Raw genomic sequence first — 71,778 nt, 5'->3', positions numbered from 1 at the left:
CCTTTAAAGATTAGAAAAAAGTAAATATAGCAAAAGTCAAACAAAGAGTGGGACTCTATGACGACACGTGTTGTGCTACTATAGGTGTATTTTGAAATGTCTATTTTGCCCCCCTTCCCTATCTAAATTATAAAAGAAATGTCAAAATCAACATTCAAAGAAAACTAACGAAAATTAATTTACAACACTCACTCACAAATCACTTAAAAGAAGAAACTAAATCACTCATACAATTGAGAAAATCACGTAATAAAAATCACGCAAATCACTCAAATAATCAGGAAACTTTATTAAAACTTAAAATTAACATACAAACTAAAACTAATAACCTAGAACATCAACACAATACAAAAATATTTTAAAAAAATTTACTTACAAATCACTATTCTCAAGAACCATTCACAATTAATGGTGAGTCATGATAAAAAATAGAGGTGTATTTGTAGTGAAATCAGAATTTAGAAGTTAGACAAGGAAAAAGATTATTTACTTTTTTATAGTGTTTCCTATATATAATGAAACTTTTACATATATTTGGACCTATCTTTTTCTATTATATAATAGCGATTAATTATCAAGGTAATTTATGTAAAATATCATTCAAGAACTAAAGTACAACATATCTCTATTATGTAAGGGAAGGGGGGAGTTATGGTATCCCCGGATGAATAGACTATGTTACCCCCTTTCCATTCTAAATTACAAATTCACTTACAAATCAAAGGGGGCTTCAAACAAAAATACCAAAAATATAATTATAACAATCACTCACAAGTCAACTAAAATCATAAAATTGCATAATTTACGTTATGCAAATCACTAAAATGAGAAAACTTTACAGAAATTTAAAAATTCACTTACAAACTACAACCTATGAAAATATTAACTTGAAATCAAATTGTCCACATTCTTTACAATTTATGAAGTACTGTACTTAATTCAAAAATCAACTAAAAAATTATAATATTAGAAATCATAAATAAATTCGATAAAATTTCTATTTTGTTCATAGAATTTAACTTTGAAAAGTAAAAAAAAAAACAAAAAGAATGGTGAGACTTAAGGGACAGAAACTAAACCAATCAAATTTTGCAACTAAAAACAATTATACTTCGTATGTCTAATGTTCAAATTTTGACTCTTATGCCGAAGAAAATCGAGTTTATGTTTCAAAAATAATTCAAGCACGCATCCCGTGCAAAAAAATCCTAATATGTGAATAAGCTAAAGCCTAAAGATTGAATTTAGTGGTTCAATTTCGGCCTTTAAAGATTAGAAAAAAGTACTCCCTCCGTCCCAAAATATAGTTCCCATTTTCATTTTGGGTGTCCCAAAATATATTTCCCATTTCCATATTAGGTACATATTTTTTCCGTGATTTGTCTAGAAAAATCGTGTCCCATCATTTATTTTCTTCTTGAATTTTGTTTTTTCCTTTGTTTATTCAACCAAAATATTACAATCAATCCTTTTTCACCAATTAACTCCATTCTCTCTCCTAAAATCATCTTTTCCCATACAACATTTATTTAAATAATCAAAAAATCTTTACTATCCCAACTTGCATAAATTACCGTGAAAAAAGGGAAATGGGAACTATATTTTGAGACGGAGGGAGTAAATATAGCAAAAGTCAAACAAAGAGTGGGACTCTATGACAACACGTGTTGTGCTACTATAGGTGTACTCATGATTATACAAGTTGTTTGATATTTACTTGCGTTACATAATACGCAAAACTTAAGAAACCGAGTAAATTACATAATGCGTATTATTTATGCAAAGTTTAGAATTTATTTTACAGTTATGTCAAGTCATAACTGATTGCGTACTTTAATGATTAGAGTTATTTCCTTATAATTATATGATTTTCTAACATCATAAAAAACCTTCTTGCGCTTTGCTTCATATCATGGATTGACCACATTAATTCCATGATGGTCGGTACTCCATGTCCATGCATGATGCATGGGTTACGTCTCCCTCCTTTCATCTCCATGGTAGCCTACAGGCTACAATCTTACCAAAGGGTCAAAATCTACTATTACTATTGTTTTCTTTTATATAATTATTATTTATTTATTTCTATCATAAGAGGGATGAAAGAAAGGTGGTAGCTCAGTCGAATACCACCCTGAATTTAAAGACATTGTCCAGGGTTCGAATCCTCATCCCAACAATATGTTGAGCATTGACGAATTATCTTTGCTAATAAAAAAAAATAAAGGGATGCATAGCTTGTATTTTTGTAACACACAATTATATACTACTAAGGTAGCTACTAGCAATATATAAGAACAAAAATAAACTTCCTAACTCGTTCTGTATCACTTTTAGTTTTCAATTTTTAATTTTATGATGGTATAAGTCATTGATATAAGTGCTATGGTGAACTAAGATGAAAAATGTTATATGTAGCCCTTAGGACTAATTATAATAAGTTTAAAATGGAAATATATAATTTAAGCAATAATAAGCATTAGTTATATATATCGATTGGCGTGTGATTGTACCATTAAATCTTCAAATAATACTATATGAAAAAATGTATCTAATGCTTATAGTTAGCCTTAAAGGCTACATATAACATTTTCCAACTAAGATTTAGTCAGATAAAAATGTTTGTTTCAAGACTCGAACCCATGACCTCTCATTTGATATGCTAATTGGGGTTGTTCAATGTCGGATATCGGATCGGGGGAACACCGGGTTTTCGGACCGGCCATTGACATTTTTGAAAAACCTGATCAGTATCCGATCCAGAAACCCTATTTTTTTCGAATTTCGGATCCGAAATCTTAACATCGAATCGGATCGGCGGATTTTTGGATCGGATAATTCGGATCATATATTTTTGAACAACCCTAATGCTAATACATAACCAATTACACTATAATACTCATATTGATCTTTGTGAGGGAAAAATCATTTAAAGACAAGATACTATTTATATTTTTGAAAACTTCAAATGCACGTTATTGGTAAATAATCCGGGACGTATCGCTCCGGACAAGAACTAGTTGCATATCGAAACATCATATATATCTCAGACATTTTATAATGGAATTCGCATCATTGTTAATCAGAATTATGATGTACTCCCTCCGTTTCATTTTAATCTACACACTTTGACATTTTACACTATTCACAAATTTCACTTTGACCATCATTTGTGATTTATACGCAGATGAAAATATAGTCATGTGTGATATTGTTAGATTCATTATAACATATATTTTATTAATATGTACTTTTTATAATTTTTACAAATACAAAACTAAAGATATATGTCCTCAAAGTTTTGCATTGGCATACGTAAAAAGTGTAAGTGTGTAGATTGAAATGAAACGGAGGGATTACTACTCCTTAAAGAAAAAGAATTACGAGGTAGCATACATACATTGGATCAAAAAAGATAAAAATACTTCTGTTGCATACTTATATTATACTAAGAACCACAACCTTTGACCCAATTATTTTACTATAGTAGTAAAGAGATTAATTAAGAAGTTAATCATGCGACTTAGTTCTTCCTAACTCTTAAAGAAACACTAGAAAATCTTTGAATAGTAGTCACCTTCTAATTAATTAGAAAAACAACAACTTAGGATTAGACCACACTTTATGCATCTTCCCTCCAAAATCACCCTTACAACCCTTTTAACCACAATTTTCGCGTCAACTCTTTCCTTATTCCCTCTATAAACCCCTTGCTCATCTCATATCCTCCCTACCTCACTTCTAACCCTTAAAAAATCATAAGCTATCAAAACAAACATAGCATAAGACTTACCACTCTCTAATTCTCCCCTATTGTTGACATTTTTTGAGAAAAAAATGTCGACGATGATTAAAACAATCATCAAGGCTTTAGCCTTGGTGGTAATTACAATGGCAATAACTATTGCATTAAGTTCCATCAATGTAAGCTTTCAGCAACGCGAGTTTAATACTCGCGTTGCTGAAAACATTGATGAAGAAGAAGGGAGCAACAACAACACGCCGTTGTTGCTCCCTTCTAAGAGGGTAAGCCGGTTTCTAGTTGAGGACGACGATAAGTATCATCATTATCAACATGGAAGAAGTTTGAAGCCTGCGGATCATTGTCACAAGGATAACGAGGTTTGTGACATAAATTATGGGAAGAATTTTACATGTTGTGGAAATAAGTGTTTTGATCTTACTATTGACAAAAAACATTGTGGATCTTGCCATAACAAGTGTAAGTTTACGTATGACTGTTGCAATGGAAAGTGTGTAGACAAATTCTATGACAAAAGACATTGTGGGAGATGCAACAGCAAGTGCTTAATCGGGCAATATTGTGTTTATGGGATGTGTGATTATGCTTAATTCATTAATCCCATTTTGATCATAATTATTTATGAGGTTTGTGATTTATTTATCAAGCAATAAAGAACCACATATTTGTGGTGGATCATTTTCATTTCAGTCATACAATTATACAAAGTTCTAATCATATATCATTTAGCTTGTTTGATTCAAAAGCAATAATGTAAGTGCTATGCATACCAAATTTAATATTTGTCTAAGTTGTAATATTGTTGTGTCAAAGAACATATGCATTGACAATATTTTGTGCTTATATATACTAATATTGTTTTCTGTTTTCAGGGAGATTAGTCACATTTCTTTTTTAACATTCTTGTGGAATTAATTTGATGGAGAAATGCTAAGTGAAATAAGTTCTCCCTTCAACTTTTTTTTGTTCTTCTCATTTAGAACTTTTTTGAGAGACAAAAAAAGTCTAAGTAGGAAAAAAATGTTAAAACAGAAGGAAGTATATAGTGATTAAGTAATTTGAATTTATGTTTTGCTTTTCAATAAAATGGTTTAAAGTTTTGTTGAAGTTAATAATTGATGTTTGTTCATGTTTTGTTGTTCATCAGTTTATGCAGTTTAGTACGATATACTTCTTCCTTTTCGTTTTAAATGCAACAAATAAATATTTTGTATCTCACAAAACATATTCTTTTGTTACATATAAAACAAAACGGATGAAGTATGTAAGATTGTTCATTAATTTATTGAAGTCCATAATCTAATTATTAAGATAGTTCAGGTTCACAATCTTCTAAAAGGCAGTGAATAATAGTCAAATCGTCAATTAGTTAAATAAAAAGCAAGAAAAGTTACAAATATAGGTCAATTAAAGCGCAGCTATCTAAAGAAAATTGATGGTTAAACGATTAGAAAAAAATATATACTCAAAATTTATAGAAAAAAAGGTAAAAAGTTAAGTGATATGAAAAAAGAACTTTCAGTTAGATCATTTGACTTATAAGTTATAACCTTGTGATTTTGTAATGGTTGCAACAACTTGCAATCTTGAGCTTCATGCATGTAATGTGATAATTGATATTAACTTATATAGTTATTCTTTTTTTCTTCTAATTTTTAAGTATCAACATAGTATTTATTGAGAAGAACTAAAAAAAAGCTCCCCCGGCGAAAATAATATTTGCGTTGCTAGTATAATTATACTCGATATCAATATATAGCTAATCTTGATAGAAATAGTATTTTTTGTGAAATTACAATTACGGAGGACAGAAATAATTACGAAGACATTACTATCGACACTAGTGGAAAAAGTTCAAAGGTAAATCCTCGTATTTTTGTCCCTACAAAACAATTCGAATCAGTATTTAGCAATGAAATTGAATCAAAACATTGATTTCCAAATTCTGAGCGAGTAAGCAATAGATAGATCTCCTTCTGTTGTGTGTTGATGCAAATTGCAAAAGGCATAATTACATTGTTATGCAAGAAAAGGCTTCTTAATTAGTGTGAACAAAGTTATACATTAAGAATTTTTTTCACATTGTTGCTTAATTCATCACTTATTTAATGTATAAATTATATGTTGTTAGTCAATGATGTGATACTTAAGTTTGTTAAGATACATGGGTTTACAGCCTAACACATTTACGCATGCAAATTCGAAGAGAAAATGCCAAAAATGAACACCAAAAATAAGAAAACAATACCTTGAATTCCACACAATTTGTTTGCTTAAAATTAAAAAAGAGAGAATCCATCCCCATTAAGTTCGCCTTAAAGCACATGAGCACTCGACCCAACAAATTTAGTTTGCACAAATAATGGGCTTTTTCACATGCTTTTTATATAGGTCGTCTATTAGTGAGTCAAAATAAGGAAACTGAAGAAATTATTTTTCAAAGTGGCATAGATGATCTTTGGCTCTTTGCTATTTGGATATTAGAAATAGGAGTTTGTCTTATAAGAAACCGTCTATTTTTAAATTAAAACTAGTTATTAGGCCCGGATTATGCCTCGGGTAAGAAAAAATTTCATTTATTAATATAATACTTTATGATAATACACTAAATACAACTTAGTCGAGTGGTTAAGACTTTAGTATATGTACTTGAATTCTCGAGATCAAACCCTATGTCACACAATTTCTAAATTTTTTATTGTACATGAATTACATGAACTAAAGCTCCCTAGGGAGAGCGCCACGTGGAATAGTTTCTTGTTTATGCACGCCTTTTAATATATTTGTATAGATTATGCAATGATAAGCTCAATATTAAAAAGAGGATTAGCCCAATAGTATTCTTTTGGTGACTAATTTGATCCATCTAGTGACTACGAATACTTTTATATTAGACCGTCTCTTTTAATAATTTTGCAGAAATAGATTAACATTATAAGTCCTTCTGTCCTACTCCCTAATTCTTCATCCTCTAGAATTTGACCTCTTCATTTTGAAGTGTCCCCAAATACTTTACCTTTTTTTTGTGTTCTTTGATCTACTGATTACTTCAATACTCCCTCCACTTTTTTTATCTACTCACCTCACTTTGCGAGAAAACTAAAGAAGATCGAAGTCCAAAAATATGAGAGAAAAACTGAAAAGGTAAAGAGAGAAATTGAAAAGTGGCTTAAAATATTAAAAAGGTGATGATATGGGTGAAAAAAGAGACGGACAATAGATGTAACATGTTACCAAAAAGAATTTGTCTTATCAGAGACCGACTACTTTTAAATTAAAATTAGACAATGATAAGCCCAATATAAAAAAGAGAGTTAGCCCAATAGTGGCTAGGTTAATTTTTTTCGGTGATTAGTTTAATTCATTTAGTGACTAGGTCTATTTTTAATTAAAATGAGACCGTCTCTTTTAATAATTTTTATACCAAAAATAGAAAAGGCAACGGTATGTAGATTATAAAAAAATCAACAAAAAAAAAATTATGTAAATTAAATAAAAACGGAGGAAGCATATATTCATATATCCGTATATATTCTATTTAGGTTCCTAGAGTATCACTTTCTCTCTAGTCAAGAGGTCTCGACCAAGACTTCATGATTATCAATTATTCACCCTATCGTAATGATGTTATTTTATATGTAGATGTCATCTGGCTTAATTGATAAAGTTTTATGAATGTGGTAACGAAGATTTGAAAGTGAGCCCCGTCTACGTCATTGCACTTGGTCGTACCCTAACAGCAAAAAGTTGGTTATTTTACTTACCCATCCAAGAAGCTAATTACTAAAGCATCGCATATTTTCTTGGTCCCGATGATCCGAAACATAAGTTTTAATAGGAACTTTCACACATCATAAGGATGTTGATGAGTTCAATTGAGATTGCATTGTCATTAAGCTCACAGTTTGAAATGCCTCCGAAATGCAGTTACTCTTACAAAGTTCATGATAGATGTAGCAGGACAAATAAGTTTTAATTAAAACAAATATTGTTAATTTGTTATGCAAAATAAGTTAAGCTCGGAAAAATTGGATTCAACAAATATATGTTTAACAAAATTAAAAGTTTAACATAAACAAATTGAGTTTCAACGGATATAAGTACAAGAAGTAAGCTCAACAACTATAAGTTTCAACAAAAATATGTTTAAATTGAGGTCAACAAAAATAAGTTGAGTTCTGAATAAAAGAACTTAATTAGTTATATTCAGCAAAAATAAGTATAACATTTAAGTTCAACAACATTAAGCCAAGTTTTTTAAAAAAGTTTAGTTTTGTAAAAAATAATGTAGGTTCATTAAAGATAAATTTTATTCAACAAAGATAAGTTGAGATGAATTATGCTTTGGTCTTTGTGTCTTAATTCCTCAACAAGGCTTTTATTGACTTGACAAATTAAAGCATCAATTATGCCCTAAACTAAGTGATTAATTGTGAATATGCTTATTTATACCCTAATTTCACAAGCAACGTGACTAATGTATCATATTAATGTACTATACATACGACAATACTTGACTAGAGATGGCAATATCCAGTGGATCACCCGACCATCCGCTCCATCCGGTTTATTAAGTGGGTGAAAAACCCGGTTTAAGCGGATGATAGCCGGATGATGGATAATCAAGTGATGGATGCGGGTCAGGTTCGGGTGATATTTTTTCATCTATCACCCGACCCATCATCCGTTTACCACCCGATCCGTCACCCGTTTAAAGTAAAAAATATATAATTTTTTTAATTTTTGGCTTTTTCATTTTTACAGCTTTATTAATCTATAGCCCAAAAGTTACAAGATGATAATATAAGTATATAAATGTTAATAATGTGGATTAGGGTTAGTTTGGAGACGATTTTACATAGTAAGTAGAATCATATAAATGGATTAGTGGTTCTTGTTAGTAATTTTTCTTTCTTCTCCTAATACTATTTGATTTCACCCGTTAATCACCCGATACATCCATTTAACCCGGTTACAAATGGATGGATGGATTCGGGTGGAGATGGTTGCGGGTGATGGATGGATCGGGTGGAATGGGTGGATGCGGGTGACGCTCCACCCGCCCCGAACCCGATCCATTTACATCTCTATACTTGACCCTCATCTTTTCACCATTTAAATTTCCACTTTTTTTCAAACTAAACAGAGGAAAATGGAAATTCACTTTTTAATAAAATGTCATTTTCCTAAATACTTATCAAACGCTCACTTAAAGTTATTGTGAAAATGATCCATTCAAGTTTTTTTACTCCTAAAGATGAATCTTTTGAACAACAAAAAGTAAATTATTTGTTCTTTTTCTCATAAAGTGTTAATAATAAGTCGAGTTGGTTGACAACTCACCTCAAATCTCCAAGACCTATGAAATCTCAGGTTCAATTCTCATGAGGAGCGGGGAAAGGAGGGGTGGGGTTTAATAGATTCAACATTGGTTTAATAACCCTTGAAGAGGATAGGGCCCTAGGGATCCTTATACTTCCTCCGTTTCAAAATACTCGCTACACTTTCCATTATGGGAAGTTTCACATTACTTGCTACACTTCCTTTTTAGGCAATAAACTCCCTCTATCTCTCTCCTCCCACATGGGTCCCTTTTCTTTTTACTCTCTACCTCTCTCTTCTCCAAAAATTGCCTAGGAGTCCGTGAATTGAGAAGTGTAGCAAGTAAAATGAAACGGATGAAGTACTTGTTTATACTAAGAACCTATGAAGTTGGCAAGAGTTGATACGTCAACAGTCAACTCCATGATTCAAAGTTTAAGGCCTAAAACAAGCCTTTGCTGATACAGAGAATCCCATTACTACACTCACCAGACCAAATGTGGTTTTAATTGTGTGTCTGTGTCTCATGTTCTCAGCTCCACGAACCCTAAGGACAAAGGTGATCCTCTCTCGGACCTTAGATTTCGATTTACGTAGTGATAAAATCATTTTCGATAAACTGCTCCCAGTGCGGGAATTAGTAGTAGTGATATACAGATACTTTCTTGCCTACAGGTGGGATAATCCATCAGATGTACAGACATGAGAAGCAGGTACTTTTCTAATTTCCTCCACTTAAATGCAGGAGATGAATAGGCCTTACAAGGATTGTATCATCAACACGATGATGTAACGCCTCAGACGTCAGACATAACTAGACTCCACAAGCCTGTAAATCATCATGGATGCAGCAGAATTCTGAGCCTCTTTTACTCTTGACTTCACATCTCCCAACATTAACAGCTTCTCATCTGCTGTTTGAATCTCAACAGAGCATACAAATTTCTTTTCACAATCCAGCTCTACTTTGTTGTCTATCCTGCAGTTCATGTTAATGAACAGCCAAGCATATAAGCAAGTCTCTTACAAAGGCAAAACAACTGAATGTGCCAAGAAGATAGAAGCATGCAGTTCGAACAAGGTCAAATATTTCATTTAGTTATCTCATCATTCATAACAGAGAGATAGTGATACCTGTATGTCGGCTTAGACCATTTCTTTTTGACACATAGTGTACCTAACTTCTGCTTAGCACATTCAATTTCACACTTGTCGTTAACTTCAAAATCAACATCCATATCATTAACAGATTTGTTGAGCTTCTCCAGTGCTGCTTTAGCTGCTTTAAGCTTCGCAGTTTCGTTCTGATCAGAAGTTCCAGTTGCAATGAGTTTTCCATCCACATAGATGCTACAAATGTTTCTATCGAGTTTCCTGCAGTCCCTAATTTCAACTTGTTTTCCTTGCATCTTGCAAAACTCATATAGCATTGTCACTAGCTGCATTGGCAATGTCTCAAGGGTAACAATTGGCTCCAAAAAAACCCCTAATTACCTAAAATTCACCGGCACATCCAAACATGAAAGCATAGTTATCAACCATTAAATACGAAATTAACGGGAGAACAAAAGTTAGTGTACTAACCTGCCAAAGCAACTTCAAATCAAAATCACAATCAATATAAGCTGCTGCTATTACAGACTCTACTATGTCAGCAAGAACCTTTGGAGCTTTTACTGCACCTCCGCAAACAGAAGTTTGATCTTCTGATTCTACAACAAGGGTAAACTCTCGAACCTTTAAATTCATGAAGCAGAAACAATCAGACGGGACATTTAGTTGTGCTCTCATATAATATGTGACAGTTCATATGTTTGAGGTAATGTTTATAAACTTTAAGTGGGATATTTTTCATATGTAATACTTAGAAAGGTGCTCAAGAACTTGCCTACAGCACATCATGTTTTCAATTATGCCCATAATCAGTCTCATGTAAAACACTCCCATTATATATATTTATTTCCGAAATATATAATATGATCAGATAATAAAGATAATACCGGGTACAACTAAAGGAGCACAATGCCACATGAAACATACCCTTTTCCTCTATTACGTCAGAAATGAGAAAGATTCAGCGTCTTACAAATATATGCCGAATTCAGTATCGAAAAGATTTACTTGGTACCCTTTCTTCCATCTTGGTATCCCATTGATTGTTTTAAAAAAATTTATATGTATGCTTTCATTTTTATCTAACTCTTACAAAGAGTTCTTAGATTAGCGAAGCTAAGTGATTTTCACATGCACTTCTTTCTTAGAGATGGCAATCTAGTCAGAGTTCAATCCTAATCTAACCCAATATGAGGCAAGAAATCGATTTCAATCTAGAATAAAACCAAATTCCTTTTCTCAGCTTAAGGTCAGTCGAATCTGATTCTGGGGCAGCTTCCAATTCATTTGCTTACAAGCTGGCCTTCTAATATTTTTAGTGGACGTAAAATTTCTAAACCTGCCTCCCCACAGGCTACAGGACCTCTCTCTCTGAGAGTGTCATTTCTATATGTATTCATGGCAGCAACCTCTCTCTTACACACCCTACTTTCTCTTCGCGAGCAGCAGCAGCTGCAGCCACAACAATACCTGATGCCTATACCAGCCCAACATGTCTGTTGGACCTAGAACCCCAAGAGCACAAGGCGTCACCTCAAATTTGTCTGCACCTGAGATTACACATAAGCTAGATACTTCAAAAATACCCTAATGGTGACTAGTCTTCATATTTGAACAATTCATCGTACCTGTCTTCTGTGTTATAGTGTTTGTTTTCACTGTTCATGTGCTCTTACAGTCTTACTTCATTTATGAGCATTTGTGTACATATATAGAACAGCTACGCCATTACTTGTAAATGGCTTATCTCCAACTTTAGTCAGTGGCTAATTAAGACGTAATCAGAAATAGAGTGTCTTGGGATCAGATTTGGATTGGGCAGAGTGGGTTGGAGTTGGAGTTGGAGTTGTAGGCAGCTAGGTTGCACAAAGACGGATAAAGATTCGGGTACAGGAACGAAAAACGGCGAGATTCCAAAATTTTAGGAATGGGTATGTGTACCCATACAAATACGTATCGTATCGGGCACGGGTATGGGTACGAGTACGGCATTCGGCTGGTTACCAATCTTACTTGCTAGTTGCCACATATATGTAAGATTTAATAATTCTCTTTGGCTATATTACAAATTTCACTTGACCATCCATTAACTTCACCTAGCTCAAATCCATAAGCCTAACGTCACTCGGTCACGCACAAAGAGTGAAGATTTCTAGCTGATGAGCATTGAAGATGGAATGATACCTAAAAACTACTTCAGGGAGGCAATGCCTCTCCATCCAATTTCAATTCCTCAAACTTCAAGCTGCCAACAATGTAATAGTAGTTAAAATTACCATTTACCATTTCTTCTATACTATGTTGCTCGGACTCTTCATTTCATCTCAAGTACCCGTGTCGGATCCTCGACACTCGGACATGGATGGGACACTTGGACACTTTGTTTTAGGCTAAAAAATAGAAAAAAATCCAAAAAAGGTACCTGAGTCTGAGCAACATAGTTCTATACACTTCCAATTTCGTATGCTACATACTACATAGTAGTACCACCATTTTAATCTAATAAACCCCACTGGCCACTACTCTTTGCTCGTTGCAACATACTTAACAAAACCAAAAATCTAATTGATTTTCAATTTCGAAAAAAGAAATACCTAATTTAGCACTTCTAACTTCTACATACTTTCACTGCTTTTTTAGTTGCTACACTCCTTTTCACGCCATCCGATACATTACTTTAATTAATGATCTATTTAGAGCATGAGCAATGGGGTTGGTTTTGGTTGGTCTAGCAAAAAGTAAAACTAGCTTTACTTAGCTTTACCATTGGAGCAATTGGCCCTTGGAGTTGGTTGGTCTGGAATTCTAGACCAACCATGCCTTGGATGGTGTGCATAACAACAAATGGGGTGTTGCCATATATATCAATATTGCTTTATTGTTGCTGTTCTTTTTTTACAAGATTGTTTTTTTTGTTTTAAAGTAAATAAAATCAGCTTATAATTTTTTTAAAAAAATTACATTACAACTATAAAAAAAAATTATTTATAAATTGAGCCTAAATTTGATATATTTTATCATATTTTTTCACAACCTACTTTTCTTTCTAATAACTTTCTGCTACCTAAAATTTTTCAAAATGTATATAAATTAATTAATATATCACTAATTAAAACATGAATAAAAATTATCTACTCTATATAAGAATAAGAATATTTTCAATAGGAAAGAGAGTATATGATGGAGTATACCAAAAGTAGGAGAGAGAATTAGAAAAGCCAAGTAGAACTAGTCTAGCCATTGTGAGAAAAAAAAGATGAGTTGGTAGGAAGTTAGTGGGATGTGAGGTGTAAGAAGGAGGAAAGGAGAGAGAATGGGAAAACTACAAAGACCAACAAAAACCCACCCACCCATTGTAGATGCTCTTAAGCACGCATAGCCAAAAGAATTAAAAAAAATCGATATTAAGTAAAGATGAATCAAATAATATTTCATCCCATTTGATTATATTATTTCTTATATACTTCCTCCGTTTCAAAATAGTTGCACCTTGGCATTTGATCACCATTCATGAATCAACTTTAACAAACTTGTTCTCACCATTATATAAGGAAAAATATAATCAAGTGGTATCTTGTTAAATTCGTCTTAATACGAGAATATAGAGATATTAACGTTCAAAAAAGCGTCTTGACAAACGTAAAAAAAGCAAACAGTAGAACTATCTTAAAACAGAGGAAGTATAAGAAATAACAAATCGAACAATATTATATGACAAAATGCTTCTGATTTCTCATACCACCATTGCAACCCATGTCACTACAACCCTCTCATCCCCTTAAAAATAATACCAAATTTAGCAATGTCTACAAAGTTACCCAATAATTAAACTTTTTAACCAAACAAAATGCTTTTTTTTTTACAATTCAACTAAAAAAAAGTTTTTCTTGTTATATGATTTATACTACCTCTGTTCTTTAATTCTTTATTAATTTACCCAAATTCCTTTTTGAGATGTCTTTTATTAATTTACTCATTTCTTTTGTTTCTACTTTTAGAATAGGAACACAAACTTTCCATCACACGTACATTCAATTTTAATATATCTCACACCATTATTTCTCCTAAAACCTTTACAAAAAAGAAACGGGTAAACTAATAAAAACCTCACTCACATTCAATTTTAATATATCTCACAAACTTAGTTTCTCCAAAAACAAAAACTTTATAGAAAAGAAATGAGTAAACTAATAAACACCTCACATACATTCAATTATAATATATCTCACATTATTTCTCCTAAAACTTTATTGAGGAGAAACGGATAAACTAATAAAGCTCGGAAAGAGTAATACCTTAGCAGAAAGAGCAGAATGATTACGAGGAAAACGAAAGTAACTAAAAAGGCGGTGACGAACAGCGACTCGTGCGAGTTTGTTAGTACTTAGTACTTGTGTTAGCAGACCGAAGAAGATGAAGAATGCCTTCATCAACTGTTGGATACGACAAATACGCGAAGTTAGCGAAGGCTAAACCTAAAACGGCGTCGCCTACGAATTCTAGTCGTTGATACGACGTCGATTCGCCGCATGATGGGTGAGTTAGCGCTTCTTCTAGAAGCTTCTTGTTCCGAAAGTTGTAGTTTAGTGTTTGTTCCACTGCTAAAACGCAGCGTTCCATGTCTTCGGTTGGATTATGGTCGCCGGAGTTGATGGACGCCATTAGAGATAAGTTTGGAACGGAGTTTAACGGAGCATGATTGAATTACTGAATTACTCGTGAATGATTAGTCAGGGATGTGCTATAATATTAAAGGACTAACCTATCTTTGGGCTCATTTATGACAAATGAGTGAATGACCCTCTTTTTTGGGAAGGGGTCATCTATGACAATTAATGACCCCGCTTTGGGGGTTATCTGTGATAAATGATCATATTTTCATAATCGTAACTCGAAAAATATAAAATATGACCTACCAATTTTAAATAATATGATAAATTTAAAATTTAAACAAATAAGTATTCTCCGAACTGTTGTTATTATTATTTATTAAAGCGATCTCCATAGTTGAAGCCCAATTATAATAAAGAAAATGTGTGAGCGATGAGAGAGTAATTACGTGGTAAAGGGTGCTATGGGGTGAGTAATAGTTGTGAAATTATATTATTAAAAAAATTTAAAATTAATCATGGTTAAGTTATGCATAATTTTAGATGTTGTATTTAACCTTTTTTTGTTGTATATAGCACCTATGAATGACTAATGAGACACTGATTTATTTGATGGAAATTGTGTTTGTGAGAAGGGAAAACCATCTTTTAATTTAACAACTACTATTTGGGCTCGGGCATTGTTCCGAGTTGGTACCGAACTTAATATCCATTTTTTTCCATTCTCATTAAAATATATTAAGGAAAACTCAACATTTAAAATGTACAAATATAATAATGTGGACACTTAAATCATGATTAAAAATTGATTGAGATGGTAATTGTGTCCTTTATGATAGCAAGAGGTCACATATTTAAATCTTGTTGCAAGCCAATTTTACTTTTGTTAATTGACATGATTTATGTACACATTGCACAATTCTAGTGGAGTAACAGAGGTGTCACATGGCGTGTACATTGTCACGCATGTCTTTTGATATTTTTGTATAGATAGAGTTATGAAACGCAACCCTAATATTACGCCATGTTCTTTTGGACTTATTTTCAGTTCATTTCGTTTTGGTTCAGTCCGGTCTTGTTTAACATTTTTGTTTTCAATATTGTTATAAATATTGTTATTAATATTTGTTGTTGTTGTTGTTGTTGTTGTTGTTGTTGTTGTTGTTGTTGTTACAACCATTTTGTAACAAAATAAAGAGTGGAGTAACAAAGGTGTAACAGAAAAATTAAATATCGGTTCAATTTCCCTCAATTTAGTTCAGTTCATTTCGATTCAACCCAGTTTAATCCAAAAGAACGCAAGCAAAATGTAGTGTTGCGAACCTTCATTTCATATTCTCTATAAAAGAACCTTCTCTCCATAAAAAAAAATGCTCTCCTCCACCTTCCATATTTAAATAAACTTGAATTGCAAGAGAGTAATTGAATAAAATTGAATTTGATGTTTAATAGACGAAATTTTTTGACCCATAAAGATCCAAGGTAAGTTACTCGATTTATATTTCTGAAAATATGACAATTCATGCAATATTAATAAAATCGTTGGCACCATTTCGTGCAATACACAAGAAACTGTATATGCTATTTCATGTAAATTACACGAAATAGTCGAAAATCTATAACGCAATTCGCGGAATATAAGACACGAAATTGTGAGAATTTCCCCACTCAAAAATGGATCGAAATATAGAAAAAAAAAAACTAAGAATTTATTATTTAACAACAATTTTCATAAAGATTGAAAAGAATATGGGAGGGTATTGAGTAAAAAGATTCACTTCGAATATGAACATGCATCGAAAACGGAAGACGAAGAGGGAAAAAGGGGGTTGAAGAAATAAGAGTATTTTGGATATTTAGGGGGTTGTATTTAGTTAGCAACCATGTGAAAATACTCCATCGGTCGATTGTTGTTAGAATCGCGATCCGATCCTACGATTCGGTTTTAGCAAAACGATCCAGATCGTAAGCAGAATCGCAAGGCTGGTAGAATCGCAGCACGATCGGTAAAATTAGAGTAGGATCGGACGATCCTGGTTTTCACTTAGATTGTTGCAGGATCGATCAGGATCGGAGTAGGATCGGTCATAATGGGAAGATTTTACTTCTTTACTTATTAAAATGATCCCTGAAGCAACTAACTTTTCCGTTAAGGTCAATAAATGATAACCCAACTTCATACATGCAAATATTTATCTTCCCTAATCTTTTATGACTCTTGCGAAGCCATATTAACTTTGAAATATCAATATTATGTGAGAAAATCTAGGTATTTAACATCCATGTTTTTTTTGAAAGATGTGTATTTTTTCATTTGGAAGTATTTTTGTTACTCCTTTTTTGCAATTTGGTAGGATCTTACGATCCTATGATTCGATTCTACCGGTTCGATCCCGCCCCCCTTACCGATCCAAAGTGAGATCCCGATCCTAACAACATTGCTTCGGTCTATATTTACTTAATAGTAGTACATTATCTATTTTGTGAAAACAAACTATCAACTTTTATTTATGAGTAAAATATAGTCATATATGATATTGTTAGATTTATGTCGATATATAGATTCATAATATCGAAATTTTATATTTTATACTTGAATGGAATAAAAGCTATTCACGGTTTTACAATGTTGATTGGAAAAACAATGCTTAGAGTAAGGAGTAGTTTGATTGCAAAAGATATTGGAAATATGGAATACAAGGTTCAGCTTATTGACAACATTTCCTAATATAGAAATCAATAAATTCAATTTAAATAAGGGTTTGATGTGGGTGCATTCATCATACACTCATGGTACACCCAAGATTATTTATTGCTCATTTAGAACCTTCAAATGAGCCAAAAAAATGGCCTTGTTACCAAGGTTATTTATTGCTCATTTGGAACCCCTAAATGAGCATAGAAATAGCTTAATATGAGTAAAAAAAAATGACATGTTACACCCGGATATATAATAAAAAATCACGTTTGCTGCTGCAAGAGAGGCCTATTACTCTGTAACAGTTAGGAAAAGGAAAAGTGGCTGTACCTGTGTCTCATGCCTGTAACTCACGATTACAGAAGTTTTTCCACAACTGTAAACCAAGGTCGGCTCCTTGGCGGGATTTTCCATCAGAGTTACAGTCTGCACTCTGCAGACATGAAAAACAGGTACTTTCCTACAATTCCTCCACTTAAATGCAGCAGATGAATAGGCCATACAGGCATTACATCATCACACACGATGATGGAACGCCTCAAACATAACTCGACTCCACAAGGCTATGGATCATCATGGAAGCAGCAGAACTCTCAGCCTCCCTGACTCTCGACTTCTCATCTCCCAACATGAACAGCTTCACATCAGCTGTTTCGATCTCAACAGAGCTTATGAATTTCTTCTCATGAGCCAGCCCCACTTCTTTCTCAACCCTGCAAGTCGACACTTCTATTAAGGAACGGAAAAGGAAAAAGGCCATTATTGAAAATCACTTGGATAATTTGGCATATTATGTTTCCAAAATCTGGATTCTAAGTGCGGAAATGTAAACGTAGTCATTAAGAATGATAGATTCAAGATTAATATCGCTTTTGCTAGACCTCCTAGGATTGGAAGACTGCTCACTGCAAAGTGTGGTTTCCAAATACCTAGATTTAGTTTTGTTTATAAACATGTGAAATTGCAATAAAAAGCTTACTAACCATATGGTAGTAATCTCACAACTAATACACCACCAATTTAAGAGCATGTAGTTGCAACAAGATCAAATATTTCACTTGCTAATCATTTAAACTAATAGAAAATGATACCTGTATGTTGGCTTAGGCCATTTCTTTTTGCCACAAAGCTCGTGTAACTTCTGTTTAGCAGCTTCAATCTCATTTTTGTCATTGACTTCACAGATAATACCCATATGGTTAATAACAGATTTGTCTAGCTTCTCCAATGCCTCTTTAGCCGCATTAAGCTTGGCAATATCCTTTTGATCAGATGTCCCCGTTGCAACAAGCTTTCCATCTACATAGATGCTACAAATGTTTCTGTCAACCTTCCTCCAGTGCCTGACATCAACATGTTTTCCTTGCTTCTGACATAACTCAAAGAGCATCGTCACTGGCTGCAGTGGCAAGGTCTCAAGTGTAACAATTGGCTCCAGAAGACCCCTAATAACCTACAATTTACAGGGACAGTTCGGAAGTCAGACATGTAAGCATTGCCATCAACCGTAGAAACATATTGAGCATACTAACCTGCCAAAGAAACTTCAAATCAAAATCACAATCAACATAAACAGCTGCTATGACAGATTCCACTATATCAGCAAGAACTTTTGGGGCTTTTACTGCACCTCCATAAATAGCAGCAATTTCATCCTCTACTTCCACAGCAAGAGCAAACTCTCGAACCTTCAAGCACATCAGTAGAGAATTATAGATGGCACATGTTCTTATAATCTTAAATCAGATGAGACATTGCATTTGTACGATCATATACATTCTATTTGCAATATTCTAGAGTGCTGATACAAAAGGTGTTCGCATTGTGTTTAAATAGTAGCCACCTTCACCAGTTTATGTAATATGCAGTCAATTCTCATTCCCCGCCTATTTGATCTGCTTGAGCGAACCAAAAGGGACCAAAAGAAGAGAACAATACCAAATGTAACACAGCCTCTCCCTTATGGCCGGGGAAATCATACATACATATCTTTGAGCTCCGAGCAGTTGACAACATATGTAGTATCAATCATAGCAGAGGAAGGGTTCACAAAGACGACAGGGATGACAGGGCTTGGGATGACTCATTAGTAATACATTATAATGTACCATTGGCTTCGACACAGGAAAATTTGACAAATTTAGACAGAACTATAAGTGATCAAACAAAAATAAACCAAACTAAGGTCTATTTTCGGCATCTAAAGTACCGGAAAGAATGACATAGCAATCCTACGTGAAACTTCCCCTCCAGCATCATTAAACAAGCCTATTTTCCATTCATATTAGTAAATTTTCCAACTTTTACATCATGGAATGTATATCTTACTCGCAAGTTCATAATTCAGCCAATTTGTACATTTTCTTACTTGGGTCTACTTTCATTTAATCATCCATAGATTAGTCTATTTTTGTCAGACAACTCTTTAATTACGGATAATAATCAAAACATGTACCATCTTTCTTATCTCTTTGAATTTTTATCAAACTACTTTTGATGACAAATCCTTTTGAATTAGCAAAATTGTACTTTCTAAATAGTAACCTATGAAGTCATAACTAATAAATACAACTTGCTACACATCATCTCAGACATGTCTTCTGAACATAATGAATAAACACTTGATATTTCTATCAAACTCTACTTCAAATTACGCTCTTTAATCAAACTTCAAAAGACTTCTTACGCTTTGTTTTTCTCTTTTTAAAAAAATCAATTATATTTTATAAGTCATCCATTCTATTTAGTGTCACAGTCTGAACTTTTGCACTATTCACTAGCAGACAGGATCTTGCTAAATTAGTCTCGACTCGCAAAATTCAAATCTAATACTCCATCCGTTTATTTTTACCTTGTAAAGGTTTGAACTTTACACTATTCATCAACTCTATTTAGTTTATCTTTAAGATCTTGACTAGTTATAGTTAACAAAATATATATTTATGTAATCAGATAAGATCTTGTTAGATTCATCTCTATGTATATTTTGCAAAAAAAAAAAAATCTTTTTTTCATAATTTTTAATCATTGGCATAAAAATATGAATGGTTGAAGTTATGCATTGACAAACGTACAAGTCAAATCACAATTAAAAAGAAACATATAGATGGAGTACTATTCCCTGACAAACAAAATTACAATTTTTTTTTATTCGGTAATTAATTGGCCCAGATAGGTCAGCAAGAGTAAGAAGGGGATCTCGAGTTGAGACTAATGAGAGTCAAATACCCGACCAACAAGTTAAGAGGTCCCACATGATTCTCAATTACAATTCTCCTTTAAAGTGAACAATTTGACTTTTTACACTATCCTCTACAAACAAACATAATCTTGTTAAATTAGTCTAAGAGCACCCATAATGGCAAGCTACAAGTAGTTGTAGCTTTGTATGCCACATCATATTTCCAAACTACAACATTCCTAAGCTACAACTTCTCCCATTGGAAAACTACAACTACTTGTAGTTTTTATAGGTCCCACATGTCATAACTCCAATTATATATAGAGAAAGTGTATTGGAAAGTAATATATGAAAGAGAAAGGTGAAAGTGGGGTCCACAAAAAATTGACAAAGCTAGTAGCTTTGTGGAGCTACTTGGCTTCACAAAACAACAAGCTAAATTTGTCTCCAATGATAAAGCTAGTAGCTCTATCTTTTAGAAAATTGCAAGCAAGGACTTCCAAACAACCATTGGAAACATGCTAACAGTTTTATTATTTCATCCCCTATAAAAACACGATGTTGTTAGATTCGTCTCAATTATCGGCGATATAAAAACAGTACCTTAGCATCAAGAGCGAGAGCATTATGACGGACATAACGATAAAGGCCATGACGCACAGCAACACGAGCAAGTTTCTCAGTACTAATATTAGCAGCACGGAGGAGAGAGAGAATGCCTTGATCAACAGTAGGATAAGCCAAAAACACAAAGTTAGCAAAAGCAAGCCCTAAAACGGCGTCGCCTACAAATTCAAGTCTTTGATACGATGATGACTCAGTACACGATGAGTGAGTCAAGGCTTCTTCTAAAAGTTTCTTGTTTTTGAACCTGTATTGTAGAATTTCTTCCACTGCTAAAACGCTGCGTTTTGCGTTGGATTGAGGTTGATCATTGTCGGTGAGTTTGATCGGGGTTAACTCGGAGGAGATCGACATTAGAGGAGGTGAGTTTAACGAGTTGGAGGTGAGTTGAATCGGTTTGAGACCGAGTTGGGAGGAGAGAGAAAAAAGAGAGAGTGTGTGTGCGTGGTAAGGTTGGTGAGTTTGGGAGGAGAGAGAGAGAGAACGTGTGTTGAATTTTATTGAGTCAATGAAGTTGATTGTGGGTCCACCACTATAAGACTATAACAATTTACAATTGGTGGATTTTCTTTTGTTTTTTGACAAGTTACAAATTGTTCATTAATTTAGAAAATAGGTACAAAACTTTGATTATTAAGCGTTTTTTTATATTTTGGATAAAGATTAATTCATTAATTTGTCTGTATCTCATCTCCGAAGTCCGAATAAGATTAAGATCGATAGAATTAAGATTTTTTTTTTTTTTTTTTTGAATAGTCGATAGAATTAAGATTGAACAACTATTAAGTACTTTCATCTAAAAAATATATTTTTTTATTCCAAAATATTGTGCCTATTTTTTTTTTTTTTTGTCAATTTATTTGGATTAAATTATCCTTAATTTTTTATACAAACTTTCCAATACTTTTCTCTCAAAACATGTGACCCCATTTATTGCTTTACATCATTCCAATAAACATTTATTGCTTTTTGATTTTGTTTAAAGGAAAAAGAAAATAAATAACTAGTTTCAATACAAAAGTATCAAAAAAAACTTTTCATTAAATGTATTTTTTTGGAAATTCTACCATTGTTAGAAATAAGGTAGGAAACTAAAGATATGCTAATATCTGTGGGATATATTAGTAGTCAGGATATAATATTATCTTAGGCAAATATTATCTTATGATTAATTTCCAATAAGTGTTAGATAAGTATTAAGAATAATATATCATCGAGATTGTTTCCGGATAGGAGTCCTATGTTCGGTACCCCTATATATATTGTAGTTATTGTTCATTATTAAACCCACTATATTATGAGACGGAGGGAGTATAACATAGTAACCTTCTTTTATAAATAAATGCAATAGTTTAAGTTTTACGCTTGTCGATGCACAACTTTTTTTTTTATCATTAACATCTCTAATTATGTATTTGTAAAAGTATAAGTATATGTTATGAAAATATCCATTACAACAAATCCAACATTACCAACAACATTTTATATGATCATTTTTTTCTTATATATTAGTAAAAGAAAATAAGGTCAAAGTAAAGTATATGAATAATGTAAAATTCAAAGAGTTGTATTTAGAAAAAAGTCATTGTTTACAAAGAGGTCCATTACCCAAGTTATATCGTAGACAAGTATTTTCCGATTTAATAGATTGAAAATCTAATAATCAAAATATGTATTAACAATTCGTCAAAAGATAACAAAAACTTCAACACTCTTTGATTTTCAGGCTTACCAACAAGCAACTTTAAATTTTAACCAATCATAGCTTTCGTTATTTATTTATAAAAAATCATATAAATAGAAGATTTTGATATATACAATTAGATAAAACCAATTTAACCAACCATTCTTACATATTATTATATATTTTCTTAACTTTTTACTACCTCAATCATCTGAAAAGTTGATATTCGCAGAATTCTACTTTCATACTTTAGTTTTTTTTAATATCGTTCAAGAAACTCAATATAACCTTCAGAATTTTTAGTCTAATCTAGTGGGTTAAGCTCTTAAGAGTGGACAAAGATAATGGAATTTCACCCAACAAACTTGTAGCATTGTGTCATTGTGTGTGGTGGAATTCGAACTTTACAGTTTAAAGTCACTTGGTGGATATCCCATCATCTACACCAAGTAGTATCTGATAGTATCTAATTGATGTACTACAAAAGCTGTAAAGGAGTTAGCATGTTCTTGAGCTCTGCTCATGTACACTCAGCATACATTTTTTTTTTGACAACGAGAAAACGTACAAGAAAATAAATAAAACTATAATGAAACAAAAGGAAACGCAGATATCCTACGCATCTTCGCTCGGCATACATTTCAAGCTATGCGTAAACGAGCTTTGCGAAAAGATTGTAGTGAACACAAAATTATAGCATGAACACCACAACAGAAGAGTATCCAACTTTAAATGAAAACAATCACCAACCTAAACAATTTAATGAGCCAATATTGGACTGGTGTTGGCCTGATTGAAAGAGCAGTAGTTTCTACTGATAGTTAAATAAAAGAAAGGAGTACTTGTTTGATTTAACCCAATCAATACAGCAATCGACTGTAAGCTTAATTGCATTTCTATTTATACACAAAAAGCTAATAGGTAAACATAATCCACGTTACATGTTGCTCCCCTAGATAAATAAAATCAATCAAATGGAGGAGAAGCTAACAAGGCTTGCCTAGGATAACTACCAAGTACAGAAAACAGCTAACCTTGGAAGTCGGAAGTCGGAACCTGCCCCCAGCTCCTAGTTTTTGTTGGAGGGAGAACAATAAAAATTCCCTTCCCGACTTTTTATCGTCTTTTCCTTGTTTTCTTTTGTACTCTTATTAGATTCACAAGGCAGCTTCTAGTGAATAATTTAATTCCATGGAATATGGAAGGAGGTCAGAAGCTATCACTTGGTGTAGCAGAGTTTATAAATACTTGTATGATCTAGTTCACCAGCATATGTTCAAATCCAGTTCCAGGTTGAAATGTAACTCGCTGTCCTCCAACATTGTGAAGCAACTGTTGAAGCCACTTTCTTGTTGTTGGATCTTCCTGAAATCACAATCATGTATTGAATGCAAGTTATTCGGGAAAGAAATATACTTATATAACTGAAGTCGTCAGTACCAAATCACATGCTAAGACCAAAACCATAAAAAGTAAACTAGTAAATTTACAAAAAAAAAAAAAAAAAAAAAAAGACCCCCATTCACTTGCAGCAGAATGCAGATACAGCCCTGCTCAACCATGGAATAGGTTAGCAAAAATTCTGGCAAACGTTTGCTTTTCTAAAAGTTGCACTGGGTGCAGTTATGAGAGAGTAAAGTGGTGCAACCACATTAATTTCAAGACAGAATAAGTGGTAGGATCATATGGCCATAAAATAGATGGGTCAATCTTTCTAGAAACATCCATTTAAGGAAAACGGGGCAATATATTAGCGACAAGGAGTAACATATAGCCATTCCAAGGACTAAATTCTTTAACCTGTTGGACCACCTGATCCTCGATCCTGGTCAATGAGATTTCTATTGGTCATCCACCAGAAACTCAAAAATACTTGACGACAGTTTCCAGCATGATCACCAAAGCATGGTTACACCTAGACAAGCTCACGAGTAAATTGTGAGAAACTGAAACAGGTTGGTACCTAAATGCTTAGATTTTAAGAAATGTGTGCCTGGTCTCATGAAAATACCACTCTGCAAGAAGTTACTAAAAATGATCTATTGTTCAACCAGCATAACATATTGTAAGGGTTAGGAGAAAAACATTCTCCTAGAGCTGGTTTTCCCAATTTCCTCTGTTTTGTGTAGGGTGGAAAGTAGTGTTCCCAATAGTAAAACATAGTTCTCCCAGAAGGTTGGGGAGCATTTTATACCATGATTTATTCCCTATTCCTTACCTTTCTCTTTCTCTTCTCCCATGCTTCCTCTGCTCTCCATTGTCATTTTTTCTTTCTCTATCTTTTCTAGTGAGGAACCAAGCAAAGGAAAAATAATTTACATGTGTGTCTTCCTTTGGATAAATGATTTTCATGGACATCACATTTTATTCAAAATGTTTCCCATCAAACCAAATAGAACCCAAGAGTTACAATTTACAAACATGCACATTCTGTAATTTGAATTTAAGCTAAGTAGTTGAGCTTGGTTCAACCTATATCATTGGGAAGCATGCAACACAGGAACTGAGTCCACTGACAGGGGAAAAACAAATCTAGTCATATTATTGGATTGCATACTACAACACTGGAACTGAGTCCATTACACAAACTATAACGAAGAAACCTAAAATAATAAGCTGCGGGGGAAAACTTATATTAAATAACATTTTATTTAAAAATTACGAAAAGCCTTAGCAATCAGATACTGTCCTAATTTATTCCCTCCTTGATAACCAATAGGCAATACAGCAAAAATTGTAATTGTGGTGTTATTGAATAGAAACCGTTGTTAGGAAATGGAAAAAGCACATCACGAAGTCTCGCAAAGTTATACATCTTACTGTTATAAGACAGCAATAGCAGGTCAACATTCGTCTGCTGTCAGAAAATTCAGGTTTTTTCAAGTCTGCGTAATTTAGTCATATAGACCTAAAATTTACTGTCAGCACCGCATCAAATCAATTTTGCCAGCTCAGGCTGTCAGGCACCAATCATACTGAAGATTCCTAAAAGAGAACCCTCAGCATGCCAATGCAGCAAAAGGGAAACACCACCACATTAATTGATTTTCACGATGATCCAAAAATTATATTGGACTCATCCAGATTCCAAACCTTACAACAATTAGGAAAAAGTAGAGAAAATAAGGCAATTGAAAAACAAAGAATATTCAACTGAATTTTTTCCAAATGATAGTTGTAGAATAGTGATATTTGCCAGATTCAATCCCCATCATCAGAAGGGATTGTTGAGCAACAAGTAAATTTGAGGATAAAAAAGTGAGCTCTTGTCCAAATGATAGCTATAGAATATCCTATCCAAGAATGAACTGCTGAAAACAATCACAGAAAATGACTACTATCGATATGCATGCTAGAATGGAACCAAGAATCATAAACACAAAGAGAAATTATCACCAATTCTGTAAGTTTCATGTAAAGGTTTATCATATTTCAGCAACCAGGGTCAGGACCATGTACGTTACTTTAATCCAACATAAACTTTCACCCCAACAGATAAGAAATAACTGAGGATAGAATCACAAAAATTATTACAAATGAAAAACTGAGGAAACTTACACGAAGGCAGCTAGCAAAGGTGGCATCCTTCAACATATCTGGCAGGCAGCTTCTCAAAGCATCACAAGCTCTGCAAGACAAATGAAAGATAATGCCAATAATAAGCATGAACAAGAAGACCACACCTGAAGAAAGAACTACAAAACCAATCACTTCACCAACCTTGGATTATCTGAAAGTCGAAGATAGCATCTAATAATATGTTTCAGCAGCCGTGAAGAAGGCTGCTCGGCCAATGCAGCAACCATGTTGGCTAAAACTCTTCCAACTGCGAAGAAGCGCTCCGCTGTCGTACATATGTAATCCAAGCCCACATCATCTAGAAGAATTTTTTGGACTATGAACGTCGCTACCTGTGAACAAGCACACACCTCACTGAACCTTAACTAACAGAGTAATGACAGGCTGACATGGCAGGGAGTGGTGTTGTCCCTCCCCCTCTGTGCTTCAACTAGTTATCATATGATGGTCTAGTGCACACAAAATATAACAATAAAATACACAGTAGAACGCAGACAATGTGTATAACATAAGGAATCAAACATGATATCTCTCTATTTATTAGGAGTATACAATAACAGGCTAGGTGTTCGCTGAAATTAACAGGAAAAATACACAAATTGCAAAAAAGAAAAAAGAAGATAAACAAATTATTTATCGATATCAGACATGGTTTCCAATGTTCCATACTCAAGCTGCATATGAGCGCTTCAAGTATGTCTGCTTGGGTGTGTGAAAGGGGGATGGAAAGGGAAGTCTAACAAGAGAGGATGCTGAAGGGGCATTCAATTATGAAGGAACGCGACTATCAGTGGTAAAGAAGACTTACTGTTTTTGACAATTCACTGCCCATTTCCATGGTACGCAGACACAGTGGGATTATTTCTGTTGAAAGAAGGAAACTAATGACTTCCGTATCATCAACCTGAGAAGATAATTCCTTTGATCAAAAAAGTACATGTGAAACAGAAAATTTTGCAAATATATGCACTACTTCCTGTGTTTTAAAATGTTCTTCCTACTTTGACTTTTTTTTTTCTCCCAAAAAGATCCCAAATAGGAAGAACGAAAGAAACGCTAGGAGTACATAGATGACAGATGATATGCTATAGATTTTTGGAGACTTAAAACTTCCCCAGCTCGCTCATGTTATAGCTTGGAAACAGAAGCACAAAATGGCTTCAGACAGACACTAAATATGAGCCACATTAAGATGTGAGCTGGTTGGATTACACCTAAGGAACTTATTCCAGGGGAGTTACCTACCATGAGAGGTCTAACTTAATCAACCCACCCAGTGCATGCCTAACGCTCATTTCATCTATTCTGGACACAAGAAGGGCAAGCTAAAAATACAGTTTCATTCAGTTGAAAGTTTGATAGAAGCTTCCTTAGGCAATAGACATTACTCATAGAAAGAAAATGATGTAAGAAGTTAGGAATATAACTATGAAGAGGAAATTAGAGATCGTCCAGAAAAGTATTCTTATCTTTCTTTTGCTGGGAATAATCCAGCTATTGATACTCAAAAGCTTGGGGGTTGTAGACGGGTTGAATTATCAATATTACAACTATCTATCTTCTGTTGCTCTGTCTTCTTCTATTTCTCTACAAATTTCTCTTCATTCTACCAATCTGTCTGTTCTATAAACAAGAACGCAAGTAAAAGCTAACTGAGCTCAATGGCTTTCTTCAGGAAGAATTTCCGAGATTTAATTGGAACATACTCAAATGCTTAACCCTCCTAAGAGTGCAATGACAAGATTAATCAAACAAAAGATACGAAAAACTCCAGCAATGTTACCTTTACTAGAGCACCAATGACACCCAAGCTAGTTAGCCGCAAGTACTCAAAAGGCCTGGATTTGCTTGTTGTATTGAGGAAAGGATACAGATATAATGGAATATGGGCTGCAAAGAAAATAATATATTGAGGATGAATCACCGAAATCAAATTTCTTTTACAACATTATGTACTTCTGCAAGTCAATGTACAAACCCCCATTTTTCTTTAAAACTTTGTCTCCTTTGAAATTTCCGACTTAATTTCTTGAGTGCAAAAGAAAAAATTTCTAATTACTTGATCACATGGCTCTTGTCATGTTAACCCATCAACAGCAGATCAATATGTAGTTAAAATAAAATCAAAGCCCTCATTGCTAGAAGAGAAAGATGTCTCTAATGTCAAATTATCTATGCACATGAACCCAGCCACGTGCACGATGTCGGACATGTTGATAGTTTCAGATCACAATGGCATAGTCTTCGGTATCCAAAACTAAGTTATTTGCTTAACAGTGATCTTGCACTAAAAAGAGGAAGAAAGCGAAGAGAAAGATAGTAAAGTGGCAAGAGAAACAACTGCCTCCCAGTTCTCATCACAGACTTAAGTTCCAGACTGAAAGCAATAGCACATCCATGCCTGCCACGAAGTTCTAGAGCCCCAGCTCTTACTACAAGTGTCTGCTCTTACTACAAGTGTCTGCAACTAAGCGCCAGTAAAAAGATATTGGCAGAAGTTGCATAACAAAGAAAGGGAGTAGGAAGAGAATTCAGCTGAAAACTGATGTTCAGGCTTCTTCATGGTAGAGAGAGGACTGGCAATGTGCAGTCAAAGTAATCCATTTAAAAAGCACATCGCTGTTCAGTAATCATCAAGAACTTGGTTCTGAATTTCTTGTCCAGCAGGGCTAAATTATCGCATACATGAAATTTCTTTCTAAACCAAATGTTCTGGAATACAAACACAAAAGGCCCTTTCCCATTTACATTGAAGCTCATATTTAGGAAACTCACCGTTTAAGAATAGCATTCGAGTATCAGGGTGAGATGCTACACACTGCACAAAACAGAGAAAAATATGTCATGATAACAAAAAAAATATTAGAAGCATATAAATATTTAATCAATTACAACAGCATAAATTATATCGTAATCAATAATAACAAGAATCAAGAAAGAGGAATGGTAGCATAGTTCGAAAATACGATTTCGGTCACGGTTGTGGTAACGGTCATGGTGATGCGGGAACGGGGATGATGTGGTTGTCGTACCGCTGAATATCGGCTTGAACCATGAAATATCCCTAAAACCCACCTAAAATGCGGTTTTTTTACACCTTTACGATGCGGGTAATGTCGGTTTGCTTGATTTAAAAACCATTACGGCACGGGCGATACGATCCGATGCGGCCTTGTTTTGACACTATGAATGGTAGCTCATCTAATCTTCCACCCCTAGGTTTGATTCTCATGAATAAGGTGGGGATGCTGTGGGCTGTGGGGCTCAGGATTGCGGGCCTGGGAGAGGTCAGGCCCGGATGAGCTTAATCCAGCTTAATCCATATGTACCTAAAGAAGGGGAGGGGTTCAAATCCTAATCAACAGGAAAAACAAAAAATGGTGAATGGCAGCCGATGAGGATAAATGAAATGGATCAGTTTTTTTTAAAAACTAAGTTCATAATCTTGGTACTTATATCTAACCGAAGATATTGATTGGTAGATAGTGGTTTCCTGACTCATGAAGAAGATTGTGTAATTAATAAATAAACAGCTCAAGATTGTAGGAGCCCCACAGGCAAAGATTCCTTCCTTCGCTTATAAAAGAATCCAGTGAACCAACCAGCCCAGGGAAGGACAAGCCGGACAAGAGTATTACTGTTGGCATCACAAATTCACAAACTCAAGGGACTTACAGCAGCCAAAAGCTGGGAGGCATAACAGATCTTTTAGGAGGATCAGTAGTATGGAATAGTATCAAAACATGATAGAATGGCTTGGAAAACATTTTCAAATATATTCTTATCCCTTCTGAGACATACATTAATCTACAAAATGTAGCTTATCGAATCCTGGACTAACCACAATTACAAATACCATATTCAAAGAGTAGGCTGTTGTTGGTAAGGCTTATTGTTGGCATCACAAATTCACAATCTCTCAAGGGACTTAGAACAGCCAAAAGCTGGGAGACATAACAGATCTTTTAGGAGGATCAGGAGTATAGAATAGTATCAAAACATGGCTTGGAAGACATTCTCAAATATATTTCTATTCCCTTCTGAGACATACAATATTTTACAAAATGTAGCTTACCGAATCATGGACTACCCACAATTACAAATACCATGTACAAATCAGTATCAGAGGACACTTCTTGGTAATTGAATAAAAGAGGTCAAATCAAAGAAGCTAACGCATATTCATTAACTTCAGACTTTGTTTGAGACATAAAATTCTATAAGCTGGTCGTTTGGGGTAGCAAATAACAGCAATTTCTGCCAGTGTGTAAATTTATGGTCCAGTGGCTGGTAGAACATGAGTCAGCAACAATAGCGAGGGAAGAAGAGCACAAAAGAAAACATAGTACATATATAAAGGTTTGTCATGTAAATATGCACTCCAAACAACATACTTCCTCCGTTCTTTAGTAATCGCTACATGTAGGGGAGGCACATATATAAAGGAATAGGAGAGAGATAGAAATCGATAAAAAGAGGGACTCATATGATGTGGAGAGAGATAGAGATAACATAATACCATAAATGGATATATGAAACTTAAAAATAAGGGAAATGTAGCAATTAATAAAGAAAGGAGGAAGTATAAAAGTGTGATTGGTTCTCACCAAAGAACAATTTAGTCAGCGGGGTTTGCAACTCCACTCAACTTGTCCTATAAGACTTTCAATCTAAACTATAAATTGCAACAACTGTAGCAATCACCTCAAGACACATACAAAAAAAGGAGGGGGTGAAGATATTGAAAGAAAGCCACGGATATGTATCTAAATCATTAACAAAACATTTAGCACACTATATATTGTAAGTTTGGAACATGAAGCATTAATCAGAAAAGGCACCAGCTAATTGGAGTGCAGTGCATTTGGAAATAATTTTGTTGCTCTCTTGACAGAGAACTCAAGGAGAAATGAGGCAGAACTTCAAAAAATTAAAAAGCCATTCTAATGATCATCAAAACTGGAATGACGTTAAAGCTGTTATAAATATCCTCTAAGTGATATGTGCTTTAAACCCCTGGCCCTTGAGCCACCACAGGCTGGGATAATACATGTAAAGGCAAGTAATAAAAAAGAATCAGATTAATGTTGGCTTCTCACCATGTAACACACTGAAAAGAAAATGATAACTGCAATAAACCATTTATGAGATAAGTTGGAAAGGAAAACGACTAAACAAATTTAAGAAAAATATTTGAACAAGTTGTATGCAGCATAGAATTGCAAAAGGTCGGACCTGTAAAAGAGCAAGAGCATTGCAAACACGGTTTGACTGTCCCGGACTTAGTGTAGGTGGTGACAGCACAGAGTATATTGACACAATCTCCTGCAAACAAAAATGACTCCCTAAAGTCAACAAAACTCTGATCTATACCAAACAAGTAACTCTTGCAAACAAACTGAGTAAATAAGGTGCTTCAAGTTACATGACCAATTATACGATTACAAATAGGGCGTTTAATCAAACATACATCACAATAAACATACATCGACTAAATGAGATCGCTTAGATAAATTTCCCAATCATCAACTGAATGCATTCCTATGCGTATAATCTCTTTGACTCTGACCTACCTATTCTTTTTCCTTACCTTTCCTAGACTTGTAACAGATGTAAGTAACCTCCTTTTCTCTCTTGTCCCCTTATGTTTCATGGGCCACTCTCAACTCAGACAATACACCCTCTATCTCCAACCTCTCTTTCTCCATTTCACTAGATCAATCTCTATCATGCTAAATTCTCCCCTCCTCTAGATCAAAACAAGAAAATCATGCACTTTAATGGTGAAAGTTTCATACTGCATCATTAGCTTTTCTCCAACTTGTGCAATTTTAGAAATTTTGGTATTTACAAAGCAATTTAAAATCTTTCCTAGAATCAAAGCATCACAGGCAGGCTGCAATCAGTAAAAAAATATTCTTTCCAGAAATTCCCAAATCCAAGACGATATTAAATTTCCCTTAATGCACTTCTAGAAACATATATTGCAAATTTATACTATCTAGACTCTTAAATGGCACAATTTTTAATCCAGAATGTGATTATGATTGCGATATGATAATGATTTACGATTGTTATAGCCTAATATCACCAGCCCGGTAAACAAATAACCTTTACAATACATAACTTTACCCTTGAAAACTTCACACATCTAAAATCAAAATAATTTCTATGCATTCTATCAATCAGAAAGACTATAATCAAATTCATACAAAAAAAAAGGAGTAAACTTGATTAACGAACTTACCTGCAAAAGTGCAGCAATAGTTCCAAACGAATTCCACAACAACGGCGCCAAATCCTGAAACAACTCCCTTTTCTAGCAACAAAATCCAAATAAAACCACAAAAAAAACTTCAATCTTGCACCAAAAGTTCAATCAATTTGAAACCCTAAAAAAAAATTGAGAGAGGAGAGAGAAAAAACCTTGGAAAGTTCGAGAAGAGCGTTTTCACGACGATCAGGGTTGCTAAGATCAAGTACAAGAAGCTCAGCTGACTGCATTTTCCGATCGACGACGTTGTTAGGGTTTGATTGAGAATTCGTCGAAGAAGAAGAAGAAAGACCTCTTTCTTGTTGTAATTGTAATTGTAAGTGTAATGGACCGTAAGCTGCTGCGTTTAAGGAGAGTGATTGTGGCAGATTTGCCATTTCTGTGTGTGTTTTTTTTATCTCTACGCGACTTTTTAGTTCGTCTTACACAGAGAAAGATTAAAAATGGTTTTGTGAAGTGGAATGTTGTACGGTAAAAAATATATTGATGGAAGATGAGAGATGAAAAGAGAATTTTTATAGTAGACCTGGGTAGGGATATTTTCGTAATTTATTGCAACTTAAGTACACGCAGTCCAAACTTTTGAGCCCAAACTTTTGAGCCCAGGTAGATATTAAATTTCTCTGATTTCTCTCTCCTCTTTTTTCTTTACGTTTCTCTCTCCTCTTTTTCTTTACATTTCTCTCTCCTCTGTCACTGTGTCTCTTGAGCAAGTAAAACAAGCCTAATGAGCAGGAAATTTTGTGAAAAGTTTAGCACAATGAGAAAACAACTATACTTGAGCAAAACATACTTGAACAATATATTTCTGCACATTTTTGAAATAATAAAACAATGTATAGTTTTTAAATGAGTAGTTGTTATGTTTTTCATGAGCAATTCAATGTTCATATCAATATTCATTATGTTATTAATGAGCAAATAATGATATAACAAAGAAGTGAAAGTATTGGGTCAGACCGTCTGACCCAATACTTTCCGTCGGACGGCAAGTTGACGACGACATCAACAACGTACCTCTGCGACTCTGCGACTGCAACAACAAACAAATCAGAACAAAGAAAGAGGATGAGTGAATAAAACCAGACAATATTCTTGTTGATACGATTCTTGAAACAGATGGAATAGAAAGAAAAGAAAGAGGATGAGTGAATAAAACCATCACTTTCTCCCTCCTCCATTGTATCCTGGTCTTCTGGGTTTATAAATAATGAAGATAATGTAATGTTGATGAATGAAGTTGTTGGTACACCGTATTATGTTGCGCCGGAGATATTAGAAGGTAATGGGTATGATGAGAAAGTTGATGTTTGGAGTGTTTAATTTCTCAGTCTCACCCATCATCTTTCTCTCTCTGAGGAATGAAGAAGGGGGAGAAAGTGAGAGAAATCAAAGGTTAGTGTTTTATTTTCTTTTCAGTTTGACTTTGTTTTCTTTCAGTTGGACTTTGTTTTCTTTCAGTTTGACTTTGTTTTCTTTCAGTTGGACTTTGTGTTCTTTCAGTTGGACTTTCTTTTCTTTCAGTTGGACTTTCTTTTCTTTCAGTTGGACTTTCTTTTCTTTCAGTTGGACCAACTGAAAGAAATAATGGGTCAACTGAAAGAAATAATGGACTAACTGAAACAAATGAAGACTACCTGAAGAAAAATGTAGACTACCTGAAAAAGAATAAAGACCAACTGAAACCCAAGTAAGTCTAACTGAAGCACAAAAAACCACTGAAAAACAAAGAAAACTAACTGGAAACAAAATGAAAACTACCTGAAAAAAAATTGGAACCACCTGAAAAAAAATGAAGACTACCTGAAAAAAAATTGGAACCACCTGAAAGTCGTCCGACCAAGATTATGGTCGGACGAGTCCGACACAATACGTTCTCAACAAAGAATGATAATGAACATGCTTATTCTACATTCAAAGAGTATAAGCAATTGGTATGAGCAGTAAATTTTTGCTCATTGTTGTATGAAATGAACAAAAAATTTCGGTTTTTGGATTAATGAGCATTAAATTTATGCTCATTGTGTTTAAAATTGTAGTAAATAATCAACTGCTATTAAATGAACAATCAATTTTTTGCTGCAATTAATGAGCAGTAACCTGGGAATAGGTATTATATGAACAAAAAAATTTCTCTCTCCTCAACAACTATCATTATAATAACATGCAAATCAAATTATCAATATAGGACGAAAAGAGAGAAAATTACAATCTCATATTCATCAAATCCTATAACTTGCAACCTGTGAAACAATTTCGAATCATTTTGATTTCGAAATTTCAGATCTAGAAGTTTTGATTTCATGATTCCGGCGAGAAAGAAGAGCGAGAAATAAACGCCATAGTTTTCGCCGGAAGAAGACGACGCCTTATCGACGGAAATGAGCAGCAACAAAAGTAGCGACAACATCGCCGGAAAAAATGGCAGCGAAGCACACAGAAGAAAAGAATACGCAGAAGAGGAAGAGGAGAGAGAGGTGGGTTGTTTCCTCTGTAGTTTTTTCTGTTTCTAAGCATTGGAAGGAAGAAGGAGAAAGAACAAATATTACCCAAAATTACCAGCGTGTCCTTAGAGTTCCAATTAATTACGAAAATACCTGAGTGTACCATGAGCATGGTACACCCGGGTGTACCATGAGTGGACTCGAGATGAAAATGGTTCAGCATGGGGGTGATATGAATATCTTTTGTTAGTTTTTTTTGTTCTAGGTTAGGTTTATCGATTTGATTCGAAATTATTTTTACTTATTTAATTTGATTTGAACTTATTTTTTCTGATTTTGATATGATTTCGTGAACGGGATCTGCTTAACAACTTTCCTAGATCTTCACTCGGTTAAGGTTCACTAAGGGCCTGTTCTCCCCAACTTATTTTCAGTTCAGTTCAGCTCAGTAAAGTTCAGTAAATTCAGTTCAGTTCAGCTCCATTCTTTTATAACCATTTTGTTAAATATTATTATTATATTGGTATAATTTATTTTACTAATTACTCTTATTATTATTATTATTATTATTATTTATATCATTACTATTAAGTATTATTATTATTATTATTTATATCATTACTATTAAGTATTATTATTATTATTATTATTTCCATATGTTATTTTATTTATTATAGTTTTACTCATTATTATTACCATTATTATTAGGAGGAACATGGTTTAGATCAAAAAACAAATAAACCCACGTTTTTTAGCCCATAAACCAATCAAATCGCGTCAAAACGGTTTATGATGCAATTTTCGCGGTCCGATCCAATCATTATTTTTATTACTAAATATTATTATATTATTAAATCTAATTATTAAAATAGTAATATTAATTTACTTCTTAGATATTATGTTATTATATAATCATCATCAAGTATTAATATATTAATACAAATAATATAAAATAATTATTATTAATTATCATTAATTATTATTATTAATTTATGATTATTAATATTATTTATTTATAACTATCATTTAAAAATATCCAAATACTATTATTATTATCATTCATTATTATTACTTATCATTATAATTATTATTTAATATTCATATTATTATTGTTTAAATATCATTTATATATTTATTACATTCAATTATATTTATTACATTCAATTTAATTCAATTCAATTTAATTCAATTCAGTTCAGTTCAGCTCAGCTCCAATCAATTCAGCTCAGTTCAACTGTTTTATGCTGAAGAGAACAGGCTCTAAGGGTTCAACTATGACTTCACTCACTAAACAATTGTTTCAATCAGTGATCTTATGTTTAAGTTCACCTCCTAAAAACAATGATAATTATGGAAAATACTTCTGAAAGCAATGAAGAATAATTAAATACAACTTCTTTAACAAAAAATCTTTGAGTTTTTAATGATAGCTGAACTCCATATATATAGAACTAAAAAAAACCTAAATGCGTTAAAGAAAAATGAAAGTGGAAAAGTATTTTCTACTGTCTTGTAAACATTTTTCTCCAGAATTTGAAGGAAAACAGCTCTCCTCTACTATCTCATTCCCAACATTAATAACTTTTCCCTTCTTAGTTTAATACTATTTTCATCAAACCAAACAAAAGAAAAACATATGTAGTCATTTGCATTTTTCACCAAAAAAAATACTTTCTATGGAATATGTTTTCCATCAAAACCAAACAAATAAAGAAAATTTAGATTTTAACAGAGAATTAACAATTTCATGATAATTATTATCGTAGACTCTCCTATTCGGTACCATATAATCTAATGTAATAACTAGCATGAACGTTATCATGTAAAATAAGATGAATAGCAATCTACTGTTTAGATGGATTGCTTTTATTGCATATTGCCAAAAGAATATTTTAACTCGTGGAAGACCGTTAATCAGATCTTATTCCAAATACCCAAATGAGCAACTATTAGAAGACTCCGCTAACTTTGAGTTGTTTCCACATATATACTAAAGTATAAATAATATTTAGTTAATCTATAAAAAGACTGTTTTACCTTATTAGTTGAGTTAAAGAGATCAATTGAAGAATAGCGTAAAGTGACTCCTTTAAGATAAATAATGAGACAGTCTCACGATAAGACCGTTGCATTTGAAAATTAGCCTAAATATTAGAGTATTCAGTTGCACCTGACATTTGAAAAAACAGAAACCCTTAATTGACATAGCAAAGCATTGGATGATCATATATATTCAAAAGTGTACATCAGTAGTTCACCACTATGGTTACATTTTCTGTCCAAATGGACCTCCAATGTCACTCCAATAGTTTAAGCTACCTTCCTCTCAAGGTCTTACCTACATATATCTCAAAATATATTTACAAAACATGGCCTAAACTTGCTATAAAAAAGCTTCAACCATCTCTATCCTACAAATCTACAGTGTTCACAGATCATGGCATGATGCATCCAGTTTATCACCATAACCCTTCTTTTGGCATAACGGCATCATTTTCGTAGCCAGAGTAGCAGATGAATACAGTACCTTACAAAAATGTTCTGAACAAGATCACTGGCTATGCAATCCATATAATCCTCCAATAGAACTGATTATTGTATCATAGCAATATGTACAATATTGTCCACTTTGAGATGAGTTGCCATAATCATTTGATACAAGTCTGTCCTTTATCCTTTACCAATAGGCATGTTGTTCTTGACCTGTTATCCAGATTCTTAGCTGTGAAGCTTGCTAATCATATTACAATTAGCATAGTAACAACAGTTCAAGAAGCAGGCTGAATAGTCCACAATATAGCTCTCCTCTATCCGTGAAACAATCATACCCTTAATATTCGAGATAATTTGTACACCTGCAATTCATCAAAAAAGCACATACATCATTTTCCATTCTTGATCCACGAGAAAAACAGTGAGGATATGATAACGTACAAGCAGATCCCCAAATAACTAGGGAATCCGGAAGTCTCAGCATCTAGATGATTATGCACTCTTAGTGCATCTTTGGTTCAACCTATATAATGGAAAGGAAAAGGAACAAAGAGGGGGGAGGCATGGTAAAAATAAATGTTTGCCTTTATTGGGTGTTTGGTTCCACTATGGAAAGGGAACACTTATAAATGTAGGACTGAGGAGGATAACATAATGCGTATTATAGGGTTAAAGAAGGGTGATAAACAGCTGGAAATAATTACCCTCAAGAAACGAAAACCATCAGCCACCCCTCATACCAAACAACATGTAACAAAAATGGTTTCTTGTTTCCGTTTGTTGCACATAGAAAAACTCATGCCAAACATGCTTTTATATTGAAGGATGTTATCCACCTTTTGCACCAGAAAACAATTTATAAAGAAAAAATAAGTAGCCAATCATCCAACATCCCCGCTTTTGACTTGTGTTAATGATGTGTTAACTGTGTACTTCAGTTCATAATTGACTATAAATAGAACTGGGCACCCAGTACAGCACAAATTCCCACAACCAAAATTGTAATATATACATATACATATATTACAGACCTGAGCAGTTCTACTAGGTAATAGCACTTGTAGGCAGTCCTGGAGACCATCGATTCTGCAATAGTAGTACACGGAGAATGAACAAAATGGCAGCAAACCAATATATACTGGGCGTATACAAAACTCAGACAAAGAAAGAGAGTAAAAAGGAAAGAAAATGCTAACCTCTTCCTAATGCTTCTTTTGAGATATTGCTCGCTGCTGATAATATCTCTTCCACCATATTTCTTCTCGTCAGTGTTTAATATGATCTGTAAGATCAGCCTTACAATAAAGGGATTTGAATGGAGTATGTTGCTTTCGCATCAATATATTATCAAAACAAACTCCTCGAAGAACAGATCTCACACTAAGTTAAACATGGAGCAATGCTACAGATTACGAAAATTCTTGTTTGAGTACAAAACTACAAATTCATAGATTCTGCGGATTTTCTACCAAGAGTTCTAGGGTTTAGGGGTGAACTTTTAGGCATTTAAAGTAACCTTTTTTTGTTGGGGGGGGGGGGGTATTGACTTTTAATTGATAAAAAAAAAATCACAATAAGAACAGTGAGACAGTCTCATCCAAGACTTGCTTTATAGTTCCATTTTCCTCAAGAATTAAACCTCATTGGCCTTAACATAGGGTCAAAGAATGGAAAACAAATTTGACACAAGGTCAGAAAAGCTAAGCAGGAGATGAACATTAAACTATTTAACTTCTGTTTGCTTCTAGAATTTCCAAAAAAAGGATAAATGAATGATATATTATGCAATACCATGGTACTTCCTCTGCTTCCAAATAAGTGCAACAATTCGAATTTCCAAGGTCTAACTTCACAAACTTTGACCATATATTCACACAGATATATATCAAGTTATGAACAATCAACAAACATAATTATGCGGGATATTATTAAATTTGTTTTATCATGTACTTTAAAATATCAACTTCTAGTAATTTCTAATGAAATACAAAAATCAATAGTAAATATCAAATGTGTGCATTAGAGATGGTGAAAAGGCAATTTTGCATTCTTCATTTCACTTCAAGTATCAATGGCAAAAACTTGACATTGTGACATGAGTATGTATACTCCAATTGGGTCTAATACATGCAAATTTTTAACAAATGACGAAGCCTAACATCCCTGCACATGAATCTGAGCAACATAGACCATGATTAATGATTGATCTACTGTGATCTATAAAAGAGATGCTCCCAGGTATGTTAGGGATGGTGTTAATTTCTCAATCCCTCTTCCATCCATTCTCAGAAAACTAACGGTTACCATAAGTCAGACGGTGGCAAGGCAAATATAAGATGCCACCGCATTCATGGTGCTAGATGCAGGTAAGTGAAACAATCCAAAGTCCAAACATGCATAATGTCCAGTTTACTACTACTGTCCCATATATGCTTCCTCCGTATCTCTTTACTTGCAACATTGAAGAGTGACAAAAGAATTTAGAAGAGTAGAGAGAGAGGGGGAGAGAGAGAGAGAGAGAGAGAGAGAGAGAGAGAGAGAGAGAGAGAGAGAGAGAGAGAGAGAGAGAAGGAACCTTATGTGCTAGGAGAGAGAGAGAATATGTTGCCAATAATGTTAATGTTCAACTAATATACAACTTCCTAAAATGGAAAACGTTGCAAGTAAGAAAAACAGAGGAAGTACTATTATTCGCATTCCCATAATTAAATTAGCACACTGATTTTAGTAAAAAAAAATCATTACTTGATGTAGAAAGTTGGACCTCATCAACCACTCACCTTGATTCTGTTTTCTTATTCTCCATGCTATCTCCTTGTGTTAATTTATATATGGGACGGAGCCGAGGGAGTAGTGATATTGATATCAAACATCGTTATGATGCAACATCTTAGCATACACAAATAATGCTAGAATGATCAGGTCATAGAAAAGGAAGTGGTAGTCATAGACATTCTGTTCAAGATATTACATAAACAAGACGACAAACACAGAGCAACATAGACAGTAACGGACCTTTAGTGCCACCAGAGGAAACTTTATTATAAAAATGAGGAGCAAGGAGACTAGGAGAATGGATCTGGACTTACCTGATACTCTCCAGCTTCTTCAACTCCAACACTATATCTCTCATATGAGTTAGTTGGATGAAAGTTGAATATGAACAAAAGAGGACCTCTCATGTAAGAAATTACCTGTAAAAGCAAGAGCACGTCATATAAATGACTTGTTTGATTCATACTGATGAAGTGCGGAGGAAAGGAAAACATAAAAGGACCATTCACTTTCTTAAACAAGTTCCAATGTGCTTATAAACCTTATTGGAATGTCACTATGTCTAGTACTAAAAGTTTCTTCACAAAATCAAATTACACTTACAATTTAAGTATAAAAATCTGTGAAGTGCAAATTTGTGTACAAAAACACTGGTAACTGAAAGAACCACTGTGGAGACCCCTTTGAGGGTAAAAAAGTTCTATACAAAGCCTTACACAGACAATCAGAAAGGGAAATGCAAATGATGGTGTGCTCGTGTAAGAAGTGTTTCCATGACCCCATTGTAGATGCAGAATGTTACAGCCATATAAAAATTATCAACAAAAAGAAAGAGATTATCAAACACTCATAGAAAGGAAATGCAAAATCCTCCAACAGGATCGACAGATATGTGCAGAAATGGCATAGAGGTTATGACAGTGTGTTTCAAGATCGACTAATACTTGACACTGGACAAACTACACAGATTTTTCGATCAGGAATATGAATATCTAGAAAGATGAGAACAGGTATAGTGCAACAGGAATGGAACAGGAATCATTTCCCACAAAAAGATAGTTGGAATCACCAAACATACCATAGTATCATCATTTACATGATGAACATTTAGTAAGCCTCTAGACAGGACCCTTTCGGTTTGATCCAATTTCATCATGTCCTACAAAAGAAAAGACTGGCCGAACTCAGTGTCTCATATTAACCTTTATACATTGAAAAGATCAACTCTCCACAACACTTCCTCTTTTTTTTTTGGGAAGGGGGGGTGGGGAAGAAGGAGAAATGAAAAAAATAGTCGTTCTCAACCAGAAACAAAATGAAACAGTAAGGATAGAATTGGACCTTGTCAAAAGAAAACAAATCAGAATAAAATCCTTGGTCTGTCAACAAATCCCAACGACGGTTTGCTAGTTCCAAAGAGAAGTTGTTGCTTGCTGTTGGGAACTCAACTTTCTGATAAGTGGAAAGAACAAACTACATGAGAAGATGCTACGTATATTCAAGCATTTCAAGAGAGAAAAACATCACCTTTGGATGCCCAAATTCATTGCCCATGAAATTGAGATAGGCACGACCACCGATAGTAAAGGTAATCAGCCTGATAAGCTGAGGCAGGAAAAAGAAAAGCTTCTTGAGGTAAGCCTCTTAAACTAAATTAGTGCAATAACATCAGCAAGACATCACTGAAAAACGTAGACAAGCCAAGTACAGCCTAAACTGATGAGAATAAAAAAAAAACATAAATTACACATAATAAAACGAACATTTTCAGAGGAGAAACAAAGATATATATCTGTCTCTCTGTCTCTCTGTCTCTGTGTGTGTGTGTCGTGCGTGTGTGTGTGTGTGTGTGTGTGTGTGCGTGTGTGCGCGTGCGTGTGTGTGTGTGTGTGCGCGTGTGTCGTGCGTGTGTGTGTGTGTGTGCGTGTGTGCGCGTGCGTGTGTGTGTGTGTGTGCGCGTGTGTCGTGCGTGTGTGTGTGTGTGTGCGCGTGTGTGCGCGCGTGTGTGTGTGTGTGTGTGTGCGCGTGCGTGCGAGTGTGTGCGTGCGTGTGTGTGTGTGTGTGTGAAGAATAAAAGAGCTATATTCCCTGCATGGCTTTTGCAAGACACAAGTTGTAATTTAACATCAGGGGGAAATTGGACCAAGGAAGGGGAAGTTAAAGACCTACTTTGTGCAATGATGACCCTCTCAGCAATAGGTCTGTTGATTTTGGTGACTGTTCTTCAATATTACCAAACAATATCTCTGCAAAAGACCGCCCTCCAGATATAGACTGAACAAGAAAGGAGATATGAGAGAGCTATGAAGATATCAATAGAATCAAAACTTCGCAGATCACTGTATGAATTGGAGGTATAACTCTGATGACCAGAAAGTAGGATCACCTGATTGTGATTTTCAGCATACAGAATCATTTTATCAGCGTACAATTTGTTTCCCATTAAAGTTGTCACAATCTGCGGAAAGTTTTTGGCAAGAAAAAAGTATGAAACCAAATAAAAGCTGACCATATTTAGATAAAAGGTAAAAGGTAAAGGTGAGATCTTAAAAAAAAGGTAAAGGTGAACCCTAAGTACTAAGTTGTACAACCTTACTCATGCTCCATTTGTTGTCAGGAACATTCTCGAGAAAGGATAACCACATCTCAGACGCAGAAGTATTAACGTAGTAATCAAACCCTAGTCCACCTTGAGAAGTGGGTTCACATAATCCAGGATAATGTGTCACCTGAATTATAGAACAAACACCTATCTTTAAGTCAAAGTTCAATGACCACAACCTGTCAGAAAAGCTCAATGACCACAACTACACATTTCTGAAGAGCTAAATCATAGTTAATTTTAAAACTCAGCAAGGGCCGAGAAATTTTAAGGTATATACATACAGCTAAGCAGGAATAGACAGGAAAGAAATATGAAGAATGAAAAGGCAGTACCAACATACAGTGAGAATCCAAAAGAATTAGCCTTACATCTTCTGCAATTGTTATAATATTGGGATGCAGAGCATGCAGGATGTCATTTGCCATAATGAGGTACATAAGGGCATCCCTGTCTACATACTGATTGCAATATCTGTAATTAAACAAGTTCCTCAAGTCAGTGTCAATTTTCAATCAGTTACGATACAATCCAACAGTCACAAGTATGTATATCAAAACTATTGCCTCCTTTGCGCGAACCAGAGATCTCGTAAAGCTTATATAAGTTACAGCACAAAAGGTAAACAGTAAAGTGCTTCTAGAAGAGGAAAGTGACATTCTTAGCAACATTTGTAAAGTGACAATAATTTTCAAATTGATGACAGCTCTAGTATGATATTCAGATCCATAAACCATGATAAGATTGACATTTTCACTATTCTATTTTTTTGATGCCCCACAAAATACATTAATATTGTTGCTGCAACAAGTATGCCCAGCAGGTCAAGTGAGGGGCTCAAAGATGAAGAAAAATACATATGTAGTTATGTACAACATCAAATTCATGCATGTCTAGTTTGCGATGTGTCGTAATCAAGCAATGCAGATGCTTGGCAATGATAATTGGTCAACAAGGACTTTCCTGAGGACTTACTCCTCCAATTCACCAGTAAAAGTAGCAAAGCCATTGTGTGTATAAATCATTGAAGAGAGCGAATGAAACTGGAAGCCATCAATTTGATATTCTTCAACCCACCTGCTCAAGTGTTAACAGATCATGAAATGAGCAAACAAGGCCACCAAACAAGCAACTCCAAGAAAGATTCACATACATGTGAAAAGCAAGACAAATAGAAGTCAATAGTTGATTTTACTACCAATTTAGATTGGAAAGGAGATATTGTAACACGTCAACATCGCCGTACTTGAACATTCTAGTTCCCCAGTATTTGTGCTGTCCACGTTTTCCTAATCCCAGGGCAAGCACAGCAAACTTGTTTCAGAGATATTACTTCTGAAAAGGAACCTTATTTAAATGCGTGAAAGAACAAAAACTTAAAGGCAAAGGAAACAAGCTTTTTGGAGTTGCAATTTTACTCGATTTATGCATTTTTGTTGCATAGATTTCTATATAACCATGAAGAAAGAATTTTCTAGGACGCATAGGGTATGGCAAAGCACTCAAGTTGGAGGGAAGCTAGTGAAAGGGTAATCATTTTGTTCCACTGAAAACCAGAAATTATCAAGATTGATTACCAGTATGAAAGCAGAGTCATTAGTTCCACCAAAATGCGACAATGCAGCCAAATTTCAAGATCAATTACCAGTATGAAAGTAGCAGTCATTTGTTCCATCAAAATGCGACAATCCAACCATCTCATCTGCTGCTGAGTATGAATGCACAATGTCTAAGAAGACTAGCAGTCCTAGACCTGCAAAAAAGCAAATACAAGCAAAATCATTTTGTTTCCTATCCCTTATTCCTTTGGAACAAATAAGAAGAACAATCCACTAATATATACTGAGGTTTGATACATTGAAAGTGAGCGGCTTTGTTTTTTAAGTTCAAAAGTGAGGTACATATTCATAGAGGTACCTTATGCACCACCAATGACCATTTTTTTTCCCAGAAGTGAATGAAAAATAATTGGGATTGACGTCAATAGAAATCGGTCACTGGTTGAGTGGTGAGTCCTCTTTCAAAATAGGCTTAGATTTCATCGACCTCAAGAATATAGATCAAAGTCAATATAATTTTATCAAGTTCTTCGGAAATTCACATAAGAAAGAATAAGGCTGATTTGCTTATACTGCAGTGAATGGAGAACAACCATGAGCTTCATCAACCAAGCGCTTAAAGTCTTCTGGAGTGCCATATCGACTGCTTACAGCATACATGTTTGTAACCTGTAGCAGTATTGAGCAAGTTTTCATTAAATAATGAGAGGAAAACAAAATACATCAATGGTTTTTCTCACAGATTTGTTGCAGAAGCAGATAAAACTTGAAGTCCTAGATGACATTTTGATAGAGGTTTCTTATCAAGAGAGAACACTACCACCGATCCGAAGAGTAACTCCACGGTGTAATGGCCTCATGATAAGGAAGTCAACCTGAATGTTGACAAAGTTTCTTTGTACTTAGAGTCCAACAGAAAGGTTTCACGACTCTCATAAAAATAGCAGCTAAGGTAAGAGCACGTGAAGTATGATGAGGTATCTGTGTACTTTTACCCGATGTATACATTTTATGTTCAGATATCAATTTTACAGGAGGTTAATACATTACATTCACAGGTATATTTGACAATAATGAGCAAAAAGAAATAGATAATTATTTCAAGAATTAAGCATCTGAAAATAGAGCTACTGACAGTAATCACAGCAACAAAATCAATTTGGACAAACAAGGCATGCTGATGTTCAACCATCTTCCTTTTCACAGTAAGGAAATAAACATAGAGAACAAATCTCAACTCACTCTATAACCAGCTGTGAAGTAATCTTTGTGCTCTATAACTCCAAATAACTGGACTGCATTGTATCCGAGCTCCTTTATGAAAGGAAGAGTCTGCACTTATCAAACAAAAAAGAAGTTAAGAATGAGCCATTGACATCTGATCCAGGATCAGCACATATATCCTACGTCAATACTGCAGATATACAAGGGATAAAGTTTGCTGGAACCTTTTCAGTAAAATCATTAAAGGAGGTTATTTTTGGCTCTAACCCACTAATTCCAACGTGGCATTCATAGATACGCAGGGACTTTGAAAGCTTCGGAGGCTTGTTCCTCCACTTGTGAGCACTCTCAAGGGGTGGATCCCAATGAACTGCACAAGCTTGATTTTCCTCCACATCTGTAACATGTGCACCAATCAACATAAATCAATTTTCAGTCTCTGCAAAGATCGAAATTCCAGCATGCGTAAAGAAACACCAAAAGACTCTAGGATACAAGGAAGTAATGAGAGTATTAGAAAAGATGATATTTAATGGTGAAGTTTGGAACCTCAATCAAACATAGACATCTTGTAAGTATAATAAATTTATGCTGCAGCAAAATCACCTATCCACAGATGTTATTACAGTCATGAAACGAGATGCCATGTCCATAATAACATCAATTCAAGCCATGACAATGAAGATGATCAGAAAGAGAGAGACATGGCCAACAGCCAGGACTACAGGGATATGCTGCAACTGCTATGTTTGAATTACGTTTAAGCTTATGGATGTTCTAGCATATTAGTCACATGCAACTCAGGAGGTAGGCATGTGCAAAGTTCTCAATGTGCAATAGATTCTACATTTGAAAGTCATCTATAATAATCTACTCAACAACCAATACTAACAGGCAACAGCACAAAGCACAAGGCAGCTTCGAATTCTGATTAGAGTGAGGTTGAGGCAGCAGAAGTCCCCAGCCAAATTGGTAGAAGATAGATCATAGTCACGTAGAGCATCCACTGAATGTATCCAAGACAATACTGGAAGTATTAACATATCTCAGAAGGTTCCTTTTTACTTACAAGACAGCATGTGCATAAAAGACAAACGGCTACAATCAACAGACCAATGTTCAACTGATTGTTCTGAGCATCATATCTCTTGAGCGGAGTTGCTGGTGATACATTGCTCAACTCAAAACTCAAGGAACTAACAAGGTGATTTCAAAAGTGAATAAAACCTCATGCTATCAATAGAGTTAACACAAATTGCAATAGAAAAGCATATGGAAGAGCAAAGGAATATAGTTTACCTGGAAGAACATAAGTAGCCCAGGCTGGAACTCTCTCCAAAGCCCCATTAGGAGTGTTGAAATAGACCCTGTACTTGCTTCCATGAGGAAGACGAGGATTATACTTCTTCATCCAAGCTTTTCTTCCTTTCCGTGTCTCAAACCAGTAAGCAAGAGGAGGCTTCTTTTTACGAAATTTCTCTCGAGATATAGGATCATCCACAACATTATAAATGTCATATTCCTTCTCACTATCAATCACATCATAACGGAAAAATTCAGGAGGCTTATCTTTATGCTGTTCTCTGTAAGCCTCGTATCTTGTTTCAGCATCTGGAATATCTCCTAATTCCTCCATCGTTTGTGGCCCGTTTGGACCAAACATTTGTTCATACAGTTTGGATGCTACTTCATATCGAGATTTCAGGAAGCGGTCCTCCCCTGGTTCCCAGTACTCATCATTTGCTTTCTGAAAAATTTCATGAATAGAAACCCCGCTATCACCTTTATCATAGTCATCAACATAATTGTATTGCTGGAAATACAGATCATCAGCCTCTTCTCCGTCCCTCAACTTATCATCAAGAATAACAAACCAGTACCCATAATCATCATGGCCAAGGTGACCTTCTCTAGCAGAATTCTCAGTAGGAGACCAATCATTAAAGTCACCAACTAGAGCACAATATCGTGCACCTGCAGTACGACAACGTGAGAACACATAATGAGATAACTTTGCACGCTTGCGCACACACACAATCACAGAATAAAAGAAAAAAAGAACATTATCATAAAAAGCGACCACATTGAACAAATAAAACCACTGAGATAAACTCAGAATCATCATTTAGAACACCCTTGACGGGAAGTGGTATTGCAAGTTAGTAACACTAAAGTCAAAACAGTCATCATAAAAGAAATTGCAACACCATTTTATCCACTTCTTTCACAATAACATAAAGTTAACCTTTGATTTATAAATGTGCTATATAATCTTTTAGAAAAACTGAACACCTAAAAGACAAAATTGCTACAAGAATCATGATTCAATCAAAGGATAACCAAGGGAAAACCTGGAGCCCATTCCATGAAATCGGCACGATGCTGCGGGTGTCGATGGACACCCAATAATTCATGCCTACAGAAGCAAAGACAACACAATTATCACACATCAGATTATAGTCAGAAAACTTCAACCATAGCACATTGTCCACCAAAAAACAAAAATTCTTCCATTTTCCCAACTTTTTAGGGGAAAAGTGAAATAATTAAACAGAAACTAACCCTGAAGCCAACTCTTTGAGGTTGATGAACCGATCAAATATTTCATCTTTACGATTCTTCAAAGCCTTGTGCCTGCAACAATTATACTCTCACAAAAATCCCATATTTTCCCAAAAAATAAAAGAAAAATTGACATAAATAATCCCAACTTTCACCTGTCTTCTCAAACTAATCCAACTTTGGATTATTTCATAATAATCCCGACTTTTGAGGGAACCTTCCCAAATTAAGTTAAACTATCACTTTTCTTTCCTACCCTAATCCATTTTAGTCTATAATACATAGAAAATCAATATTTCAGATTATTAAGGTACCTCCTAAAGTTGGGATTATTCTAAAATAATCCAAAGTTGGGATTATTCATGTCAACTTTAAAAAGTTGAAATAATATTTGAGAAAATATCGATAAAAAGTTGAGAAATTCAACACCTTTCACGTAAGAACTGAGAAAAAGCTCTGTGGGTAATGCCGAGTCGAGTGAGAAATCCAACTGGGTCAACTCGTTTTTCACTCGTTGATGGTTCTTCCTTTTTTCTGGGTTGATTTTGCTGTTGTTGAGGTTGCTTTGAAGAAGCAGAACATCTCCATTTCTTCGAAAGTTTGAATTTTTGGAATTGGGTTTTGTTTGGAAGGTGAAAATTGGGATGATTATTGCATAACAGTAATGGAAGAGACTGAGGTGGTGCAGTTAGAACGAAGAACATTCTTTGAATTTTTTGAGGTTTTTGATGTTCAATGGAAGTTTTAGATAAGAGGGTTTTAGAGTGTACTAGAGTACTAGTGTGAGTCTGTGAGCAAGGGGTTTATGAGTTGAACGATTTTGAGTCCACTCGGTACAAAAAAATGATATGCATTAGACAACATAGGCAGATAGGCGCATTGGATAAAATGTCAAATTCATCATGTTCTTACTAAATAACGCCCTAAAATTTTCTAGTAACACCCTAATACAGTATTTTTATATCGTATTTATACACTTACATTTTTTTCTCTCTCCTCCCCTTGACTCACTTTCCTAACCCCTTGACTCAGTTCCTGCCACACCACCACCACCACCACTGCACCCGACACACCACCACCTCTGCCGCCGCACCACCGCTGCCGCACCTCCGCCGTAAATAAGATATTACTGGTATTGAATGATAAGGATTAGATCAAATATTAAGTCGTGGTCTTTTCTTATTTAAAAAAATAAAAATTAAAGAAAAATCACGATTTAATATTAGTTAGGGTTGTTCGATCCGAAAATTCATTGATTCGATCAGAAATTTCGAATATACGATTGGATTTTAAATATTTTGGACTGGATGTTCGTAAAAAAATTAAGATGTTTGTATCGTATTTTTTCAAAAAAAATCAACGGCCCGATCTTAAAACCTGACGATTCGTCCGAAATTTCCGAAATTTGATATTTGACAATGAACAACCCTAATATTAGTAACATTAATTTATGAAAATGTCACTTGATGTTACTAAGTTTGTCATCTTCATTTCCGAGATGAATTGGCACTCGCTCAGCTAATTGCCTTTTGTAATGGTGTCATAATACATTTTGGGTCAAGATAGAGTATTTGATTCATACTATCTATGGGCATCTGTGTACTAATTATTAGGGACCAAAACTACCAATTGTAGTAAACGATAATAACTATTATAAGCACGTGTTATTACTGCCAAAAGATCGACTCAATCAAAATCTTAAACTAAAGATTGAGGCTTTAAAAATAATTTTATACTCTATCAGTTACAAACTTATTGTATCAATTGAATTGGCGCTCTAAGGTTCCACCTCGAATTGAACCCCTTAGAAAAAGGTACCTACATCATAAGGAAGTCTTTATTTCGATATACTTAGAATAAACGCAAAATAATGTTATTATAGATATTATAAATATTTGTGGTCAAAATAATGCCTCAACATTCGTAAAAGTGAATTTGTAACATTTAATTTAAAACAGAGGAAGTATTCATAAATCATTATCTATACAGATGTATAATTGTTATCATTTGGGATCATAACCATTCATCTAATCAACGGCACCAGGAAATGGTGAAGACATAGGGGGTAGAGTGCAAAGAGGAAGTAGGAGGATTTCATTGGAGTAAGAAAAACGAAGATAGTATATGGGAGCAGAGTTTGAGTATATTCATGCCATCAATTGCAGAAATAAAAGTACGGCGAAACGTGTAAACTCAAATCCATAAGCTAATTGAACAGGTTTTACAATGGCAACAGACTTTCAGATATAATTTTTGATAGAGTATAGAGAGCTGAAGTTTGTTATTTGGTATATAAATTTAAGCTAACAATGGATGTAGCAACAACCAACTAGCACAAGTACATTATGACTTGTGACAGCCAGTGAGTATATCAACAATGTACAACCAAAACTGGAAGTTCCAGTATACATACAATGGGACAATTAGAATTTCAAGCTGAGTGCTTATGGATCAGCCATATATAGTAGAAGAATATAGGCGCCGTGATAGCTATCCTTGCTTCTTCGGGTATTCCCTCGGACCAAATATGGTAGACCCGATCCTCACATTAGTACTGCCCATCTCAATCTGCAAACATATTTAGAGCACATAATAATTTCAGACCGTCGTCCACTATAAGCAGTATCAATAATAACTGGAGTCTGGAAATATGGTGTTGGTTTACCGCTAGCTCATAGTCGCCAGACATTCCCATTGACAGTTCAAACTGCTCCTCCGCAATTCCCAGCGCTTTGCAAACCGCATCTAGACAGTTTGAAAGTGTCTGTCACAGCCATAAAATCAGTTCAGCAAACCATCTCAAGAAAACCAAGTGGCGAACTAGTACAAGATTGAAACTACTAGTATTATGAATCAATTACTTAATAAGAAACTCCCAGGTGACAAATGGTGATCTATGTTAGTCAGACTCGAGTACTTGTGTAGGACGTGGTATGTTTCTCGGCTGCTTTTTACCACAGTTTTGACTTAAATTTAAGTGCAGGAGTGTTCTTACCCATGTTAAAGTGTCAAAGATTTGACATAGGCACCTTACGTAATATGAAGTCTGAGCATTACTGCAGCTGATGCAGCGTCACACAGCAACATAACCTCAGATCAACGATCACATAATAATGAAGGTTCACCAGATTCAAGTTGCTGAGTCACAGAGGAATTAATCTCAAGTAACTAACAACCTGAGTTAGTTACATCTGAGATTCCAAGGACTGCTCCGACTATTCCTTTACAAATTTTAGTTGATTTACTAATGTTTGTATTGATGTACTAAGACACTGGTATACATAGGTTAAATTCTTCAAAATTTTCAGTGTTCAGTTCATTCTGTAAGAAACACTCTTGTACTACTTTCCAAATGTCCAAGTTCTAAGAACCTTAGGGTGATGAAGGCAAAGTTTTAATGTGTGCTTTACTTATTTTCAGGCTTTACAACAATGGAGTTTTAACCCGAAATTCAGAAATTAATACTGTAGTGACATAGATAGTGATGCAAAATTTGCACCTCATAGCCCCAATGAACCCAAATATTTCTCCCAAATTATTCCCTAAAATACTCCCCTAATTGTCCCTCGGATTTGCAAAACACCCCCATATATGCATTTTAAGCATATCTCGACTTAATAAACCTTGAAAGCTACCAATACAATGACCTCTTTCAAAAAAAAAATGAAAAAGAAAGAGCTACTTAATAGTACATTGACCTTATGCAATGAAAGAACTTCAGATATATTATATAGATATGCATTTGAGGCAGATCGTAGTTTAGGGAAAATACATATAAAACGAAAATGGCATACAAACTTAAACATGGAGATGAGTTGAAGTAGCTACACTAGGAGACAAATTATCACCTTGAAATTCTCTGGAGTAGATGAGTAGTCCGGCATCCCTATTGTCATTAAGCCACGAAACTCAAGATTTGGACACTCTGACTTGACATGCTTTGCAAGCTCTACACATGCCAGTGGCTCGACTCCAGATTTCGCTGTACCAATATCAGAATACAAATGTCCTCCATGAGCATAGCATTCCCACTGTATATATAATTTATCATTATATCAGGTGTAAATTCAACAGCAAGAGCCTCATATAGTTCAAAAGGCAACAGCTTGTTCTTTGAGGCAGCCATCAATATACCAAAGTATCTGAACATATACAAAATAGCTTCACAGAACAGAGTGGCCTTCATTTCATCCCATACTATGAACATAGTAAGGAGAAGAGCAGCACAGAGAGAAGAGGTGAACAGTATAAACAAGATTGGTTATAATATTCTATCAAGTTAACCGAAGCCAAGTGCAAACTTGGCTACAAACGCATTCATCTTTGATAATACAGTAACCCAAGCAAATATGTAAGGCTCCAAAACCCCTACCACCCTTCCGCAATGAAAAAAAAAAACTGTTTTAGATGAATAAACTCTGATGTCAATACTCACATGTTTCTCCACTAGTGTTCACTTGCAACAAGACCTCAAGAGGCTTTCTTCCTATAGCTGACACTGCACGATCAAGATGATTGGCTAGCTGTTCAGCATGAAAATTTTTGCTCAGCTCAAGGATTTCATATAAAGCAAAACGAAAGTTACAGAACATCGTAAATGAACATTTAGAATCTGTTCAAATGCTGCATACATCAGCTATTGACTAATCTCAATTAACCAGCAAACAATCATACCTTTTGGCTGTCTACACCCTCAACCATGGAAAGATGTGGCACTGTAGCTGCACAATAGAAACAGTTACTTTTAACTGGAACTGATTCTAAATAAGTCCCAAAAACAAATTATGGACAAAGGTTATGAATCATGTACATAAACAAGTCTTGCGATGATCAGTGATGATTGAGCTAGCAAGAGTTTAAACCATTCCTTAACTTTGCTCATTACTAAAGACCTGATTTGAATATTTGCCTATTTGGTCAATCGCTAAAAAAATCATTCATGAGGTGTGATTCGATATCAGGAGGCACAGTGAAACACAGATAAGAAAAGGAGAAAACAAAAGGCTTCGCCATTACAATGGTCGTACTAGGTAGTATTAGTCCACTCTCTCAAAAATATCTGACAAAATATTTCCAACAATCTACCATATCCATCATACTTTTAGGATCCCTATATTGGATCTCATTACGGCCATAGCTCATAATAGATTGACAGATATAAAGAACATGAATTACAAAAAGTCTCCATTTTTGCACAAACATACACAAATACAAAACTATTTTTAACAGACCAGTTGAAGGGGTGCAAAATTACTAATGCATTACGTTTTTCTAGTAAACAAAACCATCACGGCCCGTTTGGTAAGAGGCCATAAATGGTGTGAATGGTAACGCATTATAGTGTAAATTTGTACCAGAAATCCAATGTCATTACCTATGGTAATGCTACTCCATCCCAAGATATCCATTTTCTTCCTAAAATTTCATTACTATCCATTACCACTTGAAAAAGTGGTATTGGATGGTAACGGAAATTTAAAAATGGAAACCCATATTTTGTGATAAAGTTTCATTCCCATGGTCATTGACATGAGAACTTCTTTACAGATTTATACTAAATTATATTACCATTACCACTATTTATAACCACTTACCAAACGAGACGTCAAGGTTAACTAATCTATAATCTAGCATAAAATACAAATTCAAAGACACTTAGAAACTAAAACAGCAATAATCCAATCTAGCTTATTTGGTAAAATCTCGAGGGTGGTACCCACTAGTACCACGACCTTGGATCAAATCTCGTCTACATCACTCCGCTAGATCGCGCTCCCTAACACCAAAAAAAATCCACTACAGCAAAAACATGCACATGAAATACCAAATTTCCATTCTAGAAAGCAAATTAAAAACCCATGACTTCTAATATTTCAAAATATACAATCATCATTAAGCAAAAACCATATTTTTTTTCTCCAATTCATATTCCAATATTCCAAAATAAAGATTATAAAAAAAACTTACCCAGAAGAGATTTGACTTTATTGGTCTGTAAATGCCCAATATAGTGCCATTCTATATCATCAGGCAACTAACAAACCCACAAAAAAAAACACAACAAAAATATCAATAAAATCCCATAAATTTAACCAAAAAATAGCTCATAAAATGAAATTAAAAAAAAAAAAACCTGGGGAGATTTATCAAGGAGTTCTTGGACATAATTTTCGCCGAAACAACGGTGACCGGCGTCGTAAAGTTGACGGATGAGAGAAATGGGCTTTGTTTTGGACACAGCCACTACTCTTACTAGCCCAGGATCACGGCCCACTCTCTCCGCTGCTTGTTGGACCCGGCCCATTACTGATCTTAATGCTGTTACTGCTACACCTTCCATTGCTTGAGCTGCCATTTTTCTTCCTCTCTTTTTCTTTTCTTTTGTGTGTATTATTATTACGGTGAAACTGTGAAAGTATACTTTCTGGTTGGAAACGGGTGACTTGGAATTTAGGGAGCCAAGGGAATACTACCCTTGTCGACTTGCTCAATTCATTTTTGGGTGTAGATGAGCTACTAAGCACATTGATGTAGGCGGAATTTAGTTTTAGATATTGTGTACCTTTTTTATAGGTTTTACATTTTACTTGTGGTTCTTTTCGTGAATAAGAATTGTAATATTTTCAGCGGGATGTTTTTTTTTCAACTTGTTTGGTTTATCTGAAATTATTAAACCAAATTCAAACTTATTAGAATTTTGTCAATGTGTTAATCCTTATTTTTTGATAAAAGAACTTATCTAAGCTTATTGCATCTTATATGAATTTATCTGAATTGAATATAAATTATGCCAACAGTTTCAAAAAAAAAAAAGAGCATCATTAATATGTGAATAAGATTTGGCCTCATAAATAGGGATGACAGTGGGGTGGGTCAAGTAGGAGACTCGCCCCATCCACGTACAATGGGGGCGAGGATAGGTTTAGGTTTGGCGGGGATGTCGTACCCGCAATGGGTGGTGGAGCGGGTGTGAATTTTATGATATACCCTCCCTGCCCCCGCCCATCTCGCATATTTATTATTAAAAATTTTATTATACACTTATATTATTAATAATTTTATCTTAAAAAATATAGAAATGTGGGTATTATGCGAGTACCATGTGAGTGGTGGAACGTGGATAAAGTGGGTACAACACGAGTACGAATCGGGTGTGGGTGATGGGACGAGGATAGGGATGAGAATTTTATGCGGGTGCGAGTATGGATGTACCATCCTCCGCATGCGCCTCGTCCAATTGACATCCCTACTCATAAATATGTTTTCACCATATATTCTCTTTTTTTTTTCCTTCAATGAATGGTGGTAATTCACTATTATTTATACAATTAATAATATCACAAATTATTAATGATGGGTTGACTAGATGGGAATAATTTATTCACTAGATTGGGTTATATATATTAAAAACGATTCAAACTCAACATGGCTCGACCTGTTTGCAACTCTAATTTTTTCGTTATACATCTAGTGGAAGAAAAATGAAAGAGGGGGAAGTTCATTCATCATAAACAACAAAGTTCACACAAACATCATGACAATTTTCATAAAGTCATGTTCACCCTCTTAAAAAGCAATGACAATGTTCAATTACAATATATGACAACATATTTATGAGGCCAAATCTTATGGCAGTGGAAAAACACTGCATTCAAAACCTTGCTATTTACATAAATCCTGTAATTGTATGCTGCAATCCTCCAAAATCTTTTGAGAACACTGAACATGGGAATGTTCCCATCCAGAGTATTCATTTAAATAATAACCAATAGAGCTTCATTTACAAATGTTAAGGCACACACCCTCCAAATTCAGGAATTTGACTGACCCATGAGCCTTAAACCTTCAAGAAGGGTTCCCTTAAACCTGTCTAGGTTAATTCTAAAACTCTGTTCATCAACATAGGCTTGTTTCACAGCCATATATCCTTTAGCCCAGATAGAAGCTGCATCAGAAACAATAGGATGGTCTGGACCATACTTTTCGTAGAGCGAGGTCTCGTTGCGCCAAACCTTGTATCTAATGTACCTCAGTCCAATGCCAGGGGCAGGCTCACCAAAATAGTGATCAGAAGCCCAGTTTAAGCCTAACGGAACGATTTGAATCATCACTGCACCTGTGGGCAGAAACAATGCATTTGTGAGCCCGGCACCATGAGCCCCAACCATGATGTCACATGAGTTGACAATTTGAGCAAATTTCTCCAAGTTCTTTGTTTCATTAGGCAAGGCTTTATAAACTTGAAAGCCTAACTCTTTTTCCATCATATTCACCATCTCATTTTCATTGAGAAATATCCTTGATGATCGACGAGAAATGAGGAGGACTTTTGGCCTTTTGAGATTTAACTTGGTTTTTACCTTCACATGGTAAGTGTTCCACAGAAATTGTCTGACATCTTGCATCGTATATCCTAAAGGCGCATCGTTGCTGTTTACTGCAAGATTGTCATGGTACCTGCAGGAAATAAAATTATATTGATCAGTAACATCTCTATGCATTAGCCATAGCGGTAGACTGATATATGGGAGAGTTCGATCCACATATAAACCCAAATGAGGTTCAATACTAAAACCAATTGGCAAATTGTGGTACTTTCTCTCCTATTTCTCCAACGTGAGACAACTCACATGTGCACAATATATATGAGGTTCAACATGGACTGGTAGTAGTAGCATTAGAGACCATACTTGAGAACATGAGTATAGCATTGTACAACTTATGATAGTCTACTCATCAGTTATCATCTGTATTTCTTTGGACTCAGGTACACGTAGGACACAAGTATGTATCTAAGTGTCTGATTCGGTTTTTTTACAAAAAAAGTTCCATGATTTTGGCCCAGGATGAAGAGTCGAATTGTCCAAACCCATGTCGGAATTCCAAGGTTCCAACAGAGGTATCTAAGGGAAAATGCAAAGTCCAAGTAACTTAGCTTACCACAAGGTTTATGATACTTCAAAAACAGAAGCTGGAGGTACTGAGGTAGATTGAGTTTAGTAGAGGTGTCAATCTGGGTCACTGGCTGGGTTTGGGTTGACCCAGGCTGGGTCGGAATGATTTGGGTCGGAATAATCTGGGTGACACCGTGTCATGGGTCGGAACTGGGTGGGTCGGGTGAACTTGGGTCGGGTGAAACTGGGTGAGAGGATCTCGGAACTGGGTCGGAAATGGGTCGGGTGAGACTGGGTCGGCCGGTATCTGGGTTGGGTGAATTTGGGTCAGAATGGAATAAGGTGAAGTCGGTCGAAATCGGCTTTCGGAATGACTTGGGTCGGAAGAAATCGGCTTTCGGAATAACTTGGGTCGGAAGAAATCGGCTTTCGGAATGACTTGGGTCGGAAGAAATCGGGTTTCGGAATGACTTGGGTCGGAAGAAATCGGCTTTCGGGTTACTTGGGTCGGAAGAAATCGATATCGGAATGACTTGGGTCGGAAGAAATCGGGTTTCGGAATGACTTGGGTCGGAAGAAAACGGCTTTCGGGTTACTTGGGTCGGAAGAAATCGATATCGGAATTCGGAATAACTTGGGTCGGAAGAAATCGGGTTTCGGAATGACTTGGGTCGGAAGAAATCGGCTTTCGGGTTACTTGGGTCGGAAGAAATCGATATAGGAATAACTTTGGTCGGAAGAAATCGGGTTTCGGAATGACTTGGGTCGGAAGAAATTGGTTTTCGGGTTACTTGGGTCGGAATCGATATCGGAATAACTTTGGTCGGAATAATTCATTAAATCATTAATAGTTTGATACTTATATTATTATTATTAATTTGAAATGTTACTACAATAAGACTTATAAATTATACTTATATTATTGGGTCATTCACCATTATTGGCTATTGGCAATTGGCCTATTGACTAAGTTACTAAGTAGTAACTAGTAAGTATCGCTTATTAGTTATTCAGTTATTTAGTTATTCTTATTCATGATTGCATATGTATTCAAGTAACAAGTAACAACTAACATATAACAAGTAACAGCTAACAACAAACAACCATAAGGATTATTAGAGGTGTCAATTCAGTTCAACAGTTCAGTTATGGTTATAACCAAACAGTTCAGTTGATATCAGTTCAGTTTGTATCAGTTGAAATAATCAACAGTTCAGTTCAGTTAACAAACTTTTCAGTTCAGTTTAATTCAGTTTTTTTCCTTTCCATTTTCAGTTCAGTTCAGTTGCAGTTTAAATCAGTTTTAACCAAACAGTTAAACCAACCAACGGTTGAATCCATATCAGTTAAAATTTGTTGCAACAAATGTAGAACAATGGAACTCAGTAGATTGGTTCAATATAACAATAATACTCCATTTAAGTTAATCGTCTCTAAGTTAAATTCATATTGAAACTCAAAACATCTACTTTAACAGTACCCTAAGTTTAATTCAAGATAATAACAGTACTCTACTTAAGTTAATCATCTTTAAGATGAATTCATTTCGGAACCGAAAGCGTATAATTCAAACAGATGTAAGAACAGTATAACTCAGTAGATTGGTTCAATATAACAATGCTTCATTTAAGTTAATCGTCTCTAAGTTAAATTCATATTGAAACTCAAAACATCTATTTTTAACTGAAACAAGTTAATATTGGATTAGATCGATGTATCGATGTAAGTCGATTAGCTAATTCAAGATGGCGTAAGTTCGTTTAAGATAATGGATATTGGATAATATCAACAAATGTATCAATGTAAGTTAAGTAATATCTTTAAGTTAAATTCATTTCGAAACCCAAATCATCTAATTGAATTGAAACAAGTAGTTAATTATTGTTACTATGTCGTAGTAAACCTTATTGCTTATCAGTAAGATACTAATATGAAAAGCGAAAATTCGTATATGTAGTATACTATAAGCTAAGGTCTAGTACTGATTAAGGCTTGTTATGACTTATATAAGTTCACTTAACTGAATACAATCAAATTGTAGCTGAGTAATAGTAAATAATTGTATAAGTAAGGTTATAAGAAATCTACCTTAATATATGGAAGAAATAACCGTAGATTAATATAAGTTTATAACCAATAACTTAAGTATTAATGTAAGACCTTCACAAGTAGTAGTAGTAGGTTAACTGTTATTGTGTTACGTCTTACATGTTAGCATTAAATTCATCCCTAATCACCGCATGTAACATGTTCACATAGTTCCTAATAAATTAGTCCTTAATAGAAGAAATAACCGTAGATTAATTTAATTTTGAAAGTTTATAATTTCTATTAAGTTATAATAACACTACTAATTTTTAAAGTTACTAAACTAATAATATTAGTTTTAGAAATTTACAATACTCAAATCAAAATAATATCAAAATACAATATTAGTTTATTAGTAGTTTAGGCCATTGATTTTAGAAAGATAAAAATCCAACCATTGATTAAGTTAGCAATCCATGTGATTGGATATTCTCAATTCTCATTGGTCAAAAAAGAATGTCATGGATTATGAATTAAGACCATTGATTTTAAAAAATCAAAATCCAACCATTGAATCCCTCCCTATCCCTAAACCCTCCCTCTTTTCTCTCATAGTCGTTCCTCACAACCCCCCTCTTCATTTTCCTCATTTCTCTTCCTTCTACACGCACACCATTGAATCTCAGATCTATTTTCTCTCTCATCTCTCACTCTCAACCTCTCAGTTTCTCTATCTCCTACCTTCATATGTTTACATAATCAACCATCGAACACTTTTATAATCAAAACCCAATAACAGCGGCCGCGAGAGCAAGAACAGGGGAGGGGAGTTCGGGCCTCCGGCGAGTGGTGACGGCGAGTCGACGAGGCTGAACAGGAGCAACGCGACGCCAGTGACATGATTCTCGATGCAGCAGCAAGCCAGAACGAACCACGAACCAGAGGAGAGAGAAACACGGGACAGGGGAGGGAACCACCATAGGTAGAGCAAGGGTTGTGAAATGGGTTCTTTATGCCATAACTCAAGTAAAGTTGAAGATCTCTAGTCAAAATCGCAAGATTCAAGAAGAAATACCAAAAATATGAAAATCTCATTGTTTATATACTTGATATAATGCTTAGTGTTAGATCTAAATATTAGGATAACTCTAGTTTTCTTAGAGTTCATGTTTATATTTTTCAATTTTTTGTTAGTATTTTTTTGTTCAGATTTACATGTCTTGTTATTTTTGTTTGATTTTTTCTCCTAAAAATGAATGGGATAACGCAGTAATAGTGTATTTAACAGTAATTTCGATGGTATAGCCGTATAGCCATTATTCTTTTGCTTGCAACAATGGAAGAAAGAAAAGGTGAAGTAGTATTTAGCAAGTATTAAGCTTTTCTAAAAATTGGACGTCGGAGTCAAAATGATGAAAGTTTTTTTGAGGAGGAAATGAAGATGTTGGTGAACCGTTTGTGTGTAAAACGGTGGAGCCGAATGGTTCAAAGGTTTCATCTTTGATGAAGGATGGTGATGGAAGTAAGGGGGCTGCTAAGTGCTAAGAGGGATGAAGGGGGTGGCTTTGTTGTCACCGATGCGGAGTCCGAGTCCAATGGCCACTATGATCACATCGGGCCGACTGGACAGGTACGAGAGGGAGCTCGAGGTGGTACAAAAGCAAGCGAGGGAGGAGGAGGGGTCTGTAGATGGAAGTGAGTAGGTGAATGATGGTGGCAAGATGGATGGGGGAGGTGTTATGCGAGGCAGTGAAGGTCTCGCTGGGGAAAGTCCGGAGCTACAGGAGGTGTTGTCTTTCTCTGTTGGCCGTTCGAATGGGGGCTCGAGGAAAATAGTGATTTTCTCCCAGCATAGCTAGTTTTTAAACTTTTCAATCCATATTTCTTGAACTTTTAATTAACCACAAGTCAATTTTTCGGGTAATTTTACCAAACACAAGCCTTCAAACATGGTTTTCGCCTTTTCAGAAGGGTTATCGCTTGTTTGGTAAAAAAAATTGTGTATGAATGTAGTGTATGAATGTGACGCCTCAAGATGGGCAACAAATATAGATTTCATGGCACATGCTTCCTAGTATGGGGGAGTGGGGACACAATATGATATTTAGACGTCCTAGCCTTGGGGCGATGCTAATAGAGCGACAAACCTAGCGTCAAAATATAATTTATCTCCCAATTTTGAGCGTTGAAAATTAAAGCATGGGCAACGCTTCATTTTGATGCTCAAGTATATTAAAGGCTGACACAGTGTGAGTTCATTTTCTGTGTTTCTATGTGAATTGGAGGTACTATCATGAATTTGGCTAATATGTGAATTCGGTTCGTGTACAATTAAAAATCAGTTTAAAAAAGTTCAGTTTGAATCAGTTTCAGTTCAGTTCAGTTTCAGTTTCAGTTTGAATCAGTTCAGTTAATTCAGTTAAATATTCAGTTCAGTTCAGTTGATTGATCAACTTTTCAGTTTTTCACAGTTATTTTCAGTTACAGTTTGTTTCAGTTCAGTTGCAGTTCAGTTTTGGTTTTTCATTTACAGTTTATTTCAGTTTCAGTTTAGCATTTTTCAGTTGATTTCAGTTACAGTTACTCCCAGTTCAGTTTAATTCAGTTTAAATTTCAGTTTGTTCAGTTCAACCAGCAGTTCTTTAACCAAACTGACAGCTCTAAGGATTATTGATTATAGAGTTATAGACTTATAGTGTTAGTGTTAATAAACTATTAAACTTAAACATTTTGTTAGTTAGTGACTTACTTACTCTTTTGTCTGAAATCTGAATCAGTTACTATATAGCAACAAAAAGAGTTAGAATTAAAGAATTAGGTTGACGTTAAAACATTAATGAAAGCATCTTAATTAATTTGTAATTATAAAATTGTTCGACTTTTCATCGATCATGGAACAACTCAACAAGTAATAATCATCATTGTTAATCACTTAATCGAATATGTCATATGATCGTTCAGAAGATTATACATAATCATACACTATATCACTAAAGGATGAAGATGAAATATTGAAGCTATGAAAGTAGATCATGGTCTATAATCAGTATGAAATAATAATCATGTCATTGTATCAGTAGAGGATGAAACATTGATCGAATTTCGTTCAGTTAAGCTGTTAAGGTTGACATAAATCAAATTATCATAAAGTTGGCCTATTGCCTAAGTATCGCCTATTACTCTATTAGTTATTCACTTATTTAGTTATTCTTATTGATGATTGCATAAGTATTCAAGTAACAAGTAACAACTAACATGTAACAATTAACAACCATAAGGATTATTGATTATAAACTTATAATATTAGAGTCAATAGACTATTAAACTTAAACAGTTTGTTAGTTAGCTTAGCGACATAAATCAAATTGATCATAAGATATTAAGATTGATTGTCTTCGACATTAATCAAAAGTCAAAACCATCAAATGATCATACGATTGATCATCGATGTTATTACACAGTTTTAACAATAATCAAAGCATACTATAAATCCGTCTATTTCATTACTTAAATAATCACACATTAATGCATTTCATACTTAACAATTAATAATTGGGTTGGGTCACAACTGGGTCGGTGATAGCTGGGTTGGGTCACAACTGGGTCGGTGATAGCTGGGTTGGGTCACAACTGGGTCGGTGATAGCTGGGTTGGGTCACAACTGGGTCGGTGATAGCTGGGTTGGGTCACAACTGGGTCGGTGATAGCTGGGTTGGGTCACAACTGGGTCGGTGATAGCTGGGTTGGGTCACAACTGGGTCGGTGATAGCTGGGTTGGGTCACAACTGGGTCGGTGATAGCTGGGTTGGGTCACAACTGGGTTGGGTGGTAACTGGGTTGGGTGATAACTGGGTTGGGTGATAACTGGGTGGGTTTAACTGGGTCATTGGCGGGTGAAGTTGGGTGCGGGTCATTTTGGGTCGGAATCAGGTTGGGTCTGGGTCGTTATTCACGGGTGCAACTGGGTACGGGTACAACTGGGTCGGCCCAACTCAGGTTGGGTTACTAATTCCACGGGTTAAACTGGGCACGGGTGAACACTGGGTCGGAATGGGTCGGCTTTCCAACCGACCACTCTCGGCTCGGAACAGGTTGGGTCTGGGTCGCATGCGGGTTCACCCGTGGGTCGGCCCAGTTTTTGACACCTCTAGAGTTTAGGAAACAAATTTATGACATCAAATAACCCCACTTGAACTACTCCAGAGCAACTAAAAGGAGATAAATACATAACTACATAAGACCTAAAATCAGAATTTTCGCGTTACAGGATGATTTTTAGCCATGAATTAAATTGCACAACTACATGGAAAACTACTTATAATTGAAGAAAGATAATACCTGAGCCCAACAACAGCAGCAGGAAAACAATGAACCTTTTTACTTGCATCCATACCAATATTCTCAAAGGAGGACAGCTTCTGTAAGAACTGAGTATATTTCCAATACCACCGTCCTCTGAAATCTGTGAGGACAAACTGCACCCTAGATTCAAAATGGCGACTGGTGAGGAACAATGGGATAATGATCTCATTGAAAGCATGAAACGGGTTCTCTGCAAATCCGGCAAATGAGAAAAACAAAGCAGGTACATTATGTGTAATCTGACAAGCTGGAGGGTTGATACTGCTGAAGTTTCCACTGATTATATGCACTGGTGCAACCTGTTCCATGGCACTCGGATCCTCTCTTCGTGGATATGGCTTAACCATCATTTCAGTAAGCCCGTTTTCATCATTGGAGGGTACAAAAACAGTTAAAGATTGCTCGTCATATATAATTGGTTTGCTTATTACACATACTTCAGTAAAGTTATCAACATCATAAGCAAATCCCCTGGATTCAAACTCAGCTACATCTTTCCCTGCTTGATCATGTAACAGTTGATTAAACTCCATTCCAGAAAAGAAAACGTTTGATCAGTTTATTAGAGTAACGTTATATGTGAAGGGTAGAATGGTCTTTTACTAGTCATAGGTATGTATTGTAAACACTATATATATTGAATGCCAGGATTAACCTAATCAGGTTAACACAATCATTCTCCACACTTGTACACAGTTTGCTGAAATATTGACAAATGTAAATATCCATACAACAATCACAAACAAAATTTTGATTTTTTAATACAGATCTAGTTTAATATAAGAACATCTTATTTGATGTATTAGCTACAATATCCATAACTCTTCTCCACCATTATGTTTAAGATTAACATAGTACTAAATCTAGAATGTGGCCTATTACATTGGAACGGATCGAATAACTAACATAGAACTGAAAGTAAAAACACAACGTAGGCACGATTGTGTTCATGTTATTTTAACTAATTTACTATCATACGTACATAGGAGAATAAGTTCCAATAAGTTGCGAGTTTAGATAAAGTAAAAGATCACTCTCGATAAGTCAAAATCAGTTGAATAGGAAATGGATGACTCAGGACTATTTTATTAAAATAATTAACAAGTTTGGCTTAGAAGGGAAATACAGTAGATTATAATGATTGCTAATTCAGAGATTATAATGCTAACACATACAACTGGACAGTGACGACAATGGCTCTACCTACATAAGGAAAAATAATAATTCAGACGTGTGGACAAAAAAACTTGAATTATGTACGAAACTAACATGGCACATGCTTAAAGCTTCTTAAAAACAAATTTAATTGGTCTCTAAAATTTGATACTCTTCAACTAGGCATCTTGAAATAATCATTTGTTAAGTAAATCTAGAAATCAACACAATTTTCTAAATATTTTTTCACTGTCATCTCTACCCCGACAAATGTGCCATAATTTATTTTGAACACAAACTGTCTAATATATCCAATGAAATGAAACATTCTGGTTCATTTGCAGCCATGTTTTACCAAATGTTTCATAATTTGTACGATATTATTTGCAACGATTAGACATTTTCTACTCACACACTTTATGTCAAATTGTTGCAAATAATATAAAACGGAGGTAGTATTAAAATTTAAATTTATGAGATGGGTATTGTAAATTTTTTCACTAAATTGGATGAAATGATGAAAGTTTCTTGCTTTTTATTCTTTTCTTAAGAAACTTTTTATAGGGAAACTTTTTTTGACAATTTTTTCCTTTTTTTCATTAAAAAAGTTGAGAATTGTGGTAAATTGCTAGTAAATTCTCAAAAGATTGAACAAAAGTAACCCATAATCAAATACAATTATTTAGATGACATAATGAGAGACTTTCAAGTACAAATCATGAAGCCAAAAATATGAGAATGATGAGAGAAAAAAGCAATATAACAAATTAATTATTAAAGGTGGACATAAAAAAGATTAGATAAAACAGAGAAAAATTAGTGATTAAATACACTAATTACTAATTACTTACCTCTAACAAGTCTTCTGAGTTTCAAATGTAGCTTGATTAAATCTATTTCTTCATAAAAAAGCCCATTTCTCCTACTCCCAAAAATTTCTTGCCCTTAATTTCAGCAAAAAATCCAATCTTTAATGATAATATAATATAAAATTTACAGGAAATATAATTTAGAAAAAAAAACCCAGAAAAAATTTACCTGGATAAATAGAAAATGGCTGTTGATGATGAATGAAGAATAACAAAAGAATGAAAATTGGTAGAGCAGAAAAAATGAGCAATTTTCTAATAATGGGTTCTTTCTTCTCCATTATTTCTGAAAAATATGACTGCAAAAAAAACAGTAGCCAGAGAAATCTTCGTTGGTTTTTTGAAGTGTTATAGCTGAGGCTTTGGTTTTGTCTTCTTCTTTTTATCCAACTGTCGGCATAATATTTGTTGTTTGTGTAACTTAAATATTTCTACAAAATGTGATTGTATTAAAGTTTTTGCATAGCTTTTTTGTATGAGTTTTGCATAGTTGAAGTGAAAATGAAGTGGAGTAAAACTTTCTTTTTAAAGAAGTGGATCCCTCATACTTTTGCTGCTTTTGAGAGGGAAAGATGGTGTTAAGAGTTTAAGACGGTTCTTTTTTAATTTAATCTGATTGCTTAACTGATAGTGGGATTATTTGGTGTTTTTGGCAATGGATTAGTGGTTGGTAGGACTTATTTATTCTATTCAGTCTGATACTTCTCACTGTTCTGCAACAGACTCTGCTTAATGCTTATTAAAAAATAAAAAACTATAAAGAAGGTTTGTCTGGTTTGATTAAGAGAGGTTTGAATCGTATTAGAGGATTTGAGTAGGCGATCCTTTAGTTTGAGTATTTGGTAAAGATAGGTTTCAATTACTTCATCCGTTTCGTTTTAAATGCAACAAAGGGATATTCTTCTGTGAGATATAAAATATTTCATTGTTGCATTATTTAAAACGATTCGGAAGAAGTAGTTGATTGGGCTCAAAAAGTTCTTTTTTGAAAAAGTTAGGGTGGGGAGCTTTTTGATATTAGAGGTTTGGGAATGAGTTGGCCAATTATATTTATGTCTTACATCTATCTATACTAATATATTAAAAGGTGTTCCTAAACAAAGAACGGAGCCACCTTGCGCTCTCCTTAAGGGTGTTTTAATCCATGTTATATAGGATTTGATCTCACGACTTCAAGTTTATATACTAAACTTTTAACCACTAGACTGAATGATATTTAATGTTATTATCTTAAAGTATAATATTAATAAATGAAAATTTTCCTTACTCGGGGCATTGTCCGAACTTAATAACTAGTTAATAAATAATCAAAGGTACAACAATTGATTATACACATGTCCTTATTGGTCATTTCATACAATTATGTAACAATCAGCTATCAGCTACTTACCAAACACATATATACAAGCATCAAGTCAAATCATCTAATACAATCAACTGTCAACTATTAGCTAATACAATCAACTATCAGCTATTAGCTAATACAATAAGCTATCAGTTATTAGCTAATAGTCTAATATAATCAGCTAACAGCTCACAACTATCCGCTAAATGTCAAATAGGGCCTTTGTTATCTCCACTTCAAAGAAGCTGATATAGTAAGAATTTATGAAATCATTTATATATTTCAATTTCTATTCTAGTCTCTTAGTTGACGAAAATTTGACCTTATTTGATACTAATTATAAGGGAAACTAAACATATTCATGGGTGATCTTGTTAGTTTGTCTTAATATCTCTTTTTCAAAAAATATATCTAATTTTCACAATTCTTTACTATATACGGTATTGAATGTATTTGACAATAAATAAACAGAAATATATAATAATGTTTGGTTTGGTCGGGTTTAGTTGGATTTAATTCCAACAAGAATATGTAGTAAGCTCGTGAATGTGGTTATGTCATGTTCAGCAAAAGTAGTTGTTATGAGAACTGTAATTGTAATGGAAATTATTATTTGTTATACTTACTGTTTAAATGTTAAAGGTTAGCTACCAAAATTGTTTTAAAATTATTGAACTTAATCAAACTTCAATAACTATTCCTAAGGTAACTAACAAACTCAAGCCTTTCTCTCCCTAAATTTTCATCCTCTACCTTCTCTCTACAAAGAACACGCCTAACCCTATAACTCAACGGAGATCCGGCACCGCGCAGGTTTTCGGCGGGTCTCCGGCGAGTTCTATCGTTCTTTTCTTTTCCTTTTCTATCGGTTTTCCATCGATTTTCATAGCATTCGCCCTTCAGCCTCGTCGCCTATGTTTCCATTGGTCTCGTCGGGTATTTTTTTTGGTCGTTTTTTCGTCGCTCGTCGCCTTGCTTTCCGGTCGCAGCTTCTCCCTCAAGCCACCAACCTTTGCTCCAGACCTGTCTCCGCCGTCTCCACTGACCATCGTGAGTTAGTTTAGTTTGGGCTCCCCCTCTCCCTCTCCCCTATTTCGTGGTTAGGTGTTTCTCCCCCTCCCCTTAGTTATTAGTTTTGGGCCTCCCCCTCCCCTTAGTTATAAGTTTCGGGCCCCCTTCCCCCCCGAGTGTAGTATCAGGAAAAACCTCAAGGTACCGGGCTTTCTCCTCCCCATCCCCCCTGAGTATAGTATCAGGGAAAACGTCAAGGTACCGGGCTTTCTCATCCCCATCCCCCCTGAGTGTAGTATCAGGGAAAACGTCAAGGTACCGGGCTTTCTCATCCCCATCCCCCCTGAGTGTAGTATCAGGGAAAACGTCAAGGTACCGGTCTTTCTCATCCCCATCCCCCCTGAGTGTAGTATCAGGAAAAACGTCAAGGTACCAGGCTTTCCCCTCCCCATCCCTTTTAGTGTTGTGTAGGCAATTTCTCACGGTGGTTGTGCTTTTCACCCCTTTCACCTGGTGTTGCTTTGGATCTTGGAAGTGTGTTCCCCTTCACATTTACTTAACTGTTTTTCGTTGTTGAGTTTTTGGTTGGATTAGCATTCTGTTGCTGATTAGTATGGTGGTGGTGTTTGTTAAATCCGTCTGTCTAGGTGGTTGGTAAGGGTTAGAAATTTCATGTTTGGGGTTTGGTTTATCCGGTTTTCATAATCGGATTGTTTTTCGAGATCTAACCTTGGTTAGATTTCAATCTCGCTTGGTAATGATTTCATTTATCATTGCCTTGATAAAACGGTATCTGAAGACGGCTCCCCAATTTGTCAATTGGGTTTATAGCGCGTCAACTCATTTGAGCTTCTCCATGATGGAGAGGTCTCGAAAAATACCCTTCCAAAAAGGTATTAAGTCACACACGAATATGACTCTTTCAAGAAACTCGACCTGGAATTGGTCCCGTTGCGAGTTCATAATCTCGCTGTTCCTTGGTTACCCCGCTCGTGAAATCATCCTTCTCCTCCCACTGCTTTCAGCAGGGTTCTAGCGCTCATCATCCCCCAAAAGAAGCTTCATCCACCAGATCGAGTATTTTTACTATAGTTTAAGTTATTTATGGTTTTGTAGTTGTTGTGTAAGAGCGAGTCCAGCTCAGTTTAATTTCTTTATGTTCATTAGTTTGTTTTTTAGCATTAGGATATTATTCTGTTTTTTACTTAATGCACATTTTTCTGATGTAAAAAAAAAAAAACTATTCATAAGGGTGTGATGTTATCACCTAGTTACAACTTACAACACTCTCCATCTTTTTATGATTGCATAGAGGGGGGATATAGGTGTTTTCTTTTTGAAAAACATTTCATTTTAATTTAATTGTCACATTCTAGGGATAAGAAAGGAAGAAAATTTATTGAGAGGATCTTAATACCCTTCTGCCTCTTTACATAAATTTCGATCATCTTAACTTTTTTTTTAAGGATCTAAAGTTATACTTCAATGAACCAAATATAAAGACATGTTTTCTCCACCTTATTTTCAGTTTAGTTCATTTCAGTTTCGTTCTTGACAATACTTTTACTTTCACATATTATTACTTATTTCAGTTTAGTTCGATTGTTTTATGTCGAAGAGAACATGCCTAAAAGTGAATTGGAACTGAATATTTATTAATCATTACATATATAAAAGAAAATTCCTTTTAGAAAAAAGTTCCTTCTGATTCCTTGAAAATTAATAAAATTTCAACGTCAAAAAGAAAAAAAGGTAGATTTTCTCATTTCGCCCTTTTCTGGTGGGGGTAAAGACTAAAGACAAGAGATGCTTTTCAATGGTGATGGGCAATTTCCTTATCTTCCTTGATGCATTTATAGCTTCATTTCTGTAGATGTAATTCAAAGCACATTTCAGTAGATGTAATTTAAAGCTTCATGTAGATTCTGGATTCATGTCATGTCATGTCAGTACATTAGGCTGAGGTTTATGATTCAGAGGTTGGTAACAAGTAGTACTATTATAAGTTGTGGCTCATGCACATGCACTTAGGGCTATGAGTGGTTTGGATTTTGTCAAATTCAAATTAAGCGCAAAATTTTTTGGACTCGAGATATTGAGTTCAAGTTCGATTCAAATATTTTTTGAGTCCAATTCGATAATTTTTTCTTGAGTCCAAATCCAGTCTAGTCTAGTCCAGTCCGATTATTATTATTTTATTTTTTTTCTTCGAATTTAAATTCTATGAACAAAATAGAAATATGAAGTATACTTGTTTTTAGTTGCTAAATTTGATTGGTTTAGTTTTTGTCACTTAATTCTCTCACTAATCTTTTTTTTTTTTTTTTTACTTTTTGAAGTTAAATTCTATGAACAAAATAGAAATTTTATTGAATTTATTTATGATTTCTAATATTATAAATTTTTAGTCGATTTTTGAATTAACTACACTACTTCATAGATTGTCTAGAAAGTGGACACTTTGATTTTCAAGTCAAATTTTTGTTAATGTTTTTGTGAGAATGTATTGAAGTTGTAGTATATTAGTTGTAGTTTATAAGTGAATTTTTAAGTTTTTCTAAAGTTTCCTCATTTGAGTGATTTGTATAACGTAAATTATGCAATCCTATGATTTTAGTTGACTTTGTGAGTGATTATTATAATATTATTTTCGGTATTTTTGTTTGAACCCCCTTTGGTTTGTAAGTAAATCTGTAATTTAGAGTGGAAAGGGGAGTAAAATAGTTTCTTCATTCGGGGACACCATAACTCCATCCCCTCTTCCCTTATATAATAGAGATAAATATAAAATAAGTGTACATTATAAATATAAATATTAAATATACATTATACACATAAATATTTTTGGACTGAATTGGACTTACTGGACTCTATAGGGGTGAGTCCAAATCCAGTCCGAATATATTTGTACTCAAAAATTTGAGTCCGAGTCCAGTCCAAAAAAATTCAGTCCAGTCCTACAAGTTTGGGCTGGACTAGATTGGACTCTGGACTTTTTGCAGTCTGCTTACACCCCTACATGCACTAGCTGCTTTTGGTAAGTTGATAAATTAAGTAGTTGCGATCAATAAGATAATACTGCCTCCGATTTTTTTAGATGACCTGTTTTGACTTTTGACACTAGTCACATGTGTAACTTTAATTTGACTATGTTTAATTAGTGAATTGTACTTAAGGAAAAATATAGTCATGTGAAATCTTGTTAGATTCATCTCAATGTATATTTTCATAATATCAACTTTTTAAAATTTTCGCTTATTGATAATTAGAGATATACAGGTTTAAAATAGTGCATTGGCATGTGTGCTCAAGGAAAACGGAACAACAAAAAAAACTGAGGAAGTAGTATTTTACATCTACTAAAAAGGTCTTAGTTTTTTTAGGGGAAAAAGGTAAATATATTAATCAATGTACAAAAAATCCATCATAACATATCGAGACACTCAGTCAGACAATGGTGTTCCCATCGCTGTTCTATACCAAACGGAATAAATCTAGTTAGATGATAGTCAAACCCAATTTCCATCCCTGGACACATGAGCCACCTAAAATGAACAATAGTTCCTCGACTTTATCTCCTAAAATGAAGCAAATCTTACCATTAAAT

The 71,778-nt window shown here is 34.7% G+C and overlaps 6 protein-coding genes across 9 annotated transcripts; 1 reads left to right on the top strand and 5 right to left on the bottom strand.

Annotated features, from left to right (window-relative positions):
* Positions 1-3,572: 3,572 nt before the first annotated feature.
* Positions 3,573-4,638, top strand: LOC104883402 (stigma-specific STIG1-like protein 3). Its single transcript, XM_010667925.3, has one exon. It carries the CDS (start codon positions 3,838-3,840, stop codon positions 4,351-4,353), a length of 516 nt encoding a protein of 171 aa, XP_010666227.2. The 5' UTR covers positions 3,573-3,837; the 3' UTR covers positions 4,354-4,638.
* Positions 4,639-9,649: 5,011 nt separating this feature from the next.
* LOC104891919 (ribonuclease 3-like protein 3) lies at positions 9,650-21,992 on the bottom strand. The gene is given in 10 exon segments (XM_057393751.1): positions 9,650-10,064; positions 10,220-10,580; positions 10,582-10,822; positions 14,494-14,592; positions 14,594-14,902; positions 17,850-17,939; positions 18,051-18,219; positions 18,598-18,959; positions 19,039-19,194; positions 21,291-21,992. Coding segments are annotated over 10 exon segments (2,337 nt in total). The 5' UTR covers positions 21,666-21,992; the 3' UTR covers positions 9,650-9,889.
* Positions 21,993-23,788: 1,796 nt separating this feature from the next.
* On the bottom strand, positions 23,789-33,326 carry LOC104891695 (uncharacterized). Of its 3 annotated transcripts, XM_048642562.2 has the most exons (10): positions 33,001-33,326; positions 32,822-32,888; positions 31,810-31,899; positions 31,674-31,702; positions 29,350-29,392; positions 28,358-28,464; positions 27,383-27,478; positions 26,716-26,906; positions 26,554-26,623; positions 23,789-24,360 (listed from the first exon to the last, which is right to left on the bottom strand). In XM_048642562.2, exons 1-10 carry the CDS (start codon positions 33,223-33,225, stop codon positions 24,253-24,255), a joined length of 1,026 nt encoding a protein of 341 aa, XP_048498519.1. In that variant the 5' UTR covers positions 33,226-33,326; the 3' UTR covers positions 23,789-24,252. The 3 variants fall into 3 exon arrangements, with proteins under 3 accessions (XP_048498519.1, XP_010675730.1, XP_048498520.1); XM_010677428.4 differs by lacking the exon at positions 31,674-31,702 and having other exon boundaries at positions 32,822-32,893; positions 33,001-33,322; XM_048642563.2 differs by lacking the exons at positions 31,674-31,702; positions 31,810-31,899 and having other exon boundaries at positions 32,822-32,893; positions 33,001-33,323.
* A 4,165-nt stretch (positions 33,327-37,491) lies between these two features.
* LOC104891696 (1,4-alpha-glucan-branching enzyme 3, chloroplastic/amyloplastic) lies at positions 37,492-49,320 on the bottom strand. 2 transcript variants are annotated; one of them, XM_010677430.4, is made up of 21 exons: positions 48,937-49,318; positions 48,508-48,579; positions 48,297-48,361; positions 47,245-47,919; positions 46,170-46,342; positions 45,964-46,053; positions 45,315-45,390; positions 44,808-44,915; positions 44,361-44,451; positions 44,138-44,239; positions 43,534-43,636; positions 43,152-43,289; positions 42,947-43,018; positions 42,730-42,834; positions 42,088-42,165; positions 41,902-42,012; positions 41,639-41,719; positions 40,875-40,979; positions 38,982-39,067; positions 38,817-38,871; positions 37,492-38,147 (listed from the first exon to the last, which is right to left on the bottom strand). In XM_010677430.4, exons 1-21 carry the CDS (start codon positions 49,209-49,211, stop codon positions 38,115-38,117), a joined length of 2,694 nt encoding a protein of 897 aa, XP_010675732.2. In that variant the 5' UTR covers positions 49,212-49,318; the 3' UTR covers positions 37,492-38,114. The 2 variants fall into 2 exon arrangements, 1 of the variants encoding a protein (XP_010675732.2); XR_007273141.2 differs by lacking the exons at positions 37,492-38,147; positions 38,817-38,871 and adding an exon at positions 40,566-40,674 and having other exon boundaries at positions 48,937-49,320.
* A 1,451-nt stretch (positions 49,321-50,771) lies between these two features.
* On the bottom strand, positions 50,772-55,038 carry LOC104891697 (uncharacterized). Its single transcript, XM_010677431.3, has 7 exons — positions 54,641-55,038; positions 54,475-54,541; positions 53,182-53,228; positions 52,943-53,030; positions 52,356-52,489; positions 51,173-51,271; positions 50,772-51,075 (listed from the first exon to the last, which is right to left on the bottom strand). The coding sequence occupies exons 1-7, from the start codon at positions 54,860-54,862 to the stop codon at positions 50,998-51,000; spliced, it is 735 nt and encodes a 244-aa protein (XP_010675733.1). The 5' UTR covers positions 54,863-55,038; the 3' UTR covers positions 50,772-50,997.
* Positions 55,039-56,027: 989 nt separating this feature from the next.
* On the bottom strand, positions 56,028-66,353 carry LOC104891698 (xylan glycosyltransferase MUCI21). Its single transcript, XM_010677432.4, has 4 exons — positions 65,985-66,353; positions 65,798-65,890; positions 63,768-64,290; positions 56,028-56,964 (listed from the first exon to the last, which is right to left on the bottom strand). Exons 1-4 carry the CDS (start codon positions 66,094-66,096, stop codon positions 56,319-56,321), a joined length of 1,374 nt encoding a protein of 457 aa, XP_010675734.2. The 5' UTR covers positions 66,097-66,353; the 3' UTR covers positions 56,028-56,318.
* Between the last annotated feature and the right edge of the window lie 5,425 nt (positions 66,354-71,778).

This window comes from Beta vulgaris, chromosome 4, assembly GCF_026745355.1.
Source record: "Beta vulgaris subsp. vulgaris cultivar EL10 chromosome 4, EL10.2, whole genome shotgun sequence".
In the NCBI taxonomy this organism is placed as follows: domain Eukaryota; kingdom Viridiplantae; phylum Streptophyta; class Magnoliopsida; order Caryophyllales; family Amaranthaceae; genus Beta; species Beta vulgaris.
The sequence above is the reverse complement of the archived record's forward strand: the minus strand, read 5'-3'. Positions and strand labels throughout refer to the sequence as shown.

What these genes read in the sequence shown, in the direction of transcription:
- LOC104883402 (XM_010667925.3), top strand. Translation starts at nt 3,838, where the DNA reads ATGTCGACGATGATTAAAACAATCATCAAGGCTTTAGCCTTGGTGGTA.
- LOC104891695 (XM_048642562.2), bottom strand. Translation starts at nt 33,225, where the DNA reads ATGGCAAATCTGCCACAATCACTCTCCTTAAACGCAGCAGCTTACGGT. An exon ending in TCATTGGTGCTCTAGTAAAG is followed by an intron (nt 27,479 to 28,357) that starts GTAACATTGCTG and finishes TTATCTTCTCAG; the next exon opens with GTTGATGATACGGAAGTCAT. An exon ending in GCAGTGAATTGTCAAAAACA is followed by an intron (nt 26,907 to 27,382) that starts GTAAGTCTTCTT and finishes GCTTGTTCACAG; the next exon opens with GTAGCGACGTTCATAGTCCA.
- LOC104891696 (XM_010677430.4), bottom strand. Translation starts at nt 49,211, where the DNA reads ATGTTCTTCGTTCTAACTGCACCACCTCAGTCTCTTCCATTACTGTTA. An exon ending in GGCTACTTATGTTCTTCCAG is followed by an intron (nt 46,343 to 47,244) that starts GTAAACTATATT and finishes CACATGTTACAG; the next exon opens with ATGTGGAGGAAAATCAAGCT. An exon ending in AAAAGAAGCATTAGGAAGAG is followed by an intron (nt 38,872 to 38,981) that starts GTTAGCATTTTC and finishes CTACTATTGCAG; the next exon opens with AATCGATGGTCTCCAGGACT.
- LOC104891697 (XM_010677431.3), bottom strand. Translation starts at nt 54,862, where the DNA reads ATGGCAGCTCAAGCAATGGAAGGTGTAGCAGTAACAGCATTAAGATCA. An exon ending in GAACACTAGTGGAGAAACAT is followed by an intron (nt 52,490 to 52,942) that starts GTGAGTATTGAC and finishes ATATTGGTACAG; the next exon opens with CGAAATCTGGAGTCGAGCCA. An exon ending in CTACTCCAGAGAATTTCAAG is followed by an intron (nt 51,272 to 52,355) that starts GTGATAATTTGT and finishes TGGCTGTGACAG; the next exon opens with ACACTTTCAAACTGTCTAGA.
- LOC104891698 (XM_010677432.4), bottom strand. Translation starts at nt 66,096, where the DNA reads ATGGAGAAGAAAGAACCCATTATTAGAAAATTGCTCATTTTTTCTGCT. An exon ending in GCCATTTTCTATTTATCCAG is followed by an intron (nt 65,891 to 65,984) that starts GTAAATTTTTTC and finishes GCTGAAATTAAG; the next exon opens with GGCAAGAAATTTTTGGGAGT. An exon ending in GCTGCTGTTGTTGGGCTCAG is followed by an intron (nt 56,965 to 63,767) that starts GTATTATCTTTC and finishes TATTTCCTGCAG; the next exon opens with GTACCATGACAATCTTGCAG.